The sequence below is a fragment of the Idiotropiscis lumnitzeri genome, chromosome 13 (assembly GCF_059441095.1).
Source record: "Idiotropiscis lumnitzeri isolate Australia: NSW breed Sydney's pygmy pipehorse chromosome 13, RoL_Ilum_1.0, whole genome shotgun sequence".
Classification (NCBI taxonomy): Eukaryota; Metazoa; Chordata; class Actinopteri; order Syngnathiformes; family Syngnathidae; genus Idiotropiscis; species Idiotropiscis lumnitzeri.
The window spans coordinates 7,496,359-7,568,010 of record NC_142403.1 but is presented as its reverse complement, the minus strand read 5'-3'; the positions used below and the strand labels follow the sequence as shown (position 1 = coordinate 7,568,010).

The window sequence follows — 71,652 nt, the reverse complement described above, 5'->3', positions numbered from 1 at the left end:
TCGAGTTTATGCGATTGATATAGCTGCCGGTCAACGGCAGTGAATGAGTTAAAAAAAGAAAAAAGAAAAAAAGTAGACTCCTGCCCATTATCCGCCAGTCATGTTTAACCACGCATGCAAATACGTACAAGGGCACTAACTGGCAAAACTAGTGGTTTCCAATTTTTTTTCGTCCACCTTAAAATTAATAAATTATGAAAATGATTAGGGGACTAAGTAGGCCAAAAATGTTCTAATAGTCCAATAAGTAAACTTTTTATTTGAGTAATATACAACACTGTTGTAAATCTAGTCCATATGAATGATTTTTCTTTTGTCCGGTCCAAGATTCTGTGACCCATATTTTCTGTTGCTATGCTGTTGCTTGTCTGAGCCAACAGATGACAGTGTGAGCTAAATAATGGATTAAAAGGGAAAAAATTACTAGATAGAGATATGTTTAGCTTACAGTGAACTGTTACTACACATTTGGGGTATATAAAATTATTTTGATTGCTCAGGATAAGCGGTACAGTGAATAGATGCATGCACATTACTTTGGGTCATGATTCACTCAAAGAAAAAGCTCCATGCAAATCTATCACCCTTTAGTAGTGGTGCAATGGATCAAATAAGCCACGGTTTAGATCTGATTAAGGATCAGATTGTATTTCGGATAAACAAAAAAAAAAAAAAAAAGAAACAAAAAAAAAAAGGGAAGATGATTTGAGAAGAATATAAAGGGTGTCGCGTAAACTGTCTTTTGGGTGAACAACGTTCAGTTGTTTTAGTTTTTTTAATTTACTTAATTTTTTTATTTTATGTAGCTGTAGGTTATATACTGGAGTGCTTGTATTAATTGAACATGTTTGATGGTAAATTATCACGTAGTCTCCTACAGTTCTTCATTCTGCTGTGTTTGTAATTTACGCTTACATAAATGGGCCTCATCTCTTGGGGTTTTAAAACATGCCAAAAGCAGCTATAGTGTAAAGAAATGAAGTTTTTTCCGCCACCACAGCTACTATTGAACTTCTCAGTGACAGGATGTGCTCTGAATAGTGAGAGGAGCCATTGTCCTGAATAATACTCTATCCATTAGCACCCAATAGGAGTGGGAGCTCACTGTCAAAAACAGGAAAGTTCAACCGAGTAGAGGATGCACACTATGCCTCCCCACTACATAACACATGCTATTGTTTGCTGTAATATTTTGCAACCTAAATTCACTTCAAAACACTACTTAGGCCAAGATAAGTGAGGTTCAAATTGATAAACATTATTGCTTAATTGCAAGTATTCACTCATTTAGAATTTGATGCCTGCGACACGTTCCAACTAAAGACGGGTAAAGTTGAGCAATGCTTAAAAAAAAAAAAAAAAAAAGGTGAATGCCATGATTGGGTACCAGGGGGGGGCAACCAGAAAAAGCTATGTTGTTCAGAAGATCAGAAGCCTGGTTGGGCAAGGCACAACCACTTTGTGAGCAACTTCGTGAGCAAATAGTCGACAATTTAAGAATGTTTCTCAACCTAAAATCGTAAGGAATATAGTAATTTCCTCATCTAAGATCTATAATATCATTAAAAGATTCAGAAAATATGCACCAACTGCTTCCATAAGTGGCACAAAAACCATCACATAATCCCAGTGATTTTTGATCCGTCGCACTGTATTAAAAAAAAAAAAGTCATCATTGTTTAAAGGATATTGCCACTTCAGAATCAGAATCAGAATCAGAAATCCCTTTATTGTCATTGTACTCAAGTGTGCAACGAGATTAGAAAGCTCCCCTCTACAGTGCAATACAACAATAATTCAGATAAATATATAAATTAGATAAATATGGGCTCTTGGGCTCATGAACACTATTGTGAGTTAAAACGGTTTGTCGCTAAACTGATGCAAGTTAAAACCACCATGCAGAGCGAAGACCATATATCAACAACAGCCAGAAACGCTGCCAACTTCTCTGGGCCCCAGGATCATCTGAGATGATTCACGCAAAGTGGAAAAGTGTGCTGTGGTCTCATGAGTTTTTTCAAATCATGGACGTCGTTCCCTCCAGACAAGAGGAAAAGGGCCATCCAGATTGTTATCAGTGCACTGCTTATGATCCATCTTTTGTGATGGCATCGGGTGTGTTAAGAAATTAGCGATTAATCATCATCCACAGACTCTTGTCAACATAGTCCTTAGAAAGTAAATCATTGATCAAGTGTGGTTATGCAATGCATTTTGCATGACATGAGAACGCAGGTAGAAGGCAGACAGAAAAGCAATATCCTCAGTGACGTGGACTACGTACTGCTGTGGGCACTTCATTTCCTTCAAAAACTTTACTTGAAGGAGTAGGTTTGTCCTTATGAGACTCGGTTATCAAACGTTGGCCACAAAGATGCTGACTCCGTATTTGCTCTTAGTGAGAGAGCAGTTTTTTCTGTGTTAAATGGTAGAAATCTAGTCACAACAGGATGGCAGATGACTCAGCTGCCTGCTATAGATACATCTCTTTACCAAAAAACGGCACTATTCAGTGGCTGTAACCCTTTGTCAACACATATTTTGCCCTACATTTAATAATTGTTATTCTTTAAGAACCCTGTGACCAAATTGAAATAAAAAGTCCAACAGCGATGGTCAAAATCTGGAGGAAACAACCAGGCTGAGTGTTTCAGTAAGCAGCTGCAATACTAACTTCTCAACTAACCGCTATCAAACCTGCACACACAGACAATGTAATGGTTGTCCTACATTCCACATTCAGCGACATTGAGTGGGAAAATAAGAAAGGAATAAAAAGCTTGCTATTTGGAAAGCCTTGTAATGCAAAAGTGCACAAGCTCACGATAATTTATTTTTTAATCTTAATCAGGTGTGGAGGCAACAGTAAGATGACTTGAAAAGTTCAGTACTTCCTGGATCACAAACTCACTCGGTGACTAGGTGCCTTGAAAAACAATGGCCAAAAATTTTGGAAAAAAAAATACCATTCAACTAAATGCACATGACCTGAGTCTTGATGACTGATTAGTACTTTCGCACTCATGATTCAGCATTTTAGTCCTCATGTGAGCAATAGAAGGGAGATTTCCATTCACAGAAATCCAAACAAGCCAAACATACGAAAAGGTGATGTTGAAAAACCGGAAGCTCGTACGGCTTCTAATTTTTCCACTGGAATTACGCAATGAGCCACCATGCATCTAGTCCATTTACTCCAGAAAGGGAACAATGAGACAGAGGGGCAAACGTGAATCACAGCATGGCAACAAAGCCTTTGCTGATTAGAAGCATCTCTGTGCCAACTTCTCAGTAATCTCCCGAGAATAAAAGAGCAGACCAGCATCACACCAGCAGCACAGTGGGCGTTCATGGGCAAACACCTGGTGAACGGCAAAAAGAAAAAGACAAACCCTCTTTTGCCATCAGATACTCCAATTTGGCAAATGCCAAAGCCATTAAAAACAAAAATAGACACGTTTCAGAAAATGTCACACCTAGTTATGCAGAAAGTAAAAATAAATTAATAAATGTATAAGTCGCAAAATATGATATGATAACTAATATCTCTGGTCTCAAAATAATATGTTAAATAAGCAAAGGTTTGCACTTTTATCAATATATAGATAATCAGCACAAGCTGTTTTCTGTTCACGGGACAGTCGAATGATAATTTCATTATTGACAAACAATGCAGGCTCTTTTGAAAGGCTTCAGGCAATGACATGATTTGAATGAGGTCCACAAAATCTGACTGACAAAAGATTGAGATTTTGGACACGTTGAAGGAGAGAAACTCAAAGAGCCGTTTCAGCATTTCTTGTTTTTTTGTTTTTTTTAATCAAAACTAAAATGCTCAAGAACATGCAGGAAGCACTAAACTCCAATTAAAACAAATGCTATTTTATATCCAGTAAGCTAAGAAGAACTGTATTTTAATATACTTTCTTAATTCCATGTTATCTATGTCCAAGTCAGCGCATCTACTTCAAAGGTCTGAGGTTGGGGGTGCTACGGTAGATTGTCCTTAGGTGTGAATGGGTGTTTGTCTGTCTGTATGTGCCCTGCAATTGACAAGCCACCAGTCAAGGGGTTTACCGCGTGTCTTCCCCGAAATCGGCAAGCAGAGGCTCCAACACACCTGTGAAGCATGGGATGGCTGGATCTATGGCCAAATCATTCCAACAGTACCATGGAACCTCTAACGTAAATGTTTGGAATTTAATATGCAAACAATAAATTATCGTCTGATTTTAGTAGTATGTCACTTACTCCGACCTGTAAAAAAAACTAGGCGCCCAATTACTTTTCGGAAAATCTCTGCAATCGTCAGTCTACAGAAAGCAATTTAATACATAAATAATTTCAAGTGTGTTTATTGACAAAGTGTTGTGTCTCTAACGTAGTGTGTTGTGCGACGCGATACCTGTACACCGGCTGCATCTCCCTGACGATGCCGAGTACTGCTCCTGGTGGGAAGCGGTCAAATTCCTGGAAGAGGTCTCTGATGTTGGTTCTGTACTTCACATCAATATCAAGCTGCACAATGCGTGTCAAATCTGAAAGAACGAAAAAAATAATCACAATGTCTATGACTTTTGAGCAGCTGTGCAAACTCAAGCAAATCATTCAGGAAATAAGAGCCTATGCGGGGGAGTTAAAGGCGTTACATAAAGCGGTCATCAAAACTGTTAACCGAGGACCCCAAAGAGGAAATGCCATGACAGTGTGGAAATAAAAGGTCAAGTAAGCATATAAAAACCCCAAAGTGCACATTGAGCAGTTTCGAGCATCGGTGTGCTGAATGATGAACACGGAACATGTTTGCGAATTAAAGTGTATGCAGGATATTCAAATTTCATTTGTTCATGTTTCTATGCTTTCAGGGTTGTATGGTAAAAAATGGGAAATAGTACTTAGATATTTTATATTATTATTAAATATATAAATATTAGATAAAGTTACAAAGGTACAAATATTAAATAATATTGATTTTGCAATATTTAACACCCATATCTCTTATGACGTTTTTTTCCCCCAATATTCAGCAGCCCTATGTCACAGATCACAAACAACTGTTTGACATTAGTTATATTTAAGAAACAATTTCAGACCATCATTCTTTAAGACTGAATTAATTTCTGGGGCGATCCATATCCATCCATCCATATTCTGTTAAATTATCTTCTATATTTTTATCCTCGAGTGAAAAAAAAAATGTAATTATTGCAGCATGAGTGTAAAGCGTTGTGATTATTCTTTACGGTATCAGAATGAATGATTTCTTATTCTTAGTCAGGCTCCATGTCTCGTGAGATAACTACTTTGTCCTGTTACAATTGTCCAACAGTTTAAGTTAGGTGGCTAAATGACAGGATTTACCATAAATTATTTTAATAATCCCATTTCCCACCAACTAAAAAAAAAGTGTGAATTCAGGAAAAAAAATTTGGACTACTCAATAAATCTTATTCCTAGTTCCCTCATTTAAGATCCTAAACACTATAATTTTATGTTGCATACTAAAATGCTGGCTGCTCAAATGAAGTTGCAAAAAGGCTGTGAAAGCCTTTTTTTTTTTATTTAATGCCTTGTGTTTTTGATACAAAAAAAAGGATTAGTTTAAGTTGAAATTTATATTCATTTGAAATTGCTCCACTGAAAATGTTTCTACTCAATGAACTACAGTTTGCTGCAATGCACGGGTTGGATTTAACAAATAAAATCTGCTCATTACATAAAAACGGAAACCAATTGGTTTTTCATTAAAAATGGAGATCTATTATGTAAAAATATCCAACATTCAACCAACCTATTGTATTGTCATATTTATATTGTTGAATAAAAACCTTTGCTGTTCTGCTGTTCTTCTGTTATCAATTATAAATGTGTTTGTGTTTTAGTTTGTGTTGTGTTTTGTAAAATGCGCTAAATAAATAAAGTTGCATTCTATTGTATTGCTTCAGGTCCCTAGGATTAACTGGAAAAGAAAATGCACCTAAAAATAATAAACTTGCTCCTTTATTAGAAAAATTGCAATTAAGATGATAAACTGAGAAAAAAAATATTTAGAGCCTTGCCAATTTTACAATTATGAACTAAGTCATACAGTAAGGCTCTAAATTGCATTGCAAGGTTAAGCAGTTTGCAGAATGAATAAACCCAAATTATTCATGTATTTATTTTTTAGTTGCATGTAGTCAATTTTTTCAAGTAAACAATGAATCAATCATTTCCCTGTCTCTCAAATATAGGCTGACCTGACTTTTCTTTCACAGGAATTATTTTTAGATTTTGAGACTACCATGAAACAACACAGAATAAAGACAAATGAGTCTTTGCTTTTCTTCTGTTGTACTGCTCGCAGTGGGAACGTATATGTTTTATTGGTTGAATGACGCAATTAAAGAAGCTGAAAGTGCGCTAAAGGCTCTGGTCAGAGGAGATAGACACTTAAAATGGCAACAAAACAAAAGGCACACTGTTATCTAAGCACACTTTTTTTTCAGGAAGAATGTGGGTCAATCTCATTATGCCCTAATATCCCCCCTGATGTGAGCACTTAAAGCCTATTTACTGAGGGTCATTGTTTTCTGTTGTCGCCAATACAGAATGGACACCATTTTCCAGAAACACATCACATGCCACCATTTTTATACTTATACCCTAATTTAGATTTATGGCACGTCAGGATACTTCTCACACAAATTATCTTGGGCATTAACTATAAAATTATACAATTGTAATAATCATATAACTATAGTATACTATAACTCAAACCAAACAAAAATTTTCCCCTAAAAAGAGTAAATACTTTTTTTTCCCGTGACACAAAAAAGCTCAATATCTCTTGAACCCGACACCTGGTTTTCAAAAGTCTTGATGAGTTATATTCAGGTTGATGCAACCATTCCAACCAGAATCAGCATTTTGAGAATTTTGACAGACTTAATTTTTGGGAAATCACATTTTTTTAACTCATTTGATCCCAATGACGTGTTAACTTGTTTTTAAAATCAAACCATATAGTGCCACTCACACATTAACTTGAGTAAGGTGTTTTTTGCGTGCATGCCAAAGGGTCTGATGCAGTTTATCACAAAGCACCAGGCTTGGGAAGGATTGTAATGACATGCAATTGCCAACAGATGTCAACAGTATTGTTTATCAGATCATAGCCAGTACTGTTTTGGGGATAGAAAAACATGAAGGAAGTAAAGTGCCTATTCAATACAATACAATTTTATTTCTAAAGCGCCTTTCACAAAGATGGAGCTGCAACTAAGCACTTTCCATATGGTGTAATATAAATTAGCAAGTAATAAGAACAGAAATTAAAACACAAACACATTTACATCAGATACCAGAAAAACAGCAGAATAGAGACAGTCTCATGTTGAGTCGAAAGCTAAAGAATAAAAATGTGTCTTCAAACAGGTTTTAAAAATGGACAGAGAGGGGGTTTGCCTAACATTTAATGGAATGAATCGGGCCCACCCTGATGGCGTTCATATACTTTAAGAAGGCCAGTCAGACTATCCTGTCCTTGCTGCTCACACCTGCGTACACTCTTCTCAGACGCAGACTTACAAGACTTGCATCACATTTGTTCCAAAACATGTTGATTGGTTCACAGACCAGGTACACAATTTTAAGAATGCTTCGCAACAAGATGTTCAACAGCAATTTGAACTGTAAGGTGAGTGGCGTCCCAAAAGAGCAATTTAACATAAAATGGAAAACTGTAGCAAGTCCTTGCGTGCTGATATCTCCAGAGGGGACGCATGTAGAACTAAAGGTTTCCTAGGTACCTAGTTATGAATCACGACACATTTCCAGTGTCTAAATTAAGATCAAGGCAGCTTATAAATAACTTTTAAATATCTTCACTTGATATTTTTCGGATGTTTTTAAATGTTATCAATCTGACCTTTCACTTTCTCTGAAAGCCTCACACGAGTCACAACATGATGGTCTCGTCACTGAGCACAGTTTGACTGATGCATAATGACGAATTTTCTCTGGCATTCTAGGGGTCATCTGCAAGGGTCCAACAATGTTCCTGACTCTGTGTGGACATCAATTTCCCCTTGTGAGTGTCCCTTATCAGTCCAAGGTTTTTTGTCTCCAGTGACAACAAACAGTTGCCCCATAATCAATATCTATTTTATGAGTGTTATGTGACGCCTCAACTAGCACTCGTAACACAGAATTTCTTGTAAAACAGATGAAGCACATTTTTACCCATAATAAGAATAATGACATGACAAAACACCAAATGTACGATCTCAATTTCATGTAAAACCATATTTTTGTGACCCAACCTGTCATAACTCAAATGAGCTAAAGTCATGAATTTTCTGTTCAGCTTATACCTCGGCTTCTAATTTTAGGAATAGTCTCCTTTTGAAAAAGGATCTATTTGCCTCCCTGCATGAACATGAAGTGCGAAAACATTTTGATGATTCAAAGGACTATTCAGAAGATTATGTGGATGTCCAAATGGCATCCAGTGATTCATTTCCATTTAATTCAGGTGCCGATATAATCACAGCCACCAACCAACAACAGCTTGCTTAAAAACACACAAACTATTTAATATTTTGACTAGAATTATTTTTTTTTTCATCCACATTTAATAACTTTAAAACCTTTTTTTTTTTTAATATTGCTGGCTGGCACCTGAAAGATTGAAGCCATATCATTTGCAAACAAGACAATGAAATAAATCTACCGAGTGAGATTCCACTTTTGATTTGAAAGATGCGGCGACGGATGGTCTTTTGGTGGCACAAAAGGGAACGAGTAGACGAGGAAGAGCAGCAGACATTGAGCTTGTTCACTCGCAAGCCACACATGCATGGACAATGCTGGACTAATTCATACAGTATCTCCTCCTACCTTCAGCGCATGATGAACAAAGTGCGGCTTTGGTCCGGTGTCTCAGCAGATTAATTTATGGGTGCGGACTCCACTCGCATTATGGACATAACGACCAACAGGCCGCCGCCTGCACCGGGGATGGCGCAGGTTTGAGAGGATGCACACGGGCAAATAAGATCATCTCCCACCTCTTGCTCGGTGTTGGTTTTTAATTTCACCTGAATGGTATGTCCAATCTCTGACTGAAAAGTACGCTTTGTCCCAGCAGTAGATTTGCAATGCCCACACTGCAAAACTAGTCCAACATGGACGTCCCCATGTCTTGAAAATGTTGTCATAAAAGTTAAATATATCGACAAAGAGGTGTATTTTTCAGCTTTTATGTGTTTTTCAAAGCAAAACAAATTCATGACTACCAATTAAGCAAGAGATGCAAAATTAATGAAACTTAATAATAAATAATCAAGACATGCATTTCCTTACAGTCAATCCCAATGCAACTAAATCATAATTATCTTTTTTTTTTCAAATGAATATGTTATGATTGTTTTATTCTAGAGTAATACTTACTTAATTGTTATTAATGCTCATGTTGCCCAACAGGGGTGGCATTCAGGACCAACAAGGCCTTCACTGCTGGCCTAAACACGTGCGTACATAGATTTAGAATTTTTATTTTGGCCAATCAGATTTCCTGTTGTCAATGTCAATGTTCCACCCAGGCCTTCAGAATTTCACTATACTGGCAAATTGGACTGTTTGGCCTCAGAGGGTCAGCTCGCTGGCCAACACTAACATTTTTGCATTTTTCTCATTGGTGAGAACAAAACTTGTTTGACTAGCAAAACACGCCTGAAGCGATTTACATGCATGAAAACATTTAATAATCAATAATATATTTGATGTAAATGTTTTGGTTGTGTCAAGTCGTTTGATAAATATGATTTAAAATGTATATATATATATATATATAAAAAAAAAAAAGAAAACACAAGAACATTACATTATGGCCAGTTTATAGTATCGTTCTCTTTTTCGAACAGAAATTGCGTCATCGGTCCGGATTTCATTGTTGCTTTCAATAAGCGAGTGGGTATTCCACTTACTTTTTGGGAAGATGTGGTGCATGGCTACAGAGAGGAAGAATATGGCATCTCTGTAATAAGCCCTGGAGTCAGCGCTGAAGTGCTTCTGCAAGGCTTCCACAAGTGGGAACAGCTTTTGAGTAAGGACTTCCACATCGTGAAACAACACCTGTGTGGAAAGTAATACAGTGCAACCATTTGCTGAGTAACTACAAACAAATGTTATCTGGTACTTTAACCAATTTCTTAGGGGATGATAATGATGCACCAAATGTTTTTTTTATGTTTCAAGGTGGAACATTGAGAGTATTAAGAGCCATGTAGACACACAATGAGGGAAAACAGCATAACATGTGGCACTGTCCTTCCTTTTGAGTTTATCTAGCCAACAGTGCCCCCTAGTGTGAAAAGTGCAATGACTGCCATCAACTCTTAAGAGTTTGAAATAAAACCTAAAAACAGAAGAGCTGACCCTAAATATTGGGACGAAGATAGGAAATGGTTCAACAATTAAAAAGAATAAAATTACTTAAATATAGTATTCTGTTGTTACAAAATTACCTGAGCCCTGAGCAACTGTGATGTCATTTTCAGTTGACAGAAAGTGACACAATGGCAACCCCCTGAGATGGATAAAAATAATACAATACAATACAGCTTTATTTATATAGCCGGATGGATTTAGTAGCTTAACTCATATTCCGTAATCGCAATATTAATCAGAATGCCATGTTTAGACTAATGAAGGCATGTAGATCATATTATTGCAAAAAGATTGTGGGGGTTGACTGCCCTTTTAAGGCCCAGATATATATTTCAAATATTTACTGCTAGTAAGTCTAGTCTGTATTTTTTATTCATAATAATAATTTTAGAGAAGACTGAGTGCGGCAGGTGTAGACAGCAGTCCTAATGGGAGAAGATACAGAAAACGTACGGATTAGTTGTTCAAGAATTTAAGGTGGCACAATAGGACTTATTCTAGCAATATTTCTGAATTAAAAAAAAGCAGCATTGAACATGTTTGGTGACTTTATGGTGAAATGACATGCATTGGCCAAAGATGAAAAAGAGATTCTTGGCTGTGGATTTAATGGTCTGCTAAAGTAAGCCAATAAATTGAATAGCGGCAGTGAAAGAATGCAGCAGCAATTAAAAGAATTTCAATTTTGTCAGGGTTCAGATGAAGAAAGTGGGGGTTATCGATTCTTTGGCAGTCGCTAAAACACCCATGGAGGGAGACCAATTGGTAGAAGTTATCAGCACAGCAGTGGTGTTTAATTATTTAGCTTTCTATTAAATTATGTGAGACAATATTTTAGAGTGCTAATTTCCTTTTTTATAAAACATTACAAACATGTTTTTTTATAGGAGTATGGAACAGATTAATGGGATTGCTACTTAGTTTGGTGGGGAAAGACGATTTGAAATACGAGTGATTTGCGTTAGACGCATAATATGTATCTCAAGGTACCACCGTACTTGAATGCAATCTCAACGCAAACATACTTTTATTTCATCTTGCAAAATCTCATGCAAAGCCATGTATTTTTATGCCTACCTCGTACTTGAATGTTGCATTTGTCAAGAATTCCAGAAGCATCTTCTCTCCCAGTTCTTTACTGGCCGGATCACTCACAAAATGAAGAGCCAACACCTCTCCTTCCAAGAACTGGGCATACTTGACCAGAGACAACATGGCCACTCGGAACTTGTCCTGGAGGCTGCGGCGTTTGTCCACTTTAGTGAACATCATGAGAACATTGTAGCGTAGGTCCAAAATCTTGCCGCCACTCTTTCCGGATCGAAAACCATCGTTCTCTCCCATTTCCTTCTCCTTGTCTCTATCAAGCTGGTAGAACCTGGTATCTATGGTCAAGTCGGCGTCATTGCTGTTGGTGTTGCGGCTTGCCTGAGACAGCTTGATTCTCTTGGTGGTGCTGGAGAAGTTGTGATTCTCTGAGCCAAAGTAGTAGAACGTCACCACGGCCAGGACGGAGGCCAGGATCAGCAAAAACTGAAGGGATCTGAACATACTGACCCTGGCCATGATTATGTATGCTAGTCTGAGGATGTGCATGTCTGCACACTCATGTCGGAAAAATTAAGGAAAAACTGCCACCAAGTTTCACTTGTGACTCTGGTTGAAGGGCATTTCTATTCAGTTTCTGTAAAACAAACATTCACATTTTAGTTAAAGTGTAACGACAACACTAAAACCAAATTCTATTAAATTCATACACTGTCATGCCACTTACACAAGAGAAGTTTTCAAATAAATCTGATCTTTTCTCTAAGAAAACAATTAAAAATGCATTTATTTCATGTTACTTTTAAATAACAGAACACTTACAACTCGAATATAATTTAATTAACTGTCACAAATCACAAGCCTAACTCTCCAAATATTATATAAATCATCCTGATTGCTGACTATGAGAGTGATAGAAACTTGAAAACTATACCTTTTTTCTAAACTTTTGTATTGAACTGGTGCAACACAGTGGAGGTGGCTGTGCTAAGCGAAGCAAAAAGGATCAAATTAAGAGGCTTTCAAGAAGACTCTTATGTGCTGATTTAAGTCGCGTGATGTTAGCTAATCTGTTTTTGCGTTTTGTCATCTAAATTATTCAATAACAAACCTCAAATGGGAAGCTGAAAAGTGCAAGTGTCTTAAAATGAATGCGTGACATAAAAAGTGATTAAAATAACTGACAAATAACTGTCAAACTTCATGCACAGCAGAAGACTTGATGCTCTTTGCAGTTTCATCTTGATTCAGGATTCACACACGTACACAAAAAACGTGTATTTAACAATTCGATGCAATTGTACCATGACATCAACAACATTGAGCCCTGTTGATAAACTGGCTGCACGGAGCACCATCTATCAATCAATCAACCAATCAATAAATCAATCGATCTACACCTTTATATAACCTGAGCCTAGACCATCCTGAAGGTGATGTGGCCAAGAAGCAAAAAAACACTATATTAGATATATCAAAAATGTTACAAAGACTACCGCGCTACGCATGGTTGACAAACTCCATGAAAGGCCACGTGTAACGCGTAGAACAATTGAGAAATGTGAACTAAATGTGCATACCTCGTCTCCATAAAAGAAAAACAATTGCGTATTCTTCCCTGATATTTAGCAACAGCAGCAAGCTAGCAGACTATCACCTGACCACGCCCACCAATCGTCATCGGAATTTGGTGCCATGTTGCATTTAAATCTGTTGGAAAAACAGAACTCAACTCCTTTAAAGTCAGAATTTCCCCAAAAATCTAAAGCAAATGTGTGTCTCTGTAAAACGTGTTTAATCGCTCATTGAGTTTAAAAGGAGGTTTAAAATTATTTTAGGCCTTCTTTCTCCTCTCAGTCTCTCTACTATTATATATATCCATTCATCCATTATCTGTACTGCTTCTCCTCACGAGGGTCGCGGGGGTGATGGAGCCTATCCCAGCAATCTTCGGGAAGTAGGCGGTGGCGAGGTACACTCTGAACGGGTTGCCAGCCAATCGCAGGGCACACAGAGACGAACAACTATTCGCGCTCACACTCATACCTAGGGGCAATTTACAGTGTTCAATCGGCCTGCCATGCATGTTTTTGGAATGTGGTAGGAAACCGGGGTACCTGGAGGAAACCCACGCAGTCACGGGGAGAAAATGCAAACTCCACAGAGGAAGGCCGGAGCCGGAATCGAACCCACAACCTCTGCACTGTGATGCCATCGTGCCAATTAGTCGCCCACCGAGCAGCAATATTCTTTATAATCAGCGCAATTCTCTCTCTCTCTCTCTCTCTCTCTCTCTCTCTCTCTCGCTCTCTCTCTCTTTCTCTCTCTCTAAACTGAACTTCATCGTTCATTCATTCTATCGGAGCTTTACTATTTAGGTTCGATAAATTTTATGAGAATTTTATAAAGCACGTCATTGTACTTTACCTGTTTGTTTTTTTTATTATAGTATACGACTATGTGAATAGCCTATTAGCGATTTAACAGTCTAGAATGGTAATAATCTATGAAATGATTAGGACTGCATAAGAATATTGTTTTACTTCTTTGCATTAATGATCTTTTCTTTCAATTGATTTTTGTTTTATATATTTGGTATGTCTTCATACGTTAAATGATAATCAATCTCAATACCCCAAATGATAGTCAATCACATCACCACAATAAAATGAATGTTGGATTTGTTTGACAGTAAATTACGATCTTGTGCACAGTACTTGAACGTCGCATTCTTCACTGTCGCTCATTGCGCATCATTGTCTGGGGTCGTGACACATGATTGTTTATTATATCTCTTCTAGAACTATGTTACTTTTTGTATACGCATAATACTTGGTTAATCCGTAAATGCTACCTCGCTTTCATGGTATTTTTACATTTAGGAGCACAGGCTAGCTAGCTCGATTAATCTTCGCCGAGATGACTTCCAACACGCACGTCATTCAGGTGACAAATGTCTCCCCGAGCACAACCTCGGAGCAAATGATGACTCTCTTCGGCTTTCTCGGAAACATAGAGGAGCTCAAACTCTTTCCACCCGAGTGAGTATCTTTGCACAAGCTTTTCTATCTCGCTGGTTTCCTCTCGAGGCAGGACTTGCAGGCCTCCTTGCAAGCTAATGCTAATGCATATTACGTACGTTTGTTTGTATTTTATCAGAGCTCCAGTTTGTTGTACGGTCCAACCAAATTTCCACGTCCAGTATTTTCCTTAACTCAATTTTAGTTTTTGTCCCTCAGCGATTTTATTAATTAAACATACTGTCTGTTTTTTTTATTTTGTTTAACCCTCGCACATGAATGCACAACAAACACACTGGACTCTATATTGTATTGTAATAAATGAATCACACAGGTATACCTAATGATATAATATAATATAATATAATATAATGAATATTGTTATCTCAAATCATCAATACGTCATTATATACATTATATACATTATATAACCAGCATGCAACAGTTGTACCAGAAGACATTTGTTTTATTTTTTGTCCTTAAGGGCACATTGTTTCTTTCAAACCAATTATAGAGTCAGATTGTCCTTGGAGCTGACTGCCTTGAGTTAAGAATTCGCCTTATCGGTTTGCCCCTGTTTGTATGCCTTGCACAACATATGTGTGTTTTCTTCCAGTGACTCTCCCTTGCCTGTGACTTCACGTGTGTGTTTTGTAAAGTTCCTTGAGCCTGAGTCGGTGGGAGTCTCCCAGCACTTGACCAACACCGTCTTCGTGGACCGGGCCTTAATCGTGGTGCCATTTGCAGAAGGTTGGTGTCCGCTTCCTGTTTCTATCATCTGAACATACATAAATAACCACAATGTGTATTTGTTGATTTGCAAACACAATGGCAGTGACCGTTGTGCGGTCTTGTTGTTGTTTCTTTTGTGACAAATCGGATTTTGCCGATAAGCAGTTTGAGGTGTTACTAAGGAGTTATGTGGCAACAGACAAATGTGAATTTGTGTCAATTTGTGTCTTGCAATCTAGCTGTAAACTCTCTCTGTTATTTGTGTTGTGGTTTTCATAGTGGACAAGTCAATTGCAGAGAGCCCGTTCCTTGCTGGCTGAAAGTGGTCATCTACTGCCATCAGGAGATTAGAAAAAAATGGCACCTGGCTCGCAAGCCCCTCTTGTCTCTCTCTCTCTCTCTCTCTCTAAACTTTTTTTTTCTATTCAAGGAATATTCTGTTACCTATTCAAGCTTATGAAGATGCTTATTATCACCAAATTAAATGAGCCAAGGCATCTCTACAACCATATAGTCATGTGCATGAGCAGAATTTGTGTAAGTGGAATATTCACCTCACAAATACAGCAATTGTAATCCAAAAATTGCTTTAATTAAACCACAGACCGAGTAATATTTTTACCTGAGCGTCTCCACACGTAACTCAGAAAGGGTTGAGTGCCTCTCCCATTTTAACAGTGGTGTTTCTTTTTGTTATTGTGTTTTACAGTTCTTTTTCCTGGTTCAGCCAGCCCTATAAACCAGGCCCTGCTGCAAATGCCACCAACCGTTTTGTCCTCTGCAGCCTTATCCTGTTTCTCAAGTGTCCGTTGTTGTTTCTGTGCACGTGTGTGAGTGTATGTGTGTGTGTCTCTCTTTTACCCGTCTGGAAATGTCAAATGGTAAAAAACAAGGACTGTTTACAGATTGTACAACCATGGATTGAGCTTCTCCATAAGAGCTTCCCATTTTGAATTGACTGTGTTTGTTCCAGATTTGGGCACATGTTTTTTTTTCTTTTTTTTTTCATAAATTGTGGCTTTTGCTGGTAATAACCCAGTAGGAATTTTTTGTGTGGTTGTGCATACTAGACATTATTTAGAGTTGACAATACCAAGCTGTGTTGTATCTTTTTGCCAAGTAGGTTATTGTTATTTTCGTACCCTATTTCTTCTAACAGTGGCCACCACACTAATATACACTACACTTGCCTTAATCTGCGTCGACCAATTTAACATTAATGCCTCATTTAGAAAAAAGTCACTTTATTTTTCCTTTTGGTAGATGCTTTTTTTTAAAGCGCAATTTATTTCAGTCAAGTTTCACAATACAGAAAGTCCCAAAAGTCATACACCTATTTAGATTGATTCAATTTAATTTCTGGTGTTTTTATGGGTAAATATGAGGCCGTCATTGCTTGGCTGCTCAGGTCTTACTGTTTTTGTAAATACATGCCTATGTTTTACCAATCATTGAGAAGGTCTGTGTCCGGCACTCTGGTCCAACACAAAGAGCAATTTACGCTTTACAGTGCGTGGCATGTTTTGCAAAACAGGATCTAATTCCTCAAACATGCAATGGATGGTCTGCATCTGTTGACCACCACTGAAGGAAAAAAACAAACGTCGTGCAGACGTTCGTGCAAATCCAGGGAAAGTCTGTCTGCTGGGTTGCCCTGGAACTCGTCTCGACATAAAAAAAAAAAAAAAGATCAATTTGGTGAATGCTTCAAAGAGTGCTGAAGCTTTCCACATAACTTCAGGTTGTGTACAATTGCAAAGCCAATGCGATCAAATGCTAATAGCCTCATTTCTGTTCCAATGGTACCAGAAACAAAATGGAAAAAAGACCAAGATGTCTCTTGAGAAATTAATGCACGTTGTGTTGTGCCTTTTACTTACTACCTATTGATTTCCGTGATAGATTTAAGGTTTTACCAAATAGAGTCACACTGCACACACCTTCCTGTTCTCTTTATTAGTTTTATTAATTTTATTTAGTAGCTCACTAATTTTATATGCTCGTGTGACAAATATCAATGGTAAACTATAAATTGCCTGTAGATTTATCGCTTGTACAATGCCGAATAATGACTGTAGTATTAATTACAAAATGTCGCGTCAAAGAATCCAAAACCATTTGAATATTATGATGAAAATAAACCTGTATGACTGTTGCGCTCTCCACCTGATCGAAAGCACAACACCAAGCAATCTCTGGCCACTGTTTGAGGAAACAGAGTATTATTCTCTTTTTTTATTGTTTAAAAAAAAAAAAAAAAGTAACCAGACGCAAAAGCGCAGAAAAGGTAATATGAATGAGCCTTTCCTGTTTGTGTCTTGGTAAGTGCTGTTGAACTGTTCCCCTGTTCACATCCAAATCACAAACTTTGTTTTCTGTATCTCAATGTTTCTCTGTGCTTTATAGCGAAGCAGCCGGCGCGAGTCGCTTGTTCATAAAACATCTAATGAAAGTTGAGAGCACATCCCACGGGACAACCGGCTGTGCTTGCTTACGTTTGGTTCATGACTTAGAAAACAAGTACAGGTGATAAAATCTTGGCAGTGTTGAACACAGTGTGTAATTGTGACTATTCAACTCCTATCTGCTAATTCTACAGTCATACTGACAAAAGAGCAACAAGTCAGGGATTAAGATTTACAGACAAGTCAACGTGTATTTGCATTGGTCTTTGCTACAGAGCAGTTAAAACTGTGGTGGCTTGTCTGCAAGTCTTGTCTAGTGAAAGTTGTGCACGTTTACTGGTTTGATCGTGCTGAAACCACATCGTCCTTCTCTAGGACTCATTCCCGATGAATCGAAAGCGATGTCGCTGCTGGCTCCGGCCAACGCCGTGGCAGGAATGATGCCCGGGGCGGGCCTTCTTCCAACACCCAATCCACTGGCTTCTGTGAGTTCCTGCAAACGTATCTAGACACAGCTGCTGCTGAACATTGTAAATGATGAAATTCCCTGTTGCAGATGGGAGGAACGTCATTTGGTGGTCTTGGAGCCCCCAACTTGGAGCAGATGGCTGCAATGGGAATAGCAGGACCTAACATGAACCCCCAGGTCAGTCAACAGTCGTCAACCAAGTGTCAGCAAACCAATGAAAGCCTGTCTTATCACGACGATGTCCATTTTAGGCGCTTTCTGCAGACTTCCTCAAGCTCATGCAGTCCATGGATCCAAAGTAAGAACCTGCATCGTCCAGTGGGATTTAATTTCTTTTAATTAAGTATTAAAACCACTGTAATTGTCCGCATTGCAGGTTGAATCCACTTGCAGCTGGACTGAATCTAAATCCTGGCTTGAAGAACGACAGCTCCAACAAGGAAATCGAAGAGGCTATGAAGCGAGTTCGAGAGGCCCAGTCCCTCATTTCTGCCGCCATTGAACCAGGAAGTGCGTTTTTAAAATTGCAGGCCGTGTGTAGCTGTTGATTAAAAAAAAAAGTCATATACTCTCTATGAATGTTAGTTCTAAATTGATCATACCTTTTACAATCACCTGCGGAGTGTAAGTCCCATTGACATTGCTGCTCGTTGTCTTTTTTTTTTTTTAGGTAAGAAAGATGACAAACGCAAACATTCTCGGTCCCGCTCACGGTCACGGCGCAGACGCTCCAGATCTCGTTCAAGACACCGGTAAAAATACTTTTCTTTTCATCCACAGCTTATTTTAGTGGCAAAAAATGCTATTTCTTCACATGTAAATGCTGAAAGATGTTCCTGAGAACAACAGTTCCAAAAATAAACACAATCAACAGTATTTGTTGTTGCATCCTTGGATTTGTGACTCTGCCGTACTGTGAAAACTTAACATGAAGATTCAAATGTGTTCTGACTGACTGAATGAAATAATTATAAATATATTCTTTTCTGACAGGAGCTCCCAGAGCAGGTCTCGGCGGAGGTCCCATTCAAGGAACAGGAGGAAGTCTAAGAGCCCACGCAGGAGGAGGTCCCACTCCCGAGACAGAAGCCGCCGCAGCAGGTCCATGTTAGCATCACAACTAGTGCCGACCAAGTAATCGGCTTTCTTTAGTTTATTTTTGGGAGGCCCAAATATACATAATACATCAACAATATAAGACAAATATCATGACATTCAAACCTTCCCCACCCTAAACATTAACAAAAAAATAGGCAGATTTTTGCTGATTATTTTCTTTTGGACATTACTACAGTACAACGTAAGAATAAGGTAATGACATTCAAACACCAACACACCATCTGCCACAAATCAGCAGATTTTTGCCAATTGTTCTGTTCTAAAATTAAATACTAAGTACTTGATTGTAAAACAGCCAAATGTGGTTTCTCTAATTAATATCATTCCTGTTTTAAACATTTCGTTGCATTTTCTTTTTAAATCAACCTATTAATCAGTTATTGGAATTTTACTTTAATATCATAATCTGCCTCAGAAAAAGTATGTTGGTCGGGCACTAGTCACAACTTAACTGTACCTGACTTCTTTGCTTGTGTATATCTACTGCACATGTCAATTGTTTTGTTATGGCTGTATTAATGTTGGCTAAAACATCCAATCAGCCAGACATTTTGTATAGCACTTATCGTCATTAGGGCTACGTGTGTGTGACTTGCCGCCTACGTGAGCTGACTTTGGAAAGAGGTTTACCCTTGACTGGTTGCTAGCCAATCGCAGGGCACATTGGGCAGGCCAACGATAATTTCCACTCAGATTCACACCTTCGGACAATTTCGTGTCCTTGGTGAACCAAACATACATGATTTTGGAACGGGGGAGAAACCCCATGCACACAGGAAGGCTAAAACTGAGCTTTTAACCCCAAACCTTAGAATGTTGAGGCAGACAAGCCAAGTACTGGTACACCGTGTGCTGCCCGTGGCTAAAACAGTTCTACGGTTTGTCCTGACATGGCTTAGTATACCACATGCCATCATGGAAGTCATAATGTTGACTTTTGTGCATCCAGGGACAGAAAGGAGGAAAAGTCCAAAAAGAGGTCAAAGACGCCACCCAAGAGTTACAGCAGCGCGAGGAGGTCTCGCAGTGTCAATCGGTAAGAACTGCAATACATCATGGGGATTCAGTGGAATCATTTCAACCCCCTATAACATTTCCTTGACAATGGAGGGCTCATCAGTAAAAGATTGTTACAGTAATCTGTTGATTTGTTTTCTGTCACGTTTTCAAATTCTCTAATCTCATGTTTCAGGAGGCATAGGCGAAGCCGCAGTGTATCCAAGTCCCCCAAAAAACATTTGACCAGGTCTCCATCGCCCAGACGGTGAGCTCCTATACGCTGTTATCTTAAATTAGCCTATGACAGCGAAATAACAAGAGTGTGTATATGTGTGTGAAGGCACAAGAAGGAGAAGAAGAAGGACAAGGATCGCGGGAAGGAGCGAGAGAGAGAGCGGAGGGAGCACAGGGACCAAAGCAGAGAGCAGAGAGAACGCTCGTCCAGTAAGAAGAAGAGCAAAGACAAAGAGCGAGACCGCGACCGCAAATCAGACAGCGACAAAGGCGATGTGAAGGTTTTTTTTAAGCTGATTTTAATTTGATTTCATTTAGTGCTGCCAACAGAACCACGTGACTTGAACGCGTTTTGTTTTCAGGTGACGCGGGATTACGATGAAGAGGAGCAAGGCTACGGCAGTGAAAAGGAAGCGGAGGAGGAAGACGAGGATAGGAAGAGCGACTCTGACTCCGCCTCTTCACCCACGCGGATTGCCGAGACAATGAGAGGCCAGGGCCACGCCCCCAAAAAGTCCAAAGTCAACGGAGATGATCACCACCAGGAAGACATGGAAATGAGTGATTGAGATCCCCATTTACAGGATATTTTTAATGTCGGCAACATATTACTGTTATCTGTACCTGATCAATTTAAGTACAATGTGTGGTATTAACTGTAAACAAAACAGAAGGGTGTAGAATGACAGACTCTGATACTGCATAAATAACACGGTCATTGTTTTAAAAATTCTCATGTGCTTTTTGTGCATAATGTCATTCTTCAATGAAATATTCATCATAAATGTCAGGATTTGTCTTGACCGCACATCACACCGCCATTTAATTTTCCTCTCCTTTATACGTGTACATTGCAGTGATGTTTTGCAAAGGACACTAATAAAACTCATGCAAACTGTCACTATCTAGTGTGTGTGGTAACCAAAAGAACAAACCAGAGAATTGAAGAGATTTGTTTTCTTTAAAAACACATCTATATACAAAAATAGCAACTTCCACCGTGTTACAATCCAATATATCGTTGGATCAAGTCATGTTGAGTTGAACACAAGAGGACAACATACCAAAAGGAAGAAACTGAGAACATGGACAGATTGTGCAGAAGAAAGGCTTTTGTTTGTGTAAAATGAAAACCAACACGGGAGACAAATACCTTGTTCCTTGCAACAGCTACTCATTATACAATCCTAGTTTTGGAGCGTATAAAGGTGACATAAGAAAGACAGACAGACTACATGGTACCATAAAAAACTGCAGCATTTATAGTGTTGCCTCAGAGTACAAATATTTCAAATGCCACCTTTTAAGCTTGTGAGTTGTGCATTTAAGTACTGAAAGCAAAAATGCCACAGTACACGTTACACATGCCAAAGAATTTAGTGAATTCTATGAAAACGGATTAATTCATTAACAAAACCTCAGTAAAGGTACAGGGTGCCCCCACGCCCCAGAAAAAAAAATATTTGAATAGAAATATGAATATCTGAATGACTACATCTCCGAAACAAAATTAAAAATGCTTCAGCAGAAAATATGTATCCAAACACCAACATATAAGATATAATGTAGATTGTAGAATCAATTACACAAAGCTTTAAAAATGTTCAATATCTGTACCGCATGTGACAAGTTTAACTTTTACCTCTTAATTTTTTTTTTCCAAATTTATATTCAAGTTTGTGAACTTTTATTTACTTTCCTCAGAAATACACACAACACTCATGTTTGACTGAGCATATGCTAACACACAAAATGCCTTTTCATTAATAGTGTATAGCATTCGTCACCCTGATAAAAAACATTTAAAAAGCAAACGTAAAACTAACCCTTAACTTAAACTCGAGTTTAATATTAATCTTGGTTCGTTTTTAGACACCTCATTAAAACCTGACAACATTTAAGTGAGAATAGACTACATTATTAAACTATGAAGTGCTGTCATATTTTTGGGGGGAACACCCTGTTCAGTAACTTTTATTTTTAATTCGTGTGAGTGCATCTTGGGAACTGCCTAAATGTTAAACACATTAAAAAAAGGACCAATTCGTACAAAGCTAAGAGGTGTATTCACACATGTACAACTCTGTGTCATATGATTGCTGCGTGCACGCAGACCAGAACCACACACACTTCTCAATCAGTGTTAACGCACACATGCCCCCACACGCAACACCCGTTTCCACCAAGCAGTCCTGTTTGGCGTGCGTTTTCATGTCAAAAATTGAAAAGGTATTGAAAAAAGGGACCGACAACGTACCACTTTTTTTGGCACACCCTGCCACAATGGTATGGTACCGAAAGGGTGGAGCTACTAAATGCAGTGCAGTTTGTTGATTGGTTGAATAAGAAGAACACAAATTGTGCTTTTATTTCCTCTCCTCAAACAAAGCTTGCTTCCCATATACCAGGAAGAAGCTACCATTAAATACAGTACAGTTGTAAATCGTTAATGTGTCGCACTGCAATGATGGACAGAAATCCCTCCAGTCCCACTTGGTGGAAACAAAGCTCTAAGTGCTGTAGTCAGCATCACCCTAGTTGCTTCTTTTTTGTTCAGCTGGCTGTGGAGACGTTGGTTTGGTTGAGGTTAGGGAGCAGTTAGGGACCATAAGTTGTCAGGGAAGAGTTGATGTTTTTGTTGTGTGATGTCTCATAAACATCCATCCCACCACCAGCATGTTGAAGGCTGGGTTAAAGGTCAGGGAAGCGGCTGGGGTCTTCTTTGTACTCGCTGGGAATGGTAAAAATGGTTTCGTCAAAGCTGTCGTAGCGAAACTCCTGAAAAGTCACGGTGGCTGTGATGGTAGGAAAGACTGGGATGTCTGCAAGAAGAGAACATTTGGCAGGTTGGTACCTAAATTTGGGTGGAATAATCTTGCAATAAAACATCTAATGTCTAACGCCTCCTTTAATTGCATTTACGTTTGTCACTATTATACAGAGGTGGGTATTCTGCCAGTGCGTCACTGATGGACGCCCGTTTTGCTGATGAATGGCGGGAAACTTTTACTGACGTTTTGGGTCTCTTTTTTTTGCAGGTAATGGGGACTACTCGACTTTCACTAACTGAACGGCACATGCAATATGATACATTGCTTGTGCTGCAGATGCCACAGAAGAAGAAAAAGAACATCTAACCATTCTAAAAAACTGTAATTGAGCGACGATGCTGACGGGTTAAAAGTAACAATGACGGCGTGAAGGACTGATGGTGGCGAATTAAATTTACTGACACGCCCATCCCCGCTTATCTACATTTGTATTCTCTCAGGAAGGTGGTCTTCTTACCGAGTTTGACAGGAAAGCCAGGAGGGAGCTTCATCTGCACAAACTCCCTGAGTTTATTAAAGTGCTTAAAGGGGGCAATCACCTCCAAAACATTCAACAACCTGAAGGCAAAACAAAAAGATGTCAAATGTCACAACTGAGCCACTCACTCATACATCCAAAAAGACTTCATCCGTCATATTTACAGCATGCTCCGTTTCATTACAATCACATTTACGAATTGTTTTTGGCAGAACATGGGCGTCGCATCTCATGGGGGGACTTACGAGTCGATGCTCAGGGGGAAGTCTTGACTCATGGCTATGGTGGCCTTGAAGTTTTTCTTGCTCTCTTTGCAGAGCAGCTCTCTGCCCAGATGAGGAGCTCTGGCGGACAACAACACGCAAGTTAGTACGACGTCTTTGCCGTCAACATGACACCTTTTGTAAAGTCAAGTCATGCAGTCGAGCTGTTTTCATTCAAACAACTGCACAGGTTTTCAAATGGCCAAATGCTAATTTTGCCCCTCCCTAATTTTCCGTGCTTGCTGAAAAGTGAAAGGCTCAGGAAATTCATGTCAACATCCATCTTCATCACATGTATTGAAATTGCAGGTGAGCTGGAGCCTATCCCAGCTGACTTGAGGCCTAATAAGCCTTAAAGTGGTTCCGCGTGTCTGTAGGGACACTTACTTTCCATTGTCAGCAGTGATGTACTCTTCCCAGGATATGGTGTTGGGTGAAGGCGGGGTTAGAGATTGTCTCCTCACAGGCTGATGAGTGTGCACATGGAGAAAGACAAAGAAAAAAAAATGCTTACTCTCCTCTATTAATGTCATGTATTTCACCTCTTGTATGTGAACCTGAGTTTTGCTAATTTAGCTTTAAACTAAGTCACTTCATTTGATTATCTGCCGATACATCAGAAATGTATTAAAAAGAAAACGCCACCACATGAAACTTGAAAATACCTTTGCATTATGGTTGTTTTTCATTTGATCTAAATTTTAAGAACATAAATATTAAATCTTTTTCACCTGGTTCCAATCAGCTGAAAATGATCTGATCCTCCCTAGTTTCCGATCACGTCATTGAATCAGGACAACGCATGCACAAACACCAAAAGCGGAATTTCAATTTGAACAGACGACTGCTGATCGAGTTCATCTCTGACTAGTTAAATGGTCTTTCACCACTAGATGGTAGCGTAGAGCAAAAGGGAAAGTACAGGAGAAAAGGCTGTTTTGTTTTCAGACTCATGCCCTGCCTACACAGATGCTCAAGCTCAAAGGTTACTTCAAAGATAAACCGGTTGGGCCATAGTGATGAGGCAAACTGAATGTTTTTAAGACGTGACACACCTCAAAGTTTTGATCAATGAGGTTCCCTCCTTTGCTCAAACTCTCCATGATGGCTTTGTTCCTCAAGATGTCTTCCTCGCTGAGATGCTCTCGCCTCTTCCTGGATTCCAGCACCAGGCCATTCACCGAGTAGAAGTCTGCGAGAAAGTTTCCAACACGCTCCTAGAAATAGAAAAATCAACTAATCCATGGAAAGGAAGCAATGTTTCAGTTTGTTTTTCTCCGCACAATTCGAGAGAATCTCTTAGTGACAATTTGGGTCGCCGCATCTCCAACAATAATGTTGACGGCTGTTACCAACCGTCTTGTCCTCTCTGAAGAGCCAGCCGGTTTGTGCTCTGGAGAAGGTGATGGACTTGGTGGAGAGCGTGGCCGAGTACACGTCACTGCTCATCAAAATGTCCACTTCCTCCTCCGTCTCCATCTCAGACTCCTGTGGATGTCAATCACAAATGTCAACACAGCCATTCACACTTACATTCACACCTACAGACAATTTTGAATCATCAATTAACCTAACATGCATCTTTTGGGAATGGGAAACTAGAGTTCCTGAAGAAAACGCACGCAAGCACATTAACAACATGCAAGCAGCTTTAAAAACACAAGAACCCCCTAACAAGTTATTTACTGGCTCTTTAATGATAATATTTATGATCACTTTGCCTGAAATTGTAATAGCTGTAAGGAACACGGTTATTTCGTTTGATTTCAGTGCCTCACAAACCTCATGGTGTATCCGCTGGTAGACTTTCTGCTCGTTGTCCAGCACCACAAAGGACTCTGAAGGGATGGCGTTGCCGTTGAAGATGAAACTCAGGTCACCGCGTTGACATTTCATATCCGTGAAGTCGATCAAGGTGGTGTCCAGTCTATAGACGTGTACAGAAGCAGAGTGAATGAAGTGGGAACGCGTGCAGACAGTCAATCAAGTAAATTATATTCGGTAGTTCTAAATAGCTTACACCCAAAATTTAAAAAAAAATGTTTATGTTTCATTGTCACTTTAGAGTATCTTTACTACACCCCAACAACACTCATTCGAACATATACATATTTTATGTACATGTGGAAAGTGACACTGGCTCTGAATAGATTTTTCACATCAGCAACAGATTAACAGCTAGATGTTTTTGATTGTACACAGGGCAATAAAAAAGGCTTTTCTTCTATTAAGTTGATCTGCATTTGCTGATATGACTTGCCTGATGTTGAGTCCCTGTTTGTAGATCTTACATGCATCTGAGGGTAGAATTCTGGAGAGCAGAGGCACTGCAACATTGGAAGATGAAAGACAATTAGACGATTCCTAATTCCTAGCACCACTGAGATGGAGGGGAATTCAACTCACCCCAACTTTGGAAGTCCCAGTGAAGCTCCAGATAAAAGTCTCCAAGCTGCAAAATGGCAAAATGGTTTCAAAACTGAAGAATAATACCGAACAGTCAATTTGCCATAAGCCTTCCACTAGGGGTACCGTCACTGAAAACTTTCTCATGTGTGTAGAGATAGGGAGTGTTGTTTCTGCAGATGCAAATTGTGGGTGCACATATTTTCAAAAGAACACATATAAGACTGAAATACGAGTACCCTGAAGCAGCAAAATGATCTTATCCTGAACTCAAGGAACCCTAACTGATCCGCAAGATACTGACAAAGAACAAAGGCTAAACATGACGATTTTTGGTTCTCTTCATCATCAACTTTAAAGGATATTAAATAGAACCTAACACAGGTTGTGCTCAAGGTGAAACAACATTCAACAGAATCTGATGTTGGCATGTCAGCCTAAGGAAATTCAAGGTTGAGGTCATGCCTCAGTTAAGCACGTGGTATTGAGGTCTCACATTCGGCCATCTGCGGCGTGTCCCTCTAGGCGGGTGCACTATTTCACATCCGACCTGGAAACTGAAATCGCCGGAGGATTACACTCGTCATTTAGCCTTCATAACCTCATGCTACGAAGCTACAAGTGTAACAACACATCTCCTTGTTAAACAGATGGTTTGGAATGTGTGCATAATGAATGAATCACAATTGATGCTATCAGCGCCAAGAATCACTAATAGATAAATTTCTTAAACTGCATCAATTGATTATCAATTGCATAGCAGAAAAAACAGCTCCATGTCATATTAAGGTTCTGAAGGAGAAGAAACAAGGACGATGACAAGTGAAGAAGTAAAGTATTACATACCTCTTTCAATGCATTCAACAACTTTGGCCTCTTGTCCTCTACACTCTCCCTGGACTGTTGCTTCAGCTTCCTTAGCAGTGCCGTTACTGCACAACAAAGGGAAAACAAGAACAAATCAATTAATTAATACATAAGCCACATACGGTACATTATGAACCCTGCAGCAGAAATACGATCATTTGCCTCAGCCGCGGAATGCATGAAAAGTGTGACTCGTCCAGTTAAAAAGAGATAAATGTGTATAAACTAGGGCTGTCAAAATTAGAGCGTTAACTCAGGTGATTAATCCAACATTTTTTTAACTCAGTTAAATATTTTAACTCAGTTTGATTTACTTAAAAAATAATTTGCATACCTTGCAAATATTGTGCTATATTAGCTGTACATATTTAGCACGTCTCAGAACAAAACACTGTGTTCAAATTACCACTGGGCTTTGCAAACCAACACTGCTGGAGTGTGGCGCTTGTGGGCAGTTTTGAGAAATGTTTAGAAGAAAAATGCCTGTAAAGATGTCTCCATTTAGATCGTATTCAAGAATCAAAGAAATCTATTTGAACAGTCTTTGAATTAAATATACTTCATAATTGGTGATTTTGCATCAATTCCAAGATATTATTCAATTAAATATCTGTTACAAGCTTTGCAAAAAATTGTAGTTGAAAAATGGGATTAATCGCGATTAATCATGGAAATTATTTGTAATTAATTAGTTAAAACAAATTAATCACTTGACAGCACTAGTATAAACCAATCTTTGTGCGTTAAGAAAATGCATAATCAAAACGGTTATATACACCTTTGGGCTGAGTCACAAATAGATTCATTAATTAAGTACCCTAATAATCAATTAAAAACGTTTACACAAAAATGTTGACTGTTGCTCTGCGTTCCACCAGCCAACACAAAGTGAGTGCAGCTCTCACCGCAAGCAAGCTGGCAAGTTACTCTCATACACACAGAGAGCCTTTATGTCCCACGTGGTAAATGTGTGTGGACACGCCCAGTCCTTGATCGTCTCACTATCACTTAGTTGGACAAGATTAGACGCATCTGCTCATGCACCAACCAGTCGTCACATACCACTGGAGAACTAGACAGCAGACTGCATCCACATTCAACCAAACTTGCTCTCTTCACACCAATTCAGTTACTGTATAACGATTAGGACACTTTCGTTGCATTAATTAGGTACTATTTTACCTATATGGACGAATGAAAAGGAAAATTGTACCATTGGGTGAGCTTTCCATCACTAGATTAAGCCTCCTTGGCAGGCCTCCGAGAATTTATGAACAGTCAATATTTACACAGGTCTCATGTGAACTCACTTAACTTGGAGACTGGGTGCAACCACCAGATGAACGTGAATGATTTAAATGATTTAAATATTAAAATGGTCAAACAGGGCTATAATCTATAGCGACGTAAACCTACAGTTAGATCAACAATTGCTTTTCTGTCAATTCATAATGTCTCGTTTACAGGAATTGTCTGCTACAAAGCGACACACCATCCTTCTGGGGCTGAATTGGTCACCCCGTATTTTGTCATCTATCACTGAAGGAACTAAGAATCAATCCATTAAACAGCTTCGGTTTAAGGTTTAAAACTATTTCTGTTCTTCATTTTTATCAAGCTGCAACACCTTACCTGAATCCCCCTGGTTCAGCAGCCAGCCTGAGACCGAATCGATCAAGTGCCAACGACTACCACTAATTAGTGTGCCACCGACAAGCAGAAGCATCTCCTCTAATGAGTGCACATCAACACATCTGTGACTCCCTTTAAAAAGCCCAAGCTGACAGCAAAGCAGCGTGACGAGAAGGCAACTCGGGACACAAACTGACAAACCTCCAGAATTAAAAATTAAAACATAAAATGGAGTTATTTGATGAGACTTTCCTTCATTTTCAGTAGGTATCCAAACAAGAAAAAGTCAACTGACACATGAGTGAGATTGGTGGAAATGGAGGTCACACACATTAGTTAAAAATAACTTCAGACAATAAGAGCTTTCATTAAATGTCTTATGCTAAGAATAACTTGAGATTAGAGTTTGGATGCAGCCTGCTATTAGCAGTTCAGTGTAACGTGGTGTTTACAAAGGGTGGCAAGCCCAGAAAAACAAGATATATCTTCCTTTCTACAGAGGGAACAGTCATTTTCCCTTTGTACCGTTGGCATTTGATGTCATGGAGGTAAAACTTTTTTTTTTCTAGATTAATGTGTCAGGAAGCTGTCTGGAAAGACACATCATCATTAAGGAACTAAAGAACGGAAAAAGGTGTAAAACAAGAGCACTTAGAAGAGAACAATACATGATAGAAGCAAAAACATCTGTGCTTCACTTCAGGGCTGTCAAGAACAATTTTTTTTATAATTGATTATCCTATGAATTATTCCATCAAATACTCTGGTAATTGCACAATCCCCATCAAAATGTATTACAAATTCTTTTTTATTATTGTATTACTGATTAGGGCTTTTATTTATGAATATTTACTATTCATTTTATTTGTTACTTTATTAGGAAATATCACACGAGAGGGAATAATGTTGTTCTTCTTGGGGACTGATTATTAATGCTGAGGGCTACTAGTTTGAAAAACACCTCATCAAATTGCTCAATTACATTATTATTATTATTCTTTCATAACAATTTTCCACAAATTGATTGTGATTTTTAACTTTATTTGATAAACACAACACCAATGTAATTTATGTTTCAAAATGGAGCTTGTTTTGTAAATAAGTTATGCTTACGAATAATAAAGACACCATTCAAGAACCTGAATGAGGGGTGGGTGAGTGTCAGAGGGTGGAATGAGGGACTTGGGAGCAATCACCCAATGAGGAGAGAGAAAAACAACCAACGATTTTCTTTTCATCCACACACCAAAGGCTGGAGGGCTTTGAGGAATGTCATGCTCAGGCCTCATTGGCAAGCAGCAGCAAAATGTGTAGGAGTACTTTTTTGGATTTGCAGCTTTTGAGCTCAACTTTTTTTTCATTGCAGAAAACGGAATTTGAATGTGAAAAACTTGTCTTGCAAAAATGTCCTTATCTCACAGCACAGTGTCAGACAGTCTGATACTTACTCATCTGTCTGTCTCCGTAGCTAATAGCCTCTGCAAGGGGACTCCATCCCTGTGCATTCTTCACCTTCACTGGTGCATTGTGGGCCAGCAACAGATGAGCACACTCTGGAGGAGGAAATAAACCAGTACATCAAAACAGTCAACACACAACACACCATAACACTAACACATAAGCACGCTGAATACAAAATTTAAATTATCTTTTGCAGCAGGGGTCTCCAAACTTTTTTAGGTTGAGGGGCACATTCAAGGGGTCGCTTAAAAAAATCTAAAATTTTAATGTATAAAACATGCTAAAGTCAAGCAAGCAACTATATACTCTTTATATTTTCTAGTTATTTTGAAAAACTTTTACATGACAGCTTTCATTTAAATGTGGATTGTTTAGGATTTTTTTAAGATTTGTGGCTGGCTAATGGACATGTATCCAACTAGACTAGATCCACCTTTCCACTGAACAATAGCCAAAACCCATCTCCAAATTCAGAACCAAAACAAGAGCAAATTATAGTAAGATGACCATTTTTAACAGTTCCTTGAGAATAATTAATGTGATCCGTTCATGAATTTCATTTTCGTTTACAGCAATACCCGCTCTGCAAGGGGGATTAGGGACCGAGCTAGATTGCAAATAGCGAGAAACCACAAGTAACTGATGCTCCATCACTAAAGTACATTTTACATTAAACAGATCTTATGTAACTCTTGATCTGGTGAAATTATTTTCGGTAAGCAGCCAGTGAATAAAAAAAAACCACACCCACCCAAATACCAATCCTGTTGTTCCGGTTCAGCTAACTGTTTGGTCGTGATGACGTCACTCATAAAAAGGTAGGCGGCGGCTAGACAGCTCATTGGCGGCACACCAAACAACAAAGGGCAGTCATCTGCTAAATGCTTAATAGTGTTCACTTGATGGGGCAAAATTTGCAGGCTCTTAAAAGCTATTCCACCACCTTTTGAAAGCGCTGCGCACTATGGCAGATACAGTATATTGAGGCAGATAAAGTACAACCACTCCATACAAGCGGTTGCACTTAAAATGCTTCTGCATCAGAATTATTACAACTACTGTTGTAACAAGCCACTGTCCAAAACCAGCTCTGTCAATCCTAACGATTAGACCTCTAAAAACAGGGAATTACAATGATAAGTACCACATCAACTGCGTATGTTTTATAGATCAGTATAACGGTTATATCCTTCATGGAAGAGAGGGATCTCCCTGTATTTAAATCCAACACAAAACTAGTAAGCGTGTATGTGGATAAAATGTTGGGTGGCAAGTTGGCAAAGTGATAATTATGTTGCATAAAAACAGGTATTATTCTTGGTACAGACCGGGTTTCACATGCTTTTGTTCGCTAGGCAACTACACGTGTATTGCTTCAAGTGGAGAAAATCGAAAAATACGATGACCGATGCTTGTTGTTGGAATAATTCTAAGCTGCTAATCATACATTTGCTAAATGCTATTCATTCTATATTAAGCAGATCATATGCCATTAAGACAATATAATATGTTTACTTTGCAAAATTCACTTCTGCTTTATTATTTATTTATTATGGTTATTACATTGGCTGGGGCATCATCCAAGCCCGTTATTTTTTTTCTCCAGTCCTGACAGCCATTGGAAGCTAGCTGTGTCAATTACCTCCGGTCCCACAGACCTCAATATTATCGGCCAATATTGTAACATTGGAAATGCGCCGCCAGAAATGCTTAGCTCATGTTCTGGCTGCAGCATTGAGCTCGTAAAACCACATTCCCCCTGATTCTTAGAAAAGAAAGCAAGAAGTAGTTTGAATTCTGGTATGATGAAAACATGTAAGCCTGGTAGCCATTCACAAACGGGAATGTGAGAGGAATTTGAATTTAAGATGACGATGAGGCACAATCCATTACATTCAATTTTTGAGAAAATGAAAGGATTTCAAGTGCATTTTCTGGTCCGAAAAATACAGTAATTACAAGTGCTTGACATGCTGCGAGTTACACTAGATCACTTCTTATTATTGCATAAAAACTGTTTAAAAGACAAGAGAATAAAAACACTTTGGAAAATGACTCTCCAAGGGAAAGCTTTAAAAATGACCTCATTAACACCATATAAACACTGAAAAAACTTGGGACTTGGCCATTCTCCTGCAACTCAATCCTAAATCTATTTTGACATCCAGCTGCAGGTTCAATGAGTCTTACTCTGCCCATCGATCCACAATGGTGCTCTCGAGTTAATGGAATTAGGAAGCACTGCGGTGTTGCCATCAGATCAGACTGCAGCTGCTATGAGCGCTTTATATCAGGAGTAAAACATCGAACATCTGTGCCCCATGCTGAGGCAAACATCTGTATAGCGCTCAGGGATGAAACAGCTGATAACGGGTTACTGCTCAGCAAATACACGTGCAGTCTGACGTAATTCACATATTCCCTGAATCTTTTCACCTACATATGCTGTCCAATGATTGTGTAATGACAACATTTAGCAGACACATATTACGTAATCTGAGAGCCATTTCTCGTTGCACTAAACTGCAGAACTGCTAGTTTTCATTGATGCAGCGTTGAAGCGTAGAATGTACTTAGAATTAGTTTTAACTAATATATGTGCACGTTTCAGCATCATCTTTTGCTGAGAATTTAATAATGCAGGTGACATCGCTCTACTCTAGTGTGGTGGAATTATCTTACTAGTTTCGTCACCAGCAAAACAGTGATCTCACATTTTGCAAGTCTCACAAGTCCCATAAGTGATTTTCTGCAGGGTCAACAAAATCTTTGCAGTTTTCTGAACTTGATTAAAAAAATAAAATGAAACGTCAAATGCAAATACAGTATTTTGAGCTTGCTGTGGTATTTTGAAATATTTTACCTTGGAGGAACTTGACATGGAAACAGCAATGTACTCAAAATACAACTAATTACTCAACAAATTTGCATCTAGCTCATTTTGTTTATTTGAAAAATGTCTAAGCATGGAAATAAGTACCATATATGAAACAAATGTTTATATTTTTGCGATTGGTATGGAATTGTTTATTCTTTAATTATTTTTATTTGGATGATGCTTCCTGGTTTAATATTTGTTCAAACAGTGGGCCCGCTGCACCCCCGCCGTTTGACACTTGTGGAGTCACCTACTCGCTTCATTAAAAAAACAAAAACGAAATGATCATGGGATAAAATTAGGTTGGCACAGTTGTCGACTGGTTAACACATCCACCTCACAATATGAGATTGTGGGTTCGAATTTGGGCTCCGGCCTTCCTGTGTGGAGTTGGCATGTCCTCTCCGTGCTCGCGTGGGTTTTCTCTGAGAACTCCGGTTTCCTCGCAATCTCCAAAGACATGCATGGTAAATTGATTGAAAACGCCAATTCACTCCTTTAGGTGTGAATGCGAGTTTAGTTGTTTTTTTTATCTATTTGTGCCGTGTGACTGGCTAACTAGTTCAGGGTGTACCCCGATTCTTGACTCAAAGATAGTTGAAATTGGTTCTAGCAAACCTGCGACCCTATTGAAGATAAGTGGTCCAGAAAATGGATAGATGGATGGATGGATGGGATAACCTTAAAAACTGATAAAAGAATCTCTGCTTAATGTTATCCAATGTGAGCAAAAGGCGCACTTTGTCATATTTGATCCAATTACAGTATTTTGTAAAACCTCATGTATGTATCTCATCTTGGATTTTTTTTCTTCTTTTATTTTATAAGATCATGATAGTAGCCATTCAGCCAATGATTTCTAAGAGGACATGCTTAAACCTTAGTGGACGTCTGCACTTACTGAGTGCTCTTGTTCATTAATTTTTAATTAACATCCCAAGGGGTTTCGAGCGAGCCAGTTAATATAGACACATCGGCCTGCACGGACAAACAAAGTCTCAACATCACCAACAGGGCAGCCACACCCCGATTACTGTATGATGTCATGCTGTAGTCCTCTGTCTGATCTGAGGATCCCAGGAGGACATATTAGCAGCTCAGGCAAGAGACTGACAACCTCATTAGCACAATCAATTCCACAGTGTCCAATCCTACTGCAATTGGAATCAATTACACGCTGTGCTCCACTAGAAGAACAAATGTGAAGTCCAGCACGTGGCATAACCATGCTTGAATTGTTCCCTGGGAGGATGCATTTTTCAACAGTGCGCTCCACGACCTACTTGCACAATCAAAGGGGCAGTGAATTAATATTTTAGACTCAGGCTTTCAGTCCAGCTTCAGCAAGTCAACTGAAGACAAAAATGATTTTGAGTAGACACTGTATGCTTGATAGATCATAACATATTAATCATGAACATTGAATGAAATGTTATTCTAGAGTGGGATGGGACATAAATATACAGAGTAACATTGAGTATCCCCGTTTATGAATAATTTGAGTAAAGCACACAATTTTCAAAGAAAAATGACATCTATTTATGTACTATTTTCGATATCCAAACGGTCTTTGCATGGTGAAAAATCTGTTGTATGCCTCCACGGTGTGAAGGCGGAAAGCTATTGAACATTTAGGCCGATGATCCGCGGCCGAAATCATCAAATAATAAATGATTGGCATAGTACCCAAATAGAAAGCCGAAAATCATTTTATTTTCATTAGAAACCACTAACCACAGTTATGTTATTGAATTGTAGCATATTTTTAATTAAGCAACGAAAAGTTAATGTCATTGTAATCATCTCAAAATGGCCAACCACGCATATTGTTGTGAGGCGGCACTGTGAATCACACTAAGCAAGGTAAGCACTGTCGCAGCCTTTCTTATTGTTGTTGTTATAATCGTTTTTTTTAGAGTGACAAATGAAGTGCTAAAAAAAAAAATATATATATATATATATATATATATATATAAATACATATACCGTATTTTTACGGCCATACGACGCGCTGCCTCAAAGGGCGCAACACCAGTTGAGGGTGCTATTTCCGTCTTTAATGCATATACTAGGCGCGCCGCATTACAAGGCGCTAGCTCGGCTGCTCGCGCTAGCACGTTCGCGCTAGCTCGGCTGCTCGCGCTAGCACGTTCGCGCTAGCTCAGCTGCTCGCGCTAGCTCGGCTGCTCGCGCTAGCTCGGCTGATGCCAGTTCACCAGGACTCAATCCCATAAAGAATCGCTGCCAGAGGCATCAACCCATTTCATTGACAGATGTCATGAAACTAATAGGAATCACTGTCAATAATAATGACTCTAACCAATAAAAGGTGTCTTGGCATTAGCCTACTAGACAAGGTCAGGGGAGGGACTTCACTGGTCACCACACTCCTTAGAGTCACGGTTTCAAATCAAAACCAAAAAAAACTCAGCATACAAGCAAACAATGAAACAAAGAAATAAGATTAACACAAAACATGTATCTCTCATGCCATCAATATACCCAAAAGAAATAAAAATAACACAAAAAGATTATAGCAATGGCTTCTTGGGAGCCACTCAGCCTTAGCCAATTACAGAAATGGCTTCTTGGGAGCCACTCAGACTCAGCCAATCATATGGCTGTTTAGAGAGATGTGCATGGCTGTTTAGAGAGATGTGCTGTTGTGCTTTGGGCTTTTTGTCTGTTGTCTAAACCTGGGACGTTTCTTGCTTGCAATAACATAAATGATAAGACAGACTACAACATTGTGGACAGCTGCCCTTTTGTCCTGCTTTCTCCTACACCATCACCCAAACACCATAGTCACATAATGTATAAGTCACGGTCAATTAGAAGCATAGATGACTCAGACTTTGTCCAGCAGGGTGTGCTAACATGCACTCCGAACAGCCCAATGAGTAAAAGGGTTGATGGTCGCGAGTGGTCCATGGTCCATTGCAGCCTGGTCATCCTGGAAGGGGGATTCCCCCATCTGTGGTCCCTTCTCAAGGTTTCTCACTTTTCCCCTAATGAGGTTTTGTGAGTTTTTCCTTGCCCTCCTGGGGGTTAAGATCGGGGATGTCGATTGTGGCTATGTAAAGCCCTTTGAGACTGTCTGTGATTAAGGGCTATACAAATAAAATTGACTTGACTTGACTTGAGTGATGCTTAGTCCATATAATGGGCGCGCCGCTTTACAAGGCGCTTTGTTTATTTTGGGCAAGATTAGGGACTTTAAAGAGCGCCCTATGGCCCGGAAAATACGGTATATATATTAGGGCTGGGCGATAAACCGAAAATTTACCGTTACCGAAATGTATTACAGTGACCGACATAATTTTGCCCTTGTCGGTAAATTCGGTGTCTAAAAAAAACTGAAAAGATAAGTCTTTTCTGTCTGCGGCGATGTTCATGCCGCTTTAAGACGGCTACAGCGCATCTAGTCACGTGACTCATGCGCTGTAGAAGAATGTAAACAGAAGACGCGTTCGTTGCTGGCGATTCAAATCCTGAAGCGGCTGACACGGCTGCAGACGAAGTAACGTTAGTTGAAATTGTTCCTGTCGCGCTTGTCCCGAAAAGAAATTCGACATCTGTCGTTTGGAAATGTTTTGGGTTCCATAAAGACGATGTTTGAGCAAAAGAACATGAACTACTAAGTGCGTCGTAAGCACCTGAAACAGCGCGTCCAACCTTTTCTTTTAAACCACCCACAACACAACCATGCTGTTGACTTGGAGCTTGTGCTAAATGTTCAAAGTGAGAAGCAAGGTTCGACAAGTGACAACAGCCCATAACGGAGGCGACACCATACGAGAGAACGTCTCAGTGGTGGACGCCATAGCCGAGCACATAGCTCTAAAGATATAGCTCCTCTAGTTACAGTGGAGCGCACAGGATTTAAACGCCTCATGAACGTAGCCGACAAGAGGTACGAAAATATTTGTCGCAAACAGGACTTCCCGATATGGACAACATCAGGACGCGAACAAAGACATGTCGAGCATTTTGCATCCACATCCGACTTGTGGTCGAGTCGCAACATGCATCCCTGTTTGAGCCTGAATGTGCATAGACAACAAGTGGCGACCGTGCACCCGAGTACTCGAGACTGCACATTTTCCTAATGAAGCACACTTGTTTATTTGGCATTGGCTTTCCATTGACATTTTTTTCATTTTATTTAGCATTTTGTTTACAGGCGACTAGCTCCTTTGCACATGGCATTATTTATATTGTTTACAAGATACCTTTTCACAAATCTAGGCCTTTGCAAATGGCATTACCGCATCTCAGCACAATCTTATTTGCAGAAAAAGATTTTGTGAGAGGTACCCTTTTTCTCCTGTTCTTTGTGACATTGTTCAAGTCATGCAAAGCAAGCTATTTTGAACGTTTATTCAAATGATTTTGTACTTTCATTTTTTATTTTTTATTTTTAACAACAAACTGTTAAAAAAAAAGTACGGTTTTGGGTCTGGAACAGATGAATTCCTCTCTACAACTAATTTGAAGATTTCTTTCATTTGTTGAGAGATTTCATATAATTCAGAGCATTGTTAAATGGATGAGCATGTGACGAAACAATGAGAACTGAATGGAAATGTAAGCGGCTCACCTTTGTGCCCCAACATGATAGCCAGATGCAGTGGTGTGTTTCCTGGAGAAGGCAGAAGAGAAAATTTAATGCATTGACTAAAGACATACTATAACAATAAGAAGTGAACAATTAAGTTGTAATAATGTCTTGTCCATTCCTATACTTAGTCAAAGTGCAGCCTATGAAAGTACTTTACAGTGCATTTGACATAAGGGAAATGGATTGTTAAATGAGATTAGTAACTAAACACTGAAGAGCAAAGGGTTCATCCTAGAAATGCATTCTTGGGAAAATTGGCGCATCCCTCAAGGGAAAACTAAGCAGCACTCACGAGCTGTTCTTATAGGATTAGCAGGCAAACACATTCCAGAGCATGTAGCTTCTCTTTTGCAGAAACGGGGGTGACAATACAAGCAGAAGAACGCCAATGAGAACCAATATGCAGACAAATGTCCAAAAGTGCTTGAGTAAACACAGTAGCCACTTAATGTGTTTAGACACTGTATGAACAAACGTTTCAGGAAACAATTATTACTCATTCATTTCATGAAGTTCTGGGTGAGGCAGCAGGTTGAGAATGGTACTTCACTATTCCAGCATCACGGCACACACTGCACAACCCAAGGTCCATATAAGCCTGTTCGGTTTGCTTCAGTACACATTTTCTATATATCCATGATAAAGAGAGATGTGCCCATTCAATGTGTATGTTTGTGGAGAGGGGATCTTAAAATGGTCAACTCATCCACATTAGGATGGAATTTTATGAATGGAATGGCAACAAATTGCTGTATATCGTGTCAGCATGCTGATAATTAAATAATAATGGATGGCACTTCACTGGTACTTTTTCTCAAACAAAAAACATCGACAACAACAAAACGCCCGCCATCTGTGCTTTTCACTGAGAAATGTACTTTCAGCACTGCATGGTTCATGTTTCGGCCATTAATCCATTATCTATAGCAGTTGTCTTCATTACGATCATGGGTAACTGGAGCCGGACGGAGAGGTGGGGTACACACTGCACTGTTTGCCATTCAGTCACTGTCATGTTTCTCCTCGTGGTTTCAGAATCAGAGTCATGTTTCTTGGCCATGTAGATGAAAACACGAGAGGACTTTGCTGCCGTTAATTGGAGCCTCTCTCGTATCGCAAAAAAAAAAAGCAACTCGAACAGCCATTTTTGAAATCTAGATACTTCTTGGCTACTGTTAAAAGTGAAGTGGTAACATGATACACACTTCTGAAATAACAAATGTGTTCAGATGATCGTTAATTCGTGATATGATCATGTTGTTGTTAAGAATTGTTTAGATTGATTTATGTGAATAAACTGATCATGTTAATGATTCTTCACAATTATTAGGAAAAAGCAATGTGCCCCATTTTATTTAGATAAATCTTTGCCATTGTTTACATACATGCAACGTTCCTAGACAATCACAATGACCCATCACTGCTGAGCTATTTTTACAACAATCCCACAGGCTAATTGAATGGAGTTGAGAGAGACAGAGAGACAGAGAGATAGAGAGACAGAGAGAGAGAGAGAGAGAGAGAAGTGACTTGTCTTCAATTAAACTTCTTCTGATTTTGAATTTGGTTGAATTGTGATTCTTTACACCAAATTCTTTATTTGAATTCCAACTAAGTCTTGCTGGGACAGAAAAGGGCTTTCCGCAAATAGTTCCCACAAAGCTGGAAGCATGAAAATATCCCAAATGTCTTGGTGAGACAAATAATATGGATTCAAGGGGAACTAAGGGGTCGAGTCCAACGCTGACTCATACAATGTGAATTTATCATCTACCACAACTCTTAGTGATTACACTGAGAAGAAGTTGAGTGTTTAGTAAATATTAAGGCCCCGTGTAATGTGACGGCCGCATGCTCCACTGCCGTGGAATCTGAGCCAGAGACTCAGACTCACACGGACGCTTGACAATTGAACAAAACATGTTGGAACTCCAACCCAATAGATTCCCACGGCCGACCCCTGCTTCTGCTGTAGTCTGAGCTGTGATATGAGGACAAACTGCATTCCAGTACAGACAAGAGCAACAAGGGTGTGTTTGGTCGGAAATCCTGTTTTTATCTGAGCAGACTTTGCCCTGTCAAATGGGTGCTGTCATGTGGAACTTCCACAACTCTGCAAGGCCATCATCACAAACTGAACACTTACTACCAAATGAGAATTGCATTCTTTTGAGGGGTGTGTTTAATACAATGTATTGCCATTATGGGGGTCATTAAAAAATATTCCATTCATCTATTTTCAGTACCGCTTGTCCTTAATCTTAGGTTTTATTCAACTTTTCTACAGTAAAACTGCCACCATTTATATAACCTACTATCTGTGCTAGCAATGCTTTAAAGGTATACTTGTGAAATTAATATTCATGGTTTGATTGGTGGAATTTAATTAGCTTAGCCAAAGAAATGCACCTGGACACTGAAAAACACGCCTCAATGATTTATTGCACTGTTACGGCAACATTTTTGATCAAATGCATACCTCCATATTGGCAACTAATCACAGAAGGTATGTTACAAATGTGTCATCTTGCCATTCTGCAAATCATTTTAACCAATATCAGTACCGGCAACCTATTCCTAATATTTCTCAACGATCACGGATGCGTGTTTCTAGAGACGGCAGACCAAATGATGACAGAGGTTGATACGAGAAGGCTACATTCACAATTACACTGCATGCAAGGAGTATTTGCAAAGGCATTATCAATACTAATTATGTGTGTATCACACACACGTGAAGTATTCACCCAGGTTATCTGGTCCCATATTTGATAAATATATTTGGGCACAGCAATTTAAAAAAAAATGTTTTTAAATTCATTAAATCTGCACGAAAACCGAGCCTATTTCCAAATTCACCCCAAAAAATAACTTCACTGTCATTAAAAAAAAACTTGAAAAAAAGCACAGTATCTCTTTAAGTTATAGCATCATCTGTATTGGAATTGCAATATTAACACCTGAAAACAATTATAACACAATTTTAATGAGAAAAATTGTGTTTTAAAACTTTTGAGGTCCATTGCTTCTCAAGAATATATTGTTTACGTTCTGTATGATTTTCTAGTAATTCTCTGATAACGCCCATGTTTATTCAACAAAGCGACTTTCTAAATTACTGAATTCTATTTCCCTGTGTTCCATTGTAAACAATGTGTTACTTTACAGTATTTCTCTTAGTTGTATTGAGCTAAAAAAAGCCAGTTTGTCTGGACTTGAACAGTTTAACAAGATGTGTTTTGGGACGTTCCCCTCACGTAGGTTGTGTCACTCACAGCTACTCACCATGGATGTCCTTCTGGGATATATTTTGAGTACGTATTAGCGACGAAAGGCGTCGCACATCTCCTTTGAACACACATTCGTGAACCGGAAAGTCTTGTCCACTTCGGATAATGGGGTTTTTGTTGTTGTCGTCAACGACATCGGCTGAAGATAGCGTGTTGTTGGCATTGAGGTGCTGGTTCTGCTTCTGCTGCTGCTGCTGCTGCTGCTGCGTGGACGCCGACTTGACCAACTTGTGGTTGCTGAAGATTCGACTCGCCCTGCTCTTGTTGTTTGTCTTAGAGGCGGTAAACGTCCCAGTGGCTGCCTCTTCGTCGGCTTCCAGCAAGTCATCGTCCTGACTGGGTCTGTGATCCTTCCGCAGCGATCGGATCTTCTCTCCGGTCATTTTTTTAACGAGCTGACGTGAAGGGAACAGAGGGTGACGAGGACCCTCCGGGCCAACTGATGCAATTCGCCAGCTGGAAGTCTTCAAGCAACCAATGTGAAGAAAAGAACATGAAAGAGACTTTAAAAGGGTAGCTACGCTATAAGAACAAAACGCCACAAACTCCTTCTTAGTGGTTAGCGTGTAAAAAAGAATGCTCGATATCCTCCCATCGCTACTGTCAGCATAACACGAGCGCCTCTCGTTGACTTCGCCTGGTGTCTTCCGCCTCAAGTTATCGCGAGAGTTCATAGCAAAGGTTACTATCGGTGACAGGCCCAACAACAAAAGAGCCAACTGCATTTAATGTTTAAAATAAAATAAAACACGGCTTGAGTAAATAATAAATACGTTTACGCGTGATTTATTCATTATGATTTCATTTAATTAATCATAATGATGACAATCAAAATTCTTAATGATTGTCAATTTTTGTTTTTTAGTGTATCCTTGTGCATTGTGGGCGAGCTGGAGCCTCCATTTGCAGGAACAACCATTCACACCAACTTTAGAACCTCCAGGCAATTGTGGTAAATTACCATCGCTCACCCTGCCTCCTTATTGTTGTCCCTTTAAAACAATTTAAAATTAGATTATCGTTGTACGTTTCATACATATGACCTGGGTACCATTATTTAACCGTATCGACAATAAAGTTTGTGAATTAAAAAGATTTAGAGTTAATATTGATTACGGGCGGACACAGTGAGCGACTGGTTAAAACGTCACATTTCATAGGTGCGTCAGTCCGATTCTGGCTCCGGCCTTTCTGTTCGGACTTTTCCGCGCCTACTGACCGAAGACAGCTGGAATAGGCTGCGGCTCGCCCCCGCGGATAAATTGCATAGATAATGGATGGATGATTAATTGCATTGGAAACGTCGGCATATGAAAATCCACGTTTGTGTTATCTATCATGCCTGTCCGATGAGATGCTCACAGCCACTAACATACTGTAAAAATAATAAACAATAATTGTGTAATCACACTGAGAAGAAAATTATTATTTAGAAGTGGGATAGAATGAAAAATTATTATTATCGTCTTCATTCAGTTTCACTTGGTACAACGTGCGAACCACACCCCATCGCGGCACACCGACGGAAGCGCAGGCACGTTTCAAAGAGGAGCCGTATTTTAGATCAGTTGTTCGTGCATAGTCAATTTTCAACTGCACGCAATCACTTGCATTACTTCTTGTTTCAACCTAATGTCTTTTAACGAGTTTATTGCAGTCGTTTAAATAATTCCGCTTCCTTATTGTGTTTTTTGTCTTAAAAGAAATATAAATGATATGTGAAATAATAAATAAATTTCTTAATGATATCACAGTTTTCCTCCTTCAATTCTGCACAATTAAAATGATCAATTTGTAAAAATGAAATTTAAAAAATCGAACCGTTCAAAAGACAGCAGCAAAGTGTGGTCACATGGTTCAAACGCCCCTAATCGTCCACCAATCGACGCTACATATTCCATGAAGCCAAGATGTTGATTGGCTGAAAGAGATGAGGCACACCCGGCGTTCATACAAGGGATCTTCCCCTCGTGTACGACTGCGATTGCGCTGTCATTTCCAGTTCAGAGGGTTTCTGATTGCGTCAAGCGCACTGCTTAGCTATGGAGAACAGCATTCTGGGTGACCGGAGCGATGTTTTTGCCGGGTTCGGCACGGCCTTCAAGTCGTTCGCCACCGATGCCATTCACGTCGGCCAAGAGCCAGAGCAATGGAGCTCCAGAGCTGTGGTGCCGCCGATATCGCTCTCAACCACGTTTAAGCAGAGCCAGCCCGGAAAGCACTTCGTGAGTACAGTCACGTGTGTATGGCTTGACCTAATAACGAAAATGAAGGTTCTAATATGGCATTCCTCTTTTGTAATCAGTGTGGCTTTGAGGGTTGGGGGTTACATCAGTTTAATAAGGCTTTCTGGACGGCTTTGGGGGTTGGGACTGGAGTTGCATCATTTTAACAAAGCTTCCTGGCTTCTTCTCACGTCCATAACTGTGCAGTGATTCTGTTAAAACTATTTATCATATTTAAGGCATTTATTGAGAAGGTGGGGTAGGTGGTGCTGTTTGTCTTGCTTTAACGTCTACTGTAATAAACATGGGGAAAACTAAGGAATAACTAAATTCATTAATAAGAAAGAGGAGGCTTTAATGTTTTTCTCAACTGGAGACTGGCGCCACAGATAATTATGTCCATATGTCTCTTTGATGAGATGATGAAAATACAGCAGCACAAATACCCAAGTTCCAAATTCTCAAATCCGCTTCTGCTGGCTTACTGACCTTTGACATTGTTTTGTCGACTCTGGTATGCTTGACCCCACGAGCGTGCCCCTGTTTTACACGGGGCACACATCCTATAGACCTAGTCAGAAAGCCTATTATACCGCTTGTGGGAGGAAGGCTGACGTCTGGGGACAGTTGAGTATATATTTAAAAACTGGTTTATTTGCTCGGCTTCTGCACACATGGTGTTGTTCCCAGGGGCAAATGGTAATTTATGACGTGAGTCCACATCTGTAATATGAACAGGCTGTCCTCAGTTTGAGATAACCCCAATTTACACAGAAGTTGAACGGCACTGTAGTCCAGTAGTTTTAAATGGGGTGTCCTTGAGTCGTAACTTGGGGGTCCGCAAGCATGTCTTCTTGAGTTCTGTGTGATGTGTCTTGAGTCGACCATCATTACTAAAAGATGTTTTTGACGATTAGGAATATTGGGTCTGTTTTTGATTTAGAGCAGTGGCACAACTTCCTCTCCAATGCAAATCTTCCACCTCTGAAGAAGAAAATGCTTTGTAACAGTTTTTTTTTTTTTTGTAAACTAATTTAGGAAGTAATGTGAATCATTGGTACGAAAAGTGAAATTGAAGGTATGTAATGCCCTAAGGGTTCTTTAGTAGACTGGCGCTACAGGAACCGTTTTATCTACTGTTAAGTAGTTCTCAGGCTGCACGATATTGGAAAGAAATGTGATATGGATGTTGACTATACCAATATTGACATTATTTTGATATTTAACATGTACATAAACGAATGGCATTTTTTATTAACTAATGCAAGAAGTAAAAAAAAAGTGACAAAATAAGCAAGCTCAATGTGTTCTTAGTTAATTAACTGTAATTCTCCTAAATAATGTCCAACTATTGGTTGGCAATGCACATTTAAGTTTGCATATGATTGGTCAAATTCAGATACAAGCAAAAGGGAATGATTGCATGTCTTTTCATATTGCATATATCGCTAATTTTCTGATATATTGTGCAGCCCCAAAATAGTTCTACGGCATGCAAGTTGTTATAATGCTTGGTCTTTTTGTAATTGTTTACAGGGTTATGAATACAGCCGCAGTGGAAACCCTACAAGAGACTGTCTTGAAAAGGCTGTGGCAGCATTGGATGGGGCAAAGCACTGTAAGTGTGACAGCTTGTACAAAATTGGAGCATCCAAGAATGTCCACAACCCATTCCAGAATGCTTTCTCAGAGTTGGAGATATCCAACTATCCATTTTATATAACAGTTGTCACCTTTCGGTTCATGGGATGCCCTGGAGCCTGTCTCAGCTGAGTTTTCAGCGAGAGGCGGGACACATTGCCAGCCGATGGGGCACATCGTATACAGACAAACAACTCTTTGCACTCACTCCTAATGATTTAGTCTTCCAATTATTCAAACATGTATGTTTTGTGGAGGTCGGAACAAGCTGGAGTACCTGGTGAAAAGCCATGCAAGCATGGGGAGAACATGCAGACTCGTCACAAGAAAGCCTGACCTGCGATTTGAGGGGATTTAAATATTATGTAAAATCTACAAGTTTGAAAAATTAAATAACAATACATTATCATTCTAAATTAAAAAAATATTTATCAAGCCCTGTTAAATGTACGTAATTTTTACATTTCGCTGATTTTAATTCAATTTTACACACAAGTTTTAAGGAAACCAGCTAACTGATGTACTTGATGTAATGTTGCATGACTGTTCAAAGTCTGTGTTTTTGTCTGGCTTAAGAGGAACATTTTCCAGAAAGCCTTGATGACCTCTAAAATTCACTTAGAGGTGCCACTGTATTACAGATCATGAAGACTTGATTCACATTATTTTTGCTTTTTATTTTCTTTTCTTTTGCTGTAGGCCTTTCCTTGGCTTCAGGGCTTGCTGCCACAGTGACCATCACTCACATGCTGAAGGTGGGAGATGGAATCATCTGCATGGATGATGTTTACGGAGGTAAGTATTCACTCAATACTTTCTCAAGAGAAGATTACATTTTGCAAGGTGATGACGTTTTCTGCTTTGTGACTTTACAAGGTACAAACCGCTATTTCCAAAAAGTGGCTGCTGAATTTGGACTGGAGATCACCTTAGTCGATTGTACCAAACCAGAGCTACTCAAGGCGGCTCTCAAGCCCAACACTAAAGTAAGTGAAGAATACTGTTTTAAGTTTTGGTCATCTTCCAACTGACTCTCCAAATTTCAGATTATGAAACTATTTACTCTGGCCTTTTTCCTGTGGATGTGTCACATGAGTGTTTGCTTTTCTTTGTTTTTGTCATCAGTTACACTTTATTTGCACCGTCAGATAAGCACAGTGTTTTTCAGCAGTTCCCTGCTTGTTGCTGCTTGTGCAGATGGTGTGGCTCGAGACGCCAACCAACCCCACTATGAAAGTTGTCGACATTCGGGCTTGTTCTGACTTGGTGCATGATCATAACAAGGACATTGTGGTTGTGGTGGACAACACCTTCATGTCTGCTTATTTCCAGGTTTGACAATGACGTGCTGTTCAGTTAGTTTCAAGTCAATATGTAAAAATGATTCATTCATGTTTACTTTGTGCCTTCTCTCAGCGCCCTCTGGCTTTAGGAGCAGATATTTGCATGTACTCAGCTACCAAATATATGAACGGTAGGTAAGGTTTATTTGCTTTCCAGTTTACTCATAAAAGTACTGTTTGTAATTCTGGGCAGCTCTACATAAAAGTCAGTTTTGTTTATTTATTTATTTATTTATTTTTTTCTTAAACTCCATTACATGTATATTTTACATTTGGGTAAGCATTAGGTTTAAGATTTGACGCTACCCGGATAAATGTGTTTTATAATGCCACTGTCCAATGAAAAACATGTATCTCCAAATTTTGGTTGTACTCGGTACCAGAATAGGCAAGTTATGTGGCTTCTTTTTTAATTTTTTTTAAACACCCTGGACTTTGTTGAGGAAGAAGATTTTTTTAAAATGACCTCCTTACTTATGGACATAGCATAAACGCCACTCCCCCCATCTGCATATATGATGTCAAATACTTGCTGACTCCTTTAGATATCCTTTGGGTTGATCCACATTCTGTCTTTTGTATAATCGGCAGGTCATAGTGACGTGGTTATGGGCCTCATGTCAGTCAACCGAGAGGATCTGTATGACCGACTAAAGTTTCTTCAAAATGGTGAGCGAAAAGATCATGTGGCCATACATTGGGGCCCACTGTGACTGAGTGCTCAAGCACCCCGCCTACACCCGTTACTGCCGTGCTCTTGAGTGAGGCACCAAAAGCCCAGTCTGTGCTTCACCAGGAGGGCTTACATGCAAAGGACACATTTTGTGTAAACAAGTGAACAAAATTGTTGGTACACTTCTGTGAATGAATGAAAAACCCACAGTGCTCACAGAAAGAATTTGACAAAAGTAACAATTAATATAAATTTACCAATGAAAATCAGACATGACTTTTCAATTGTGGTTCAAAAGAATTATTAAAAAAAAAAAAAACTAATGAAACTGGCCTAGTGACATCAAAGTACCCCTCAGAAAAGATTGAAAACAAATTTTCCAACCAAGTTGTGTCCTTTTGATTTGCATCACAGGAGTCCTCAAACTTGTAATAAGTCAGTCGGCCCATTTAAAGAATGACAAATAGTTGCTGTGCTGTTTAGTGACATGGTGTGTACCACACCAAAAATTAACCAGATGTCGTGAATCATCGATTTCTCAGGAGATTAGAAAGAAAATTGTAGACAAGCATGTTGAAGGTAAAGGTTACAAGACCCCAAGCATCTAAATTTCCCACATAATATTCAGAGATGTAAGATCTACCAAACTTCGGCCAACCTTCATGAACGTGGCCGCTTGAGGAAAATTAATGAGAAATTGAAGAGAGGTTAGAATACAAATGGTAACCAAAGAGCCTAGAACAACCTCCAAAGAAATTAAAGGTGAACATCAAGGTCAAGTTATATCAGTGTCAAAATGCCCCAACCATCATCAACATTTGGGCCAAAGTGGACTTGGGAGACGACCAAGGATGACACCACTGTTGAAATTATATCATTAAAAAAGCAAAACGGCATGTTGACAAGCCACAATGCTTTTGGGACAGATGAGACAGAACTTGTTACTTTGATTTTTGTCCAGGCCTGTTTCATTCTCAATTAAAAAAATATAATTCTAATGAATTATAATTCATAAGCAATGTGTGATTCTTTAAAATGTTAATCATTTTATTTATTATGACTTTTGACAGATTCAAGTTATTTCTGTGACCACCGTTGTTTTTTCTTTCATTAACACGAGGTAGTAACATTTTTCTCCACGTGTGTACATGTAATAAAAGTTCTCTTTCCTGTTTTTAAGTACACAATTATGATGAACCCAGCAAACATCAACTTGCATAACGAGGCTTGGTAAAACATTTGTGAAAACCTTTGACAAACTGTCCTGTTGTTTCTCTCTACAAAAGTCAAGGTCCAAAAGTTACAATACGTCAAGATGGTGATTGTAAAATCAAAACTGTTAGTGATCTACTCTTGTACTAGTGGTTTGAAATTTGAATGTGGCAGTATGGTGAGAAGAAAATGCAAAACTGTCTTGCATCTCACACAGGGGTGGGCAAACATTTTGAGTGGCAGGCCACAATGGGTTTTAAAATTTGACAGAGGGGCCGGACCAGGAGCAGATGGATGGAGTGTTTTGGTAACCTCACCTCATCGGAGAAAAAAAAATACATTTAATTTTAAATGTAAGTGAAAAAAAGCATTACAAAAATATATGTCTTTGAAAAACCACAGTATTTAGAAAATAAAACATTAACAAGGTTTATTCATTTAATTTTTTTCACGTTCATCGGGTCGGATTAAAACGTTTAACGGGCTGCATATGTGGCCCACGGGCCGTAGTTTTCCCACGCCTGATTCTAACACATAAGGGTTTAAGCATTAACATATTCAATATATCATATTTTATGTTTGAATGAAGGAGGCTTTTTGTAAACTGAATTGTACCAGTTGTTTTTTTGTTTTTTTGTTTTTTTTTTTCATTTTAGCTCTAGGGGGCGTGCCATCCCCTTTTGACTGCTACCTGGTCAACCGTGGGCTGAAGACGTTGCATCTGCGCATGGAGTGCCACTTTAAGAACGCCATGGCCGCTGCCAAGTTTTTAGAGGCTGATTCCAGAGTGGAGCGTGTCATCTACCCAGGTCGAGTGCTGTAAACACGCAGCTGAACGCTTTTCAGTACATGATGACGTAAGGGCGGCTATGGCTGATGCAGGTTTGAGTTCTGGCTCCATCTGCCCATTGTGGCAGCATCTTTTGGGCAATTAGTTACAGATTTGTGCATAAATGGGTGCGTGTGAGGCATTGCTGTAGATTACGTGGTCTCTATTACTTTAAGTACGTAACATCCATCCAACCTCCAAAATTCTACACAGCTAATCCTCATAAGGGGGAGTTGGACCCTATCCCAGCTGACTTTGAGCGTACACCTTGGACTGGTCACCACTTGATTTCAGGACACATATTTCCCAACAAAATTTCAAACTTGCATACATGCCTACAGTATGGACAAGTCTCAGCCTTCAGTTAACCTAACATGTACAAGTTTTGGAACATGGAAGTCAGTCAAGTACCTGACAAAAAACTCCTAAGCGCAGGGAGTGCATGCAAGCTTGTATCCATAACACATTTTTTTTAAATGCCCACTTTACACATTTTCATCTACAAACACAGCACCCAATCCACTATGGCCATACCGTAAAAACATATTTAATGAGCCTCTGCATTTATGCAATGTCTTCAATTAATTTTTTACCATTAATTCAATATTGAAGTTAACTACTTATTAAAAGAAAGTGAAACCACATATGTGGTTATGACACCATTGTCTAATTTATTGACAATCCCCCACTGTGTTGTCACAGGTCTGCCCTCTCACCCGCAGTATGAATTGATGAAACGACAATGCACCGGATGTCCTGGAATGATCACCTTCTACATTAAAGGAACGCTCCAACATGCCAACACCTTCCTCGCAAGTCTCAAAGTAAATAGCCGCAACATTTTCTTTGAGCCATTCAGTGCTGTCAAACTATAGTTGTAAACACATGGAAAGTGCTTATTAGTTATATATGCCAGTTTCTTTTGGAATCTTTTATGATGAACCAATAATATTTGGAGTAAAATGTTGACTTTAGACCACTGATATTTTATTTTTTATCAGTAGTGGTACATTTCACAAAGGCCATGTAATACTGTGATGCCACCAATTGTCTTCTCTTCTTTCAATTGCAGATGTTTGCAGTGGCCGAGAGTCTTGGTGGTTATGAAAGTTTAGCAGAACATCCGTAAGTATTTATTTATTATTGTTAATACAGTATTTGGTCAAAGCTCTGCTTCTGCGTCCATATATAGTGTTTGCATGTTCTTCCTGTGCTTGCTAAATTGTACATGGGAAGGACGGATAGTTCGCTGTCACTGTAATGTGCAAACAGCAGACCTGTAATGTAAGGCAAAACGCCACAAGAGGGAAGCAAAGCTCAAATGAAGTGCTGGAATTATTTTTTATTAAACATTGAATTTTAAGCACATACATGAAATTGATTTAATTTGATATAGTTTTTTTTTTGTTTTTTTTTCCTCCCATTGCGCAACCAGCTTTTTATTCCTATAATTATCAAGTAATCACTTTACATACTGTGTGTGCAGTGCATATTTGATTGCAGTGTACTATATATTTGTTTTTATCGGTCCTGAACAGTGTTTGACCCTTTTGCAAAATTGGATTAATGTCTGCCCGTTCTGTTTTTCACACATGCACACAACATGTGTTGAAGCAAGTGGATCACCCCAAGTGTCACCATCTTATTCCAACACAGGGCAATTATGACTCATGCATCAGTGCCTGAGAAGGAAAGGAAGATCTTGGGCATTAGTGACACTCTGATCCGGCTCTCTGTTGGACTAGAGGATGAGGCGGACATCATTAAAGATCTGGATCAAGCACTTTCTGCTGCTGCTGCTGTTACTGTAAGTTTCCGAAGTCTACAAGCAGGTAGCTGCTTAGTTTTTCATAAAAGCCCAATGTTTAGATGCATAGCCCGAACTGACAGATGTAGAAAAAGTATTTTGTAATGTATTGTGTTGTCATCAAGCTTCTATTTTAAAATTTTTATGTGATTTTATTGAAATTCTCACGCCAATTTCTTAATTGTTTTAGGGTTGTTTTTTGCCAGGGGATAAAATACTTTGCCCTCATAAAGGTTCACATTGGGTGTAACTTGTAAATGTTTTTAATTTGTGAATGTCACATTGTTAGAGGGCTGAAAAGTGCAGGGAAACTGCACACTTATGTGGTGTGTTCATTTGTAGATACTGGGAAAATACAATACTACTGTGCTGCCTTACTGTCTTACATTTTTTACTGCCAATTTTTCTTTTGACAGCAATGTAATGTGTAGCAGGCGCAGCACTATAAATCAACAGAATTGCTTGGGCCTTTTTTCTCGGTTATGTCACATTAGCATAATTATCTGTTAGTAGGCAGAATTTGTGGGCCCCGTTTAAAAATGTACATATGCCAAGAGGTCTTTACTGCATCGTACGACTCAGTAATGATCATAAATGCGTCTTTGTATTGTTATTGTAGCTTGGAACTATAACCTCAAACTGTACTCTTGCACTTTTGAATACCCTCCCCAAAGAAAAATCAAAGTTTGATTAAAAACGGCACTTCAAAAGTGACGATTAGGCACATAACTCAACTGAGGAAATAACATCTCATTTAGCATTTTGCGTTTATTCACTTGACCTATTCAGTTTGTCGCCACATTTGTCAAAATGAAGGGTAGAGGAAAACACCGTGATTGTGTTACTTTGTTGGATGCTGTGATCAGCCAATTTATTGCCACATGACCATCCATCAGAAATGAGATGTCTTTTTGAGTACACTAGTCAAAGTTTTCTGGGGTTTCCTTTTCAGTTTGTACAAAGGAAAACCTCCAGAAAACAAATTCTGTCTTTGTATTCACATAATCCATTATGCAGATTTACAGTCTATCTGTAGTATTCTGTATTTTAGCCTTAGTGTTATATTTTTGCTGCAGAAAGACATCAAAGTGTTTACAAGGCCAGCAGATGGCGCCTCCACAAGCGCCTTTCCAGAATCCTCTTCTCAGGTTCTGTGCCTACTTTGTTTTTTTTTTTCTCTCCCTTTAACTTTGTGCAGTGTTGTGCACCATTGCTTTTTTCCATCACATCTCTCTACCTTGTTTGTTATGAATTACAGTGGACCCTCAAAATTACAACACAATCTGCTTCAGGACACTGGTTGTCTCCCGTAGGGAACAATGTAGCTAAAAATAATATCTATTCTGGGTTCAAATTGTCACCATTGTTTATGATTAATTATTCCCTTTACTGGCAGTATCGAAACTCATTTAATTGTCTAAATAAAAGCACTTTTTGATTAGTTCCCTGGAAAGTGAAAACGAAAAGAATTTTACAACACGGAGATTTGTGTCGCAAACCAAATTTAATTTAATAAAAAAAAAACTTTTTTTTTTTTTTTTTTTAAATTGTGCTTTGGTATCTTGATAAATCGAGACGTTCTCTGCTGTGGGTGCGAATCCACTGAAAACATGACACTCCTTTTTAACAGCTTTTAACTTTATTGCAATGTCTCTAGCGTATACCTACACATCCTGATATGGTTGAGGCCTGAAAAGCCCCGATGGCTGAAATCTATCCCATGAGTCATCATAGGGCATCTCCATGCAACGACAAGCCGCGCTGGCCACCAGCTAGCTGCAAGCTATCAAGCTTCCGGAAGGCGGAGGGATTGTCCAATACATCACCTCCTTCCTTAGTGTTGCTTTTTGTGTTTAGGTCCACATGACAGAGACACTACAGGGAACGTTCACTTTATTTTAAACAGAGCCTATCGCTTACCTGACGGACATTAATTATAAACCTCACTATGTCTTGTAACATACAGTAGCCCGCATGACACAAAATGCATAGCACTTGGGAATTTAAATAATGACACCAACATATAGCTACACCTAATATCACGAGAGAGGGCCAACTCATGACACAAAGACTAAGTGAGCCACTGGCTGCTGTTTTAGCCATTCCTAAAAGATCTATGAAATGGTGAAGGAGTTTAACACCATTTTTCCACAGTTGAGTACTCTATTACTCTACTCTCTGTTGCATGTTTTAAGGAATTATCTTCAAACATGCACGGTATAAAAAAAGGAAATCACTATACTGGGTTTTTAAGTAGAAAGAACTTTTTAAAACATTTAAGTCTGAACTTCAATGGCAAATAATGATGAGTAATTTTGTAGATGCAGTTTCACAAGTGGAAAAAAAAAAGGGGCAGTTATGTCTTTCCACATTTTCAGCGACTATCTTCTCACATGTATCGCTGTTCATCTTTTGGAATTATTATTTTTCATTAAAAAAGGACAATGATAAAATGAAGTTTAAAACGACTTTTTTTCCATCGCTGTGGTGAGGTCTGACGAGTTTTGCTGACATCTCACGTGATTCCCTGAAAATTTTGGGCATTGTTTCAATGTGGTACAACCTTTGGGGCAATCCAATTTTGACGTTCCACTGTACTTTATAGAACCATCTTCAACCCAAACCACCCATGTATAGATACTGAAATACCCCCTCCCTCATTTAAATTGCACAATTTTTCAGATGTCATTTAACACTTTTATAATAGATTTCTGCACATGGTGTTAATTGTCCTCGAGTGAGATGATTTTGGCTCTCATCACCATTTCCCACTCACTGCCACACCGCCATCAAGCAAAGTACATTTCCAAAACTTGCCCTGCTGATGCTCTCATGCCGCAGACTTCTACGTAATACTCCTTCTCAAGTCATCACTCAAATAAATCTCCAGATTCCTCCCAAGCCCACTTGTAGCAAATGGGAATTGGATTGGCACATGTCTGTGGTTGTGCGAGAAGGCACCTGTGATGAGCGAGGCGATAAATTGAATCAGACGGCGGCTCCAATTGAAGAAGTGGAGCATCCTCTTATTACTTTCCGAGTCTCAAACTTGGCTGTTGGTTTATGACTTGGAGCTCTCAATTTGGGGCGGATGCCATACATAATATAACTGAGCGGCTGTCACTGTGGTGGGCCGGCTGTTAATCTGCATTTGAGTCGCAAAACACCCTGGCCCCCTGCCTTTACTCATCATCCAAAGGTGGGAAGGAACAATATCATGGATCATACTCATTTTTTGTGTGTGGAAAACACATCTTATTATCAGCATCTTATTAAATGTCTGCCTGTTGCTTTGTCCTTATATTATTATTGAGTGTTGACTTCCATCCATCTCTTTTTTTTATATAGAATCAAATGAAGAATTAGTATCTGCAAGGCTTGTTCTACAGGAAGAAAGGGCTGAAACGAAGGTAAATTTCACAAACCAACATGCAGTTACCACAGTTAAGCGTACAATTAGAAAATTTCATTTTTTTGGTTATTTACAAGATACAAACAAAACATTTAGTGACTTCTTTTTGCTTTTCTTGCAGCATTTACTGGAACAAAGCATCATTATTTATCCTATCTGAGTTTAGTTGGTTTTTGTGTATGCTTTGAAATGCTTCAAAAGAACTAAATGAGACAAAATCTTCGTCCATCAAGATTGAAGAGTTTGTTGAGCACGATATTTTCTTACTCCGCTGTGAATGTATCACTAATCGCACTCGTACTATAATGCCAACTCCGGTATGAGTGGCGTATATCTCCGTCTTTCCTGTCAATACCTGATTACAAAATGTTATTTTTTATAAAACATGTTCAATCCCCAAAACAATTTTCTGTACATTCATTTTGAAATGTGTGTGTGCTAGAATGACATCATATTCTTCATTTGACTTGATTTGTCATGAATGTTATATGGGATTTTTGGGCATTTAATAATAGATTTGATTATTACATGAATAATGTCTTGTTTGATAAAATTCCACATTTTTGGAATTATTAATACAATAATAATAAAAAATATTTTGGCCTCCTGCTGCTGCTGTTGAACTTATTTTCACATTGTCAGTGTACTCAATGCACCGTAGCAAATAAGGTTGGGCAGATGCTAAATTAGCAATGCTAAGGACGTAAGCAGACTTTAAACTATGGTAACATTAGCTCTGCACCCAATTATGAAGAGAAACATTAGCTCCGGAACTACAACACGGCTTGTGTCCTGGCTAGTCCATCAGTATTAGAATTTACTTATTAAGGGGGAAGTCAACCCCGAAAAAATTCTTTGCAGTAAAATGTTCTATGTGCCTTCAGTACTCTAAACATTGTATTCTGATTAATATTGCGTTTGTGGAAAATAATTTAAGCAGCAAAGTTCACCTGTTTTTTTAAGACACCTCAGGGGGCGGCCATTTTGTCACTTAGGTCAACAAAATTTGACATCACTGTTTCTCAGGTTATGACCAATCACGGCTCACCTGTTTTCTGAAGCTGAGCCATGATTGGTCGTTATCTGAGCCCTGCGCAACTGTGATGTCATCTTCAGTCGAAGCAAGTTGGAAGATTTTTGCTTTGACTTCCTCTTTTTGAGCAGGAAGTGATTAACAGCAGCTGCAATCTGCCCTGTGATATGATAAAACTTGTGTTAATGTACAGTTATTTTTTGTATCTTTTAATTTGTATTTTGACAAGTATCACCTGATCACAAATTTCTGCATCATGAGACTTAAGTTACCCCCTTACTCTTTAGATGCGTCATTGCCAGTAAGAGTCTTTGACGAGCCATAACTCTCTTTAAATCAGTTTTCCGTAACGTAACGGTCCATGTGTGACTCACTTTGTGTCAGCCATCTTCCAGGACAAACACCAGGAGGGTAAATGTGAGTTCAGCAGCACAGGTAATGTAATCTACACAATGTGAATTGCAACCCTCTCGGATGACAATCCCCTTGTGCTTTAAATTCGAATAAACAGCTCATCCAATTGATACTTTCTTGACAAAATTACGCATTTCTTAACTTGTATATGGATTTAGTCAGATGTTCTCCCTGTGCTTACATTAGTTTTCTAGCATACTCTGGCTTCCTCTCGCTTTCCAATGACGACGGTTGCAAACCTTATGTGACAGTGCCTAATAAGCATTAAAATGATCAGAACTAGGCAACTTAAAAATATATTTTGTAAGTCATTTTATCTTCAAGTTCCTGCTGATTTCAGGAAACAAATGTGGGAAGTGTAAATGGCTTGGATGCTGATAAATTATATACATGGATGATTATAAATACATATGGATAAAATAAACATGAAATGATAAAATGTTGCACGTTGACATACATGTAATGGTCATGTGATTAAATAATTGAAGGATATTCTGATATGCTTCATTTTTTTCCACTTGTCTTTCAACTCAGATTTTGGAGTCTTCTATAACAGCGGCCTTGCATATTTTTTGGTGATCCTTCAAAGGTGTCAAAGTAGTGAATTTGCTTGCTGAATCTTTCGTCTCTGTTAGGCAACTTAGTTTGCTGGTTTTGGAGGGCCAAAAGTAGCCCGATTTAGTCTAGATAAAAGTGAGTAGTCATGTGGCCATGTGGGATTTTTTGGGGGGTTTATTTAAAAGAGTATGATTCACCGCATGTATTATCACCGATTAAAACAACAAAATGTGGAACCGCAGACTCGACTCTAAACAAGCGGCGGTTGTTGTGAGCACCAGCTGTTACGTAACTGATGGACAAAGCAGCTTCATGCGCTCTCGATCACGCGTGAGGTCAGAGATGACACTTGCCTCGTCCACTTGGATTGGGACATGAGATTTGTGGGGCTTTGGAGGCAAGCTAGTGAGCTAACTTGCAGACCAGCTGCTCTAAACAGGGTTGAGGGACGGTGATAAGTGCTATAATTCTTGAGCATTGAGGTATTAGACTGAGGCATGTCACAGACTGTTTGTTATTATTTTTGGGACGGACGAGACGCGGCGGGTTGGTGAGGTAGTTAACGGTTGGAAAATCGACGGCCAAAATGCCAGTCTGCCTTTCTGACCGAGGTTTTAAATCCAGGTCCAGAGAGTCAACCCAGACAGTTTTTTTCGCCACAGGTGCTCCAACTCAACTGGCAGTTAAACGAGCTCTTAAGTAGAAGCCCCCGTGGCGAAAGACAAATTGGCAGGGTTTACTATCTGGCCCTGGATTTGACACCACTCTCAGATAGGAGATTTGCATTTTGGCTGTCGATATGTCTCCTGTCATAAGGTAGCCCAAAATTTCACTGAGGAAATTCTGACCTTTTCTTTTTAATGTCCATGAGGTTGTGCATGAATTGTAATTCCTCAGGATATCAATATCCAAGAGTTACCTTAAAATAACAATACCAAACAAAATGAATGAATAAATCCATTAAAATTAATTAAAAAAAACATTCTAAAGCTTTTAATTGGATTTTGGTGGTTTGCCAAAGAAATTAACCTATGTTAGTCACCCTATCGTTGTTGTCCATGACGACTACTGTAAACATCCCCGGTCTACTGGTTGTCTGGGTGAATACGATATGTGACTCCTGAGCCCATTGCCTCTTATTCAGATGGCACTATTTGGCTTCAGGAGACAAGTCGGGAAGCAACAGTATGATGTGTATGCATTGTGGATTTTATTATCCATGTGGAATTACAGCAGGTACACAGAGCATTCATAAAAGACCGCTTTGTCGTTGTTTGCATGTCTATCTGGATCAAGACCACTTAAGACTTATATTACCATTTAACAGCATGTCGTAATTTCAGTGCAAGTCTGTGTTTACGCAAGCTGACATAAATATCCAATAATGAACAAGATAACAAATACAATATACACTGTACTCTACATTATCCCGAATGTCAGTGTCATGTGTACTGTTCATGTCACACGAAACTCTTTGTTCATAACAATATACATAACTCACAAAATGATATTGCTATACAGTAACCCTTCTTTTTTTAAGTGTGGTTAATGGGAACCAGAACACCCCTGCGAATACGATAAGTAATGGTTGACCTTTTAAAATGATTATTATTTTAAATTTTTATTTTGGGGGGAGAGGTTACCTCTATTACGCCACTGGGCCAAATCAACACCGCTGGACTGTGGTGCTTGTGGGCAGAACTAAAATGCAGAAGTTTTGAGAATTGTTTCCCAGGAAAACGTCTGTAAAGATGCCACAGTTTAGACTGTATTCAAGGTACAGAGAAAGCTATTAGAAAAGTCTTTGATTTAAAACGCACTTACTATTTGGTGATTTTAAATTAATTACAAGATATTATTTAAGTAAATATCTGTTACAAGCTTCAGAAAAAATAAGTTGAAAATTGTGATTAATCGTAATTACAGATTTTTTTGCGATTAACTAGTAACAACATTTAATCGCTTGACATCCCCATTAACGTGGCTAAGGATGGGACTTTCGGTGACGTCACAAGGTTGACAAAAGCTACCTACTCCTATCTCTTCTCACCAATCAAATGCATTGCAAATATGCCAAATTTTGGTGTATTTATGGTATCTTCACACCATGTTCAAAACAGCTAAAAAGTGTTTGGCTGCAAGGCTTGAAAACAAATGCTCATGTTGCAGGTTGAAGTCACATTCTGAACAAAATTGAAGGCTTGACTTAATTTCTCCTGAGAATGCACTTTCTGGTAACACACCAATTTGTATGTCTAACCAGGCTGACTCTCATGCCTTTGACAGGTATAGATGTAGCAAGAAAAATAATTATAGATGCGAAGGCTTTTCAACATGAGTCCCTGTTTTTCCTGGAAAGGAAAAAGAACATAATTAACCGAGTATTGAGTGTCAACAACATCAATTTTTCTGCTTTTCCCAGAACAACTGTGTTTCAGAGTGCTGAGGTCATTGAGGAAAGTCTCCCTTTAAAAAAAAAAAAAAAATACATTTCTCCATTATTTAATACGTTAATACTTATAAATGGTTTTGGTTTAAGGAAACACTAACCTGGTCATAACATTATGACCGTCAGCACAAGCTCATAAGACGTCAAAGTGTATTGAACTGCCTTTGCAAATATTATAATGCCCGTGACAAGTACATTCGTACAGGTTAAAGGTGAAACAACGTGAGCTGTCTACAGCTGGACAAACAAATGATGAAAAATCATTCAAAGCCTTTGCCATAGCCAATAAAATTTGGCGTGCAATTTCTTTTTCTGAGTGAAATTTTATTTGGAATGCCCTGAAGAATAAATAACCCGCTGGTGTTCTATGCAACAGATGATGAATGTGTATCTCGAGGAAAACAAACAGCAGATGATGACAGAGATATGATTAGAGCTGTAAAGAAAGATCTTAAAACAACTGTCAGGCAAGCCTCAAAAAGACAAAGAATAACCACAACCAAAATGATCTTCAAGAAAGTAAGATGTCCTCATGATACGCAACATACATATTCATCTGTGTCCATAATGCTCATTAGCAGGAGGCATTTTTATACTCCTTCAGTTTTGTATTAATTTCTCCAAAACAAATTGCTAAAATTGATAATGCAAGCTAATATAATCTTCCCGATTAAAAAAAAAAAAAGAAAAAAAGAGCTTGTTGAAAAATTGACTATCCTGGTTGGATGATTTTAAGTCTATCTGTTCCAAGCTTGAATGCCACCCTGTACAAGATCACCCATTTGTGACCCACAGCACCACCAACACATCCTAGCATGCAGACATATATTGAATTATAAGATAATAAGAATTGAGAAAAGGCAATGAATAATAAGAAAATTAAAAAAAAAAAAAACACTTCTCGCATAGCAGAAATTAATAAAGGAAATTTATTCCAACAATTGTCACATTTTCCCCAGGCTTATATTGAGGATTATATTGTTCAAATATTTTTTTTAAAAAATTGTCTTCTGGCCTTCCTTGATGAAAAATTGTCCAATATATCTGCTCCCCGACTGTGTGCTGAGGCCAGTTAAACATTCCTGGGACATGGTTGACCTCAAGTGGGTGCTTATTAACTTGAGCTTTGTAAAGGATTCACTTTCGCAGAGGGCGACTCAATCAAGGGATGCAAATTCTCTCTGTAATAGAAAACCATTTTACGCTGCAGTTTTTTTGGTGGTTTGAAGTGAATTACCCCCCCAGAAATGTGGCCACACATTATAAACGTACAAGAAACTGCCACTGGTTCCAATTGTTTTTGCTCACCCAAAGTTTTTTTTTCCTTAATTCTATCGTAATAGAAGTTGAAGTATTGATTGTTATATTAATCTTTTGATGTAAATGCTTAAAAAAAAATGGTCCAACGTTTTGGAGTGTATTGGTATTTAAATGGCGTGAAGCATGGCTTGTGCAAACGTGTGCATGTATGGACCCAAAACACGAGGCACTATAATAAGAAAAGAATGGAAAACATATTTGTTCACAGCCTCAATATAAGCGCTCTGCTTTCACACGGAGGCTTTTACAACTCATACGTTATCAAGTGTCAATCAATATATGTCAATTTTTTTATTTAACATTGAGTTAAAATCTGTAGTGTGGCACAGCATGACTGCTTTTCAATCGCAAACAAACATGGAAGTTAGCCAAGCAGAAAATTGCGTCTTGTTTCTCAATATAATAACTACCACCCCCCATGCATTTTTTTTCTAAAGTCATCAGTAGAATGCTTGCTCACACTGCTTTCCAGAAACCAAATTGAGCAAGAGGTACGTGTCAGATTAGAGAAAAAAATAAAGTGACTCCTGCATGAGGTCGTATTAACATCGAGGAGATGGATGCTTGAGCAAGTTCACCTGGAGGCGACATTTTCCCAGCTCCTAACCGTGTGGAGTTGAGCGGCTTCATCAATTATTCACACACTGAGCAGGCGACTTGTCTCTCCATTTGTACAACTGTCAGGATCTGATATATTTGCTTAAACATGCCATCTTTGCGATCAGATGCCAGTATGACAAAATACCCCATCACTGTCACGCCCTCTTCAGCAAGCAGCAGATGCGGCGAAACGAGGCATTCACTCCGGACTTTTGAGTCAATCACAGGGTGAGAGTGTGAATCATGTACTGAGTGGCAGTTGATAACCTGTCAGCTTGATGCAAGACAGGAAGCTGGATCTTGTCGAAGCTGATTTTTGACGGAAGGGAGACTACACCCTAGTTCTGGATTTATTGCCAGTCAATCACAGGATACATATGAAAAAAAAAGGTTTGGAATCCCTCGGTTATTAAAATAAAAATAATAACAAAAGAAAAATGAAAATCCACATCCAAGTTTTGTTCTCAGCCAATTTTGGGTGTTTTGAGCAGAGTGTTTTGATTCATTGTCCTGTTGTGAGACCCATGACCTGTGAAAACAAGCTTTCTGACACTGGACAGGAAATCTTGCAGTAGAATACATTGATAGTCTTTAGATTTCATTAAACCCTGCACAGATTCAGGACACTCTGAGCCTGAAGCAGGAAAAGCCTCCTCCATGTTTCAAAGAAGGGACAGTGTTCTTTTGCTTATACACTTAATTTTTGTACCAGTGAACATAGAGCTGATGTGCCTTGCCAAAAAGTTGTTGTTTTTTTTCTTCTGTCCATAGGGCATTTTCCCAGAAGCTTTGTGGCCTTGGTTGTTTCTTATGAAGTCCATTTTGGCTCAAACAAAATAATATGGTGTGATCTAACACTGATTTTCCTCTTGCGTCCAAATCCAGGCAGGTTGGCTACAGTCCCGTGGAGCTTAAATTTCAGAATATTTCGTGTGATATCTGCGACTGCAGTTACCGGAACATCAAGCTGATTGGAAATGGACTTACAGCTCTGTAATTTTCTTTCTAATCTCCTCAGAAAACTGTCTCCTTTGTTTGTTCTACTCCATGTTTAGGGTTGTGCACACCGTTGTCATGAATCTTTTCAATTATTTTCCATCTTTTCTATGGATGCCATCATTTTTGTCCAGGCCTGGTTCCTGAGTTCATTTTTTTTAAACAATTCTGTGGAACCACTATTAAAATTCAATATATGATTTGCATCGGTTTGTTTTTAATTTTTTTTATGACAATTGTTTTTATTAATTTCCTCTCTTTTATTATAATGTTTTTCACACTCATATTTGCGAACCCACACTGCCTTCACAAAAGTCAAGTGACCGAACCACTAATTCCATCCATTTTCTGTAGTGTTTGTCCTCTTTAGGGTCGTTCACAACCAAAAGCATGTCCGCATCACAGTACGGAGATGCAAGGTTCTTTTCCAGCTCCGGCCTTCCTGTGTGGAGTGTTCATGTTCTGATTTCTGTGCCTTTTTGGGTGTTAATAAGTCTGCAATGAAGCCGAGGATTATTCTTTTCTACCTTTTTTGGCATGTAATTAAATAAAGGATTAGAAAGAACCCGCATGCTCCTGACCGACATCTCAGTCCCTTAACTGAATACATTCACCAAAATGTTGAACTCCACGATCAAATTGTTTTCTCCCCACGCCTTTTAATGTTAGTGGGTTTTCCATGGATTTTTCAAAGTGCTTTAAGAAAACCCTTGCGGGTTGAGACACTGATTCAGTGGAGCAATATTTTTCCAAGGTTCAGCCAAAAGATGTTTTGTTTTCACTGAATTCTGAGAATCCAATCACAATCTACTCTACTCTAACCACTAACACGTGTACACGTATAACAGTAGCATTGTTTTATTGATCATATTGGAGTGAGTTGCAGGATTTCAGCCTCAAGTGACCCCCATCATAATTAATTGACATCTCTGTGAAATGTAGACCTCGAGGAAACAGCATCTGCTCTCTTGAAACACGTATTAGCTCTTCAAGCGATGACTTCTAGTCCTTTGAGGAGCTGAGGATCAAAGATCTTACAAATAATGACATGACATGTGCCTATAGTGGTTCTTCGAGCTCCTCCATGTAATCTATAAAACACTGGATGAAAAAAAATAAATAAATAAACGTGTGTGCATAGCGCTCATAGTGTGCAATGTGCTTGGATGCACCACACCGGTAACAATATCTTCAATTGTCAGTCTCCTCCCCAGACTGACAAGTGAGAGGTAGCATGGTGCCATCGTGCATCCAGAATGCCAGAAAATAAAAAGTATAACAAAAAGTGGTTGTTGACAAAGAAGTAATCGCTGTCGGCCAGAATCCTCACATCAACAAATTTACAACTTTTCATAAATTATAAACCAAGTTGCTTGAGATACCAAACTCTGCATCATTCAAGTTGGTATTATACGTTATACTGATATCGCATTGTGTTGAGCACCAGCATCAATAAAACAGCACCCCAAAAACATAATCAACTGCTCATTTATTATAGTGTCATTTGTTTGAATGGAGCCGGTATCTCACCACCACCACCACCACAGGCTGAGCTCACACCAACACAAAAAGGAGTTATATTTCACAAACGTTAGCGACTGCGGCCAAATCATCTTCCCAAACTCATTTTCAAAGTTCTGAGAGCTATTAGTGATGCAATCAAAACAATGAGCTGAATAGGTAGTCTAATGGGCAAACATCAACTTATCTTCATGGATGACCCTTTCTTTCTGTACTGAAGCATTGCAGTTATCCATTTTTAACAAAAATGTTTTACTCAAATGTACTTAACTCTTTGCTGATTTGAATCATAAGAGAGCAAAAATCCTTAAATTGGGTCTGACGACTGGTATGTGTGTACTCCGCTTTCAAAGACAAACTGATTATTGGTTATGATACACGAGAGCAGTGGTCCATGGCGTGGGACTGGTCCACGTGGAACTTCAGGGCTGCTCAACCCCCCTGAAAAGAAAATGTTGGTTTAAGGCAACAAAAAAGTACATGGGAAACTCAAAGGCAAGAATGAATATAGTACTTATTAGCCATTAAAATTTAATTAGCCGCTGAGCATCCATGAATCGATTGCGTTCGAACTTTTAGCTTCCACTGTACAAATAGTAACTCCTTAGTAAATGTTTTTTTGCTAAGCAAAAAAGACATGATGCTAAATGAATCATGTTTTTTTTTCTTTTTTTTAATCTTCTGTCGTGACAAATGCATTTGAATTAGTTTGGCAATGTTCTGAGTTGTTTCTATAGTAGTGACTTGATTAAGTGAGCCCTTGGTGTCACAACTGGGGAAAAATAAATATACTTGCCATAATTGATTATGTAAATTTGGGCCACCTGACCAAATCAATGGTAACAAGATTGAGCGAGAATCAATTGATTTGCAACTTAATGAACACACAGCATTTTGATATATAACAAGTATATAGTAACTAAATTCTTCTGTTTGTTTTGATTAGTGGCCCATTATAGTATTTAGTAAGACAGAATGACAAAGACAAAGAATATTGTTTTATCATGAAATACATGCTGTTTAAAGAGTGCGATAATACTGCTATTAGCATGACCATTAGAGTGAGAAATGTTTGATGTGATGCATTCTGCACATTAACCTGTTGACTTACACCACCCTGAATGCACAATGCCCTCTTCCCCACATGGGCACGATGTTGTAGAAGAGCCGCATTAGAAGATGGAAGTCACACTCCATTACTGCTGAAATTGCATTCCTGACATCTGACAACAGCAATTTACTCTTCTATTAGTGAGAGCACTGCATATTCTGCTGGACAGTGCAGCTGAGATCAGAGTCATGCTAATTTGCAAACAATATATTTCTCAATACTCATAAAAAAAATGGAATAAATGCCCTGTTTTCACTTTCTCTCAAACAATGTCCTTCATGTAGTTGTATTCTTCAAGGGACACAATGTCAAAGAGTGCTGCAAAAAACAATTTTATCACTCAGCAGTATTCAAGTCAGTATACAAGTCGATCCGGATTGACAAATCGAACCCTATGTTCATTTCAAGCGACATGGTTAGCTCAATCTAATACATATTACAACCCAACAAGGTGGCAGTGATAACAAATCTTCTAGATTAGAAGCGCAATTATGCAACTGGATCAGTGCCATAACAGTCATCCACGTGTGCTCAGCTCTTTACTAAGGAACACACAAAATGTCATCCACATTGCAATCCAAACTTTCTGAAGTAAGCTGGCCATAAACAAACTAATTTATTGATCTGTAATATTGGTGGACTAGCCAGACCACCGATATGTTTGTGGTAGCCCTTCTTTCTTGTAGTCGTAGTAGTGCTTTCGTTGGTTTGATTTCGTTAAAGGGGATATCAACCCAAAGATTATCTTGAAAATATGTTCTCTGTGCTTCCACTACACTAAACACATCATTCTGAATAATAATGTGTTTGTGGAATATGAGATAAGCAGCAAAATCACCCCCATTTTTAGCCACCTCATGGGGCGGCCATTTTGTCACTCAGGTTGAGGTAGCAACCAATCAGGGGTCACTTCTTTTTTCAAGCTGATCCACGATTGGTCATTGCCTGAGTACCGAGCAACTGTGATGTAATTTTCATTCGACAGAAAGTGGCAGCGTAGGGATTTTGCTGCTTAACTCATATTTCACAAACGCAATAATAATCAGAATGCCTTGTTTTACTAGTGGGGCTGTGATAAAATCCATGGTCATGTGGCATCATAGGATTATACCTTGATGCCCAGTCGCAGCAGAAGAATAATTCTGATATGTAGACAACTTCTCTCGTTAGCCAACTGGCGTAGTTTATTTCAGCAACACATACGAACTGCTCTTCTCTTGAGCCAAAAGCAGAGAGAGAGAAATAAGGCTTGAACACCGGCCTAACATCGCATCGTCTGTTAGCGACAGCACCCCTTGTGGCAAATAAGCACATTACAGTAACAAGCAGTCATACAATAACACTCAACACTCCCACTTATGAATGATTTGTATACTGTACAACTTTCACAAAGACATTAAAAAAAAAAAAAAATAACATGACATTTGAATGTCAAATATTTACATGCCAAGGAAATGTTTTAATCTGCCTAGATCCTTCATTTTAAACTTGATGGAGAGCATGCTCTTCACTTGTTCTAATCCACTTGTGTTATTGGTTCTGAGCGACAATGCGCATGAAAACACTGGAGTCTGTAACGTAACTTTGTGTGTAATCTTCTCGACACAGCTTGTTTATGCAAGTCTTTCTTTCCGAGTGGGGCTTGTAGGTAAAAAAAAGGCCAGTAAGCCTTTCTATAGCATAGACAAGGTCTCTCAATGTAAGGAAATTGTTTTGACTTTGTTATACCTTCCACGAACTACCTTTTCCTACTAATTTATTCTATTAGCCACTTATTCTAAAGGCGTTCCATTCTTTCTTGGTATATTTTCTACGAACATGACGTTATGACTATGTGTCTATTTACCAACCTCCGCATTGAAATTCTTCTAAATGTTGAGTCCCAATCCAACACACTCCACAAACAAGGGAGACATCATCCAACAAATATCTTTCATTCATCATAACTCATTCAAATGATTTAGCTGCAATTATATTTTAAACTGTTTATGATACAACTGTACAGTCACACTAAATAAGATATTCTGTCGAGTATAAAAAAAATAGATTAGTAAATGCCATGTTCATCTGTTCGTGGGACTTCAGAATTAATTTGTTGGAGAATCAAGCCTATTATTTTGATACGCCAGTGCCATATTTTGCTAGATTAACACTAAAGGGTAATTTTGTCATTAAAAAAAAATCACCGTCTCCTGCACTTTGCCATTATAGTTGGTCACAAAAGAATGTACAAGGCTAGAGCTTATTTTTTAACAGTTCTGTATGCGGTATAATAATCAGTTTCGGGTGACCCACTGATTTGTTACAGGCCGATGCTGAGGTGGATGGTTATTGTGTGTCCTGGTGTTCGGCCCAGGGTGCCTCTGGCCTTTCACCCAAAGTCAACGGGGATTGGCTCAAGCTCACCCATGACCTAAAATGAGGTCATCTGGTGTAGAAGATGCATAGATTGAAAACAAAAAACATGACTATGTAGCATTGTGAAGGTAATCATTGGCTATGCTAGAATAAGCAGCTGCAGAAGGGTTGTGTTTGGCCCCGAGACAAAACAATTAATTCCAAGTGTCTTCCTCTGCTTCAACAATCGATCTGAAAATGAAGGACTACAATATTTGTCTTCATGGAGCCAATTTTCATCCCAGAAGAAGCCCAGCGGCCCTTGACATCACTGCATGTCTGGGCAGCTCACAATAATTGTATGCTTCTCCTTGCCACGATGCACGGCATAGCACTGTGCAGAAATGGACCAATAATAAGGTTTCCCACACACAGACGGGAGTGCAGCAGCCCACACTGCTGCTGCTGCTCAGGTCATATTTGATGTGCACTAAATAAGAACCCACCGAAAGCAATTCTCTAACCATTAGGCAGGGAGGTGATGATTCTGAAGATCCTCTATAGAAGTAAACGTACAGTCAGATTCATGGTTGAAAGAACATCACAAGTCAAAACAAATTGATGGAATTCCCTGTTACAGATCTCATTACAATAAACACATTGCTATTATACATTTTTGAAAACATCAATTGTGTTCAATTTAAACTCATAATCTCTTTAATTCTATAGACATTTAAAGCCAAATTAAACCTATTTTGTCCATCAATTCCACACAACCGTATTTTGTTAAGATATCTATATTGATTTTGTGTGTTACACTAACAGTAATAATTTTTTGGACTGTTGTGGATGACAAGAAAATTAATAAACAAATGAATAATTAAGTACACAAAGATAATGAGAAGATTTAAAAAAACAAGAAAATAAATGTATTTCTATTCATCAATGATATTCAGTATAATTTGAAAATATGTTCCACAACATAGAAATAAAAATGAGTTTAATGAAGTACACCGGAATAATCCTGCGGAGCAAATAGAGTATGAGTTTTTCCGTGTCCCCTACTTGGCTTACTGTAACCATCTGTTGTCAGATTCGGGAACATGGATATTGGTGGCTTTGTGAACTCGACTGTGCAGCCAACGGTTAAATATTCAAGTTTCTACTCTGAGCTAATTTGTTTAAACAGAAGCATGAGCTTCTCAGCTGTGCAGCAGGTCCATCTGTCCAGCGGGCAGGTAACGTCTGGGAAAGAGCACTAATCACCGCAGCATTCACACTTCTTCCAGTCACCATCGATTATGATCCTTCCGAGCTTGACTGCTAATGTGCAGTTAGTGCTCGCTACACATGCGAGCAAAGAAAATACGCCATGGGTACCTTGAACAACAAGGTGGACCACAAGAATACAGTTCAATAGTATTTGGGCAGTGACCATGAATTTTTAGGATTTTGCATTTAAACCCCACAAAAATGGATTAGAAATAAATCAGTTGATTCACTTCCGTATTTAATTTAATTTAAGACTTGGATGGAAATCTTTGGTAGGCAAAGAGTGCTCTTTGATGATGTGGAAATTATGTTCCCAACACCGACTGGCAGTCATCAATGAGCGACAGACTGGGCCCTTGTGGGTCGGCCTGAAACTTAGTGAGGGACAAACGATGCCCACTTCTGTGGTTTGGATAATCAATCACTTGAGGTCGGCCTCAATTACAGTGACAACAACAACAAAAGAGAAAATCAAACAACGAGATGAACAATACTTTGACAATTGCCTCCTTTCAAATATAAAGCAGAAAAAAGCACTGGACTGTCCATCTGTCCAAAGAATAGAATTTCAGAATAGTACAGTTCAATAGCTAGAATAAAGCAAAAGCCTGTTTAGATTTTTGCACATTAAAGCACAAAAGTTATAATATATGATTTTTTAAAATGAGTAATATGGAGATGAAATGAATAAAAATGCATAATTTTCCACACTTTGTGGCATTATGGACTGGTCGATCCACCCATCTCTTCTCTTTCGTGCTTATCCTCATTAGCATTGAGCAGGAACCTATCCCGCTTGACTCCAAGCGAGAGGCAGGCTACACCCTGGACTGGTCGCCAGCCAGACATAGTTTCAGATAAATGTTTTCATGAATTATCTCTGGTTGCAGTCAGCTACAATAATTTTGAAAGGGTCCCTGCGCAGAAGCACAAAGCAAGCCATTTGAGGGGATCCAATCCATAGAAACCGGAAATCAAATCATGCATTGCTTTTTTTTCCCCATTCTGACTCGAAAGGCATGAGCAAACTCAAACAATTAGCGTCCATTTGTTGGAGTATTGGCTCATTGGAATTCAGTTCAGTCTCGGGTCAGCTGCACGAGGCCTTTTATTCAGCCACTGTAAGCTAAATAGAGACGCCGATGCCAGGAAGTAGCAAGACCTATGGCCGCGTAATGAGGCAGGAAAAGACACTTTGGGTTCTTGTGGAAGAGTCAGCAGAAGAAGTTAAAACCTCTCTTTTAGTCAACAACAGCGAAAATGCAACAACAAGGCATGCAGAGTATAAGGTGTAATAATACAGCTTATTATTTATTTATTTCTTCCTTTAAATACAGTACTTCCATGCGCTTGGTATTGATTTTATGGTGTAGCCAGAGTGACACGCTGAGATGTGATGAGAATGCTGCAGTAGTGGTTTGCTAATGATGGAAGCCAACGGCCTGTTGGTGTCTTAGAGTAATTGGTTTATGATTTACGGAATCCTGTGACTCAATAACGCCGTTTAATGGAAAACACAGCACTCGGATCAGCACCGCGGTCAACTTTGATGTGCCAAAGCAGTTTTATTGCAACTTGAGTGCATACTTTTGGGTTCGGGCCTTTATTGATTTACTGCAGCCGCTTATCCATTAAATCCTAATTTGAAAAACCGCCACGTGTCCCTTCTGTTCTCTTGGCAGCCTGCATTGTGTTTAGCATCTTCAAGGTCATTACGAGCGTCGTCAAGGCAAACAATGTTGCTATGCGGGGCTCAAGTACAACAATGTGCAAACATTGTCCATTAACTGGCCAATTAGCAAGGATTTGGGTGAGGAATTGCAACAATGATGCTGATTTTACTGCATTAAATTGGTAAGCGCACACTCATTTCATTGTGATCTTGTATCCCAAGCTCAGTTAAAAATAAAGAATCCTTGTGCACTAACAATGATGCATTTAGAGTGCTGCTGGGGGAAAACATGCCGAATTACTGGAACCTGTTTTGCAGATTAGATAAATCTCCTGGAGGATTTCCATAGAAACTGCAGCTCCGCAAGATCAGACAGAGTGATGAGTCGCAGAGGTCTGAAGCTGAACCAGAGCCTGGCTGATTGTGCTCCATGACACCTCGCTCTGCGGAGCCATTAGACAGTAACGGGTCAATGGGGACCCTCATTTCTTTCGATTCCCAGAGAAAGGTTGGGATCTATAAACATGCACAAACAAGGTTGTAAACTCGTTTGATGACTTTATTGAGCCATCTGTTCGCTGAGATCAAAATTCTTCCGTAGACTCAGATTGAGATGCTGACGTTTGACATTTGTTTGGCTCATTCCGACTAAATCTCAGTGAAATTAATGAGCAGAATAAGAATAAGAGTCACACTTTTAAATACGTTTTGTCTGGTCCTGTTTTAGAGCATTAATACATCGCGGGGCACAAAGCAGAGGCTTATTTAGTTTGTGTGAAAATGGAGGACCTGTGGATGTTAATTGTTCAGTCAAGGCGGTGTTGATTAATTCCACCATCTAATACTTGCTCATAATTATACGCACTGTGATCAAGTGTTAAGAATATCCGCCTCACAACTTTGGTGTGCTGACAGAGCTGAATGTGACTTTCAGAAGTCATATCAAATCCATCGCTGAAAAAGCAATTTACCAGCTCCAAAACAGAACCAGAATGAAGGATTGCGTACTCCAAGCAGACCAGTAGAAGCTTAGCCGTGGTTTATTCTTCAGTAGATTTGACGACTGTAATAATCTTCTGAATTGACTCGCTTAAAAGAGCATCAAACAGCTGCAGCTCATTCAGCTCCGGTTTTGACCAGAACAAAAAACATCAGAACATACTACTCCACTTCTATAGGTTTGATTATTTGTAAACAGTGTAAATTCCCAATTTCCCCATTTGGCCAAGTCGTGCAAAGGTAGCAATACCAATGACAAGACGATCGTTGGGATTTTTATTCTTTAATTACCATCACTCAACCTTGTGAGGCTTTAACCAGGCCAAGTTGATGCGACAGGGTCTTAATGTGAATATTCAGTGAGAATTTGGTGCACCAGCTGTCCGTTGTCAGATAATGTATAAATGATCCAATTCCTTGGATTTTTTTTCTAGTCATCGCAACTTCAACATGCGCAAAAAAAAATCTCAAATCATGCAAATCCTTATTTGGGAGCATCTATGCCTTGTGTCAACAGAATTGCTGAGCAAATAGCAAACCTGGCATATCATACCTGTGTTTGGGTTGCAATTTGGAGTGCCATGGGACAGAATTGGGTTCAGATGGGATAGGCAAAGATACGAGTGCAAACAGTGGTCGTAGTGGACACAGAAAACAAACGGGATTAAAAAAAAAAAAAAAAATTGCAAAAGACAACAATAGCAATCACAACACACTTTGGTTCTTTATTTGCGAGATTACAGACAAAGAGAAGAGGGACAACAGAAGTATGTAACAAAAGAAAACCACTGAAATAACAATATCTGTTGGCCGGCCTTAGTTTTAGAGGCGACAGCAGAGACAAAGGAAAGTGAAAACATTTGACAATAAATGTAATCAAATTCATCAATAGTCAAAGATGATTCATCGATACATAATGAAACTACCAGCCATAATCATCATCATAACCATAATAATAATAATTGTCATCATGCTCATAATTAAAATCTCTTTTCCTTTTACTCCCTGGGTGGAAATATAAAATGAGATTTTTTTGCTTGGA

General features: G+C 38.9%; 4 protein-coding genes across 9 annotated transcripts in view; 2 read left to right on the top strand and 2 right to left on the bottom strand.

Moving 5' to 3' along the window:
* xxylt1 (xyloside xylosyltransferase 1) overlaps window positions 1-13,164 on the bottom strand; it is a 22,452-nt gene extending 9,288 nt beyond the window's left edge. Inside the window, exons 1-4 of one of the 2 annotated variants that reach the window (XM_088313498.1) lie at window positions 13,062-13,164; window positions 11,512-12,118; window positions 9,972-10,119; window positions 4,409-4,541 (exon numbers count right to left, since the gene is read on the bottom strand). In XM_088313498.1, coding sequence (XP_088169624.1) covers window positions 4,409-4,541; window positions 9,972-10,119; window positions 11,512-12,030 — 800 coding nt within the window. In that variant the 5' untranslated portion in view covers window positions 12,031-12,118; window positions 13,062-13,164. Of the gene's footprint in view, window positions 1-4,408; window positions 4,542-9,971; window positions 10,120-11,511; window positions 12,119-12,415; window positions 12,469-13,061 lie in introns of those variants that run through there. The other variant, XM_088313499.1, reaches the window with a different exon arrangement.
* A 1,028-nt stretch (window positions 13,165-14,192) lies between these two features.
* On the top strand, window positions 14,193-21,360 carry srsf11 (serine and arginine rich splicing factor 11). Of its 2 annotated transcripts, none has more exons than XM_088314043.1 (12): window positions 14,193-14,522; window positions 15,118-15,251; window positions 18,014-18,123; window positions 18,195-18,284; window positions 18,359-18,405; window positions 18,484-18,617; window positions 18,778-18,859; window positions 19,101-19,208; window positions 20,176-20,262; window positions 20,419-20,490; window positions 20,566-20,734; window positions 20,822-21,360. In XM_088314043.1, the coding sequence occupies exons 1-12, from the start codon at window positions 14,401-14,403 to the stop codon at window positions 21,026-21,028; spliced, it is 1,362 nt and encodes a 453-aa protein (XP_088170169.1). In that variant the 5' UTR covers window positions 14,193-14,400; the 3' UTR covers window positions 21,029-21,360. The 2 variants fall into 2 exon arrangements, with proteins under 2 accessions (XP_088170169.1, XP_088170168.1); XM_088314042.1 differs by having other exon boundaries at window positions 20,566-20,740.
* Window positions 21,361-21,401: 41 nt separating this feature from the next.
* LOC148324187 (ankyrin repeat domain-containing protein 13C-like) lies at window positions 21,402-41,853 on the bottom strand. The gene is made up of 13 exons (XM_088314041.1): window positions 41,182-41,853; window positions 37,876-37,917; window positions 30,385-30,489; window positions 27,284-27,369; window positions 26,438-26,483; window positions 26,292-26,358; window positions 25,814-25,958; window positions 25,388-25,519; window positions 25,087-25,248; window positions 24,419-24,498; window positions 24,014-24,112; window positions 23,748-23,848; window positions 21,402-23,281 (listed from the first exon to the last, which is right to left on the bottom strand). Exons 1-13 carry the CDS (start codon window positions 41,567-41,569, stop codon window positions 23,151-23,153), a joined length of 1,584 nt encoding a protein of 527 aa, XP_088170167.1. The 5' UTR covers window positions 41,570-41,853; the 3' UTR covers window positions 21,402-23,150.
* Window positions 41,854-43,128: 1,275 nt separating this feature from the next.
* On the top strand, window positions 43,129-61,972 carry cth (cystathionase (cystathionine gamma-lyase)). 4 transcript variants are annotated; one of them, XM_088314046.1, is made up of 14 exons: window positions 43,129-43,411; window positions 44,948-45,029; window positions 45,752-45,847; window positions 45,929-46,038; window positions 46,250-46,384; window positions 46,469-46,526; window positions 46,987-47,064; window positions 48,937-49,089; window positions 49,812-49,933; window positions 50,182-50,234; window positions 50,766-50,916; window positions 51,993-52,064; window positions 54,265-54,326; window positions 61,588-61,972. In XM_088314046.1, the coding sequence occupies exons 1-13, from the start codon at window positions 43,229-43,231 to the stop codon at window positions 54,280-54,282; spliced, it is 1,311 nt and encodes a 436-aa protein (XP_088170172.1). In that variant the 5' UTR covers window positions 43,129-43,228; the 3' UTR covers window positions 54,283-54,326; window positions 61,588-61,972. The 4 variants fall into 4 exon arrangements, with proteins under 4 accessions (XP_088170172.1, XP_088170170.1, XP_088170174.1 ...); XM_088314044.1 differs by lacking the exon at window positions 61,588-61,972 and adding an exon at window positions 54,450-54,937; XM_088314048.1 differs by lacking the exon at window positions 51,993-52,064 and having other exon boundaries at window positions 43,130-43,411; window positions 61,588-61,967.
* The last annotated feature ends 9,680 nt before the right edge of the window (window positions 61,973-71,652 follow it).

Coding starts and splice junctions, on each gene's coding strand:
- srsf11 (XM_088314042.1), top strand. CDS start 14,401: ATGACTTCCAACACGCACGTCATTCAGGTGACAAATGTCTCCCCGAGC. Junction 14,523..15,117: donor CTCAAACTCTTTCCACCCGA/GTGAGTATCTTT, acceptor GTTTTCTTCCAG/TGACTCTCCCTTGCCTGTGA. Junction 18,406..18,483: donor ATGCAGTCCATGGATCCAAA/GTAAGAACCTGC, acceptor TCCGCATTGCAG/GTTGAATCCACTTGCAGCTG.
- LOC148324187 (XM_088314041.1), bottom strand. CDS start 41,569: ATGACCGGAGAGAAGATCCGATCGCTGCGGAAGGATCACAGACCCAGT. Junction 30,490..37,875: donor TATCATGTTGGGGCACAAAG/GTGAGCCGCTTA, acceptor TTCCTCCTCCAG/AGTGTGCTCATCTGTTGCTG. Junction 25,249..25,387: donor TCTTCAGAGAGGACAAGACG/GTTGGTAACAGC, acceptor TTCTATTTCTAG/GAGCGTGTTGGAAACTTTCT.
- cth (XM_088314046.1), top strand. CDS start 43,229: ATGGAGAACAGCATTCTGGGTGACCGGAGCGATGTTTTTGCCGGGTTC. Junction 45,848..45,928: donor CATGGATGATGTTTACGGAG/GTAAGTATTCAC, acceptor TGACTTTACAAG/GTACAAACCGCTATTTCCAA. Junction 46,527..46,986: donor AGCTACCAAATATATGAACG/GTAGGTAAGGTT, acceptor TATAATCGGCAG/GTCATAGTGACGTGGTTATG.